Here is a 72,089-nt window from a genome sequence, read left to right as displayed (position 1 = left end):
CAGAAGAAGTGAGGTCAGTGGTAATGAGCGACAGCGATGAGGAATGCAAATTGCAGGAGGATTTATGGAGCAGTTTCTGCTCAGCGAGCAGATTCCAGATAAGTGGACTGTTAATAAGGCAAGCAAGCTCTTTGGCAGCGCCAGCTGTTGGAGGGGGACTTTTTTGACTGGCATTCACACCAGACCAGCTGCAGGGGTGCCGCCAGCACAGACAACACTGCACACATATCCCTCACCACACACACAGGCGTAGCAAGTGGGATATGGTGAAAGAAAGCAGGGATAGGTGGCAGAAGACTGCTTACCAGCACACAAGGGAAAGCCAAAAAAGAGGACAACTTGGCAAGCTCAAGCCATAACCAAACCCATTTTTATCTTTTCTTAGCCCCTTCCTTCTTCCTCAGAATACACTATGGTGTTAGATGAGTATCTCTCACTATTCCTGCCAAAGATGAAGTGACCTAAAGATATGCACCAAAAATCCCAGCAGAGCTGGGAAAGACAAGCTTACTTTGCCCACCTCTTGCCTGCACAGGCTTGAGTCTCTCAGGATTATTGCTGCTGTGAATTACAAATGGTAGGTGTCACAGGCTCTGCTGAGGAATGCCACACTCAGGGCAGTCTGCAGGATGTTGGTGACATACTAGAAATCTCTTTTCGTTCAGTATTATTCCTTCTAACAGCTGTGGGATTTTGTCACAATAAAGCCTCTCAGCATCAGAGGAGCATCCAGTTTCTCAGCCACAGAGCTGCCACCCTCAGCTACTTGGTGCGGTGACACACCCGAGCCTACAAACCTTCCATTCCCAGCACTGGCCTTCAAATTTTACTCCAAGTAATGTGCCCACCAGAAAGTTGTTAGATTCAAGTCTTCAGGTTAAGGAGGCCTCACAGACGAGCTGCCATTGAGCCCTTGTTGCTGGTAAGATCAAGTTCTCCCCATCAGAGGAGGTAAGATGGAAAGCCCCACTCAAATTCTTGTGTAAATCCTGAGCTGGGGATGCCCCAGCAGGCTGTGCTGGGAAGGTCCTGCCTCAAGAAAGAGAGGTGATGGGAACAGGCACTTCTGGACAGACCATCCTTAAGACAAAGGAATGGCAATGGATCCTCTCTCTCACTGGAAAAAGCAGAGCAAATTCCCCGGCTAAGGACCCTCCACTGGGAGGCTATCCCCTCCTATCCGTGTTCTGAGCCAGGAGACAGGGCTCTCACTAACATGCACGCAGCAGGTGACACAGCAAGGGACAATGGGTGACATGGACAAGGGATGCTGGATCCTGCAGCAGCCAGTGCTCAGACTGTGTTATTTGAGACCACAGCAGCCATGTGTGCTTCTTGGCTTCCTGACAGCACCAGATCTCCTGGCAGCATTTGGGCACGTCCTCCTGGAGCAGCAAAGGGGCAGGACAGTGCACATCTGCATCTCAGCTACACCACAACAGGGGTGTGAGAGACAGAAACCAAATGAGCTCATTTCATCCTGAATACATGAGACTTGACAAGCCTATTAAAGGGCTGTAGCCTACTGTGTCTCGTTATGAAAAATTAGTGCTGTCCTATAAAAATACTGGAGAGAGTGTGTCACTTAAGGAAAGAATGTCTTGAGGATATGGTCTTTTCTTAATAGGCCCTACATCATCAGGGACATACATACATCAGGAATGAGCCAAGGGGATTTGGACCTGGGAGCTAGTATCGCTCAAGTCTGACACCTTTAGGATACTCTGGTTTGCCCATCTCTTCCTGCTTGAATTAGGAGCAGCTACAGTAGCCAGAGGTTAAATGGACCAAAGAAGAATTTTTCTTGGTTTTTGCAGTGTCTCAATGAAAAACGCAGTGAGAAAAAAAATAACAGTTTGGATTTAAAAAGAAAGAAAACTGTGTAAAGGTTTCCAGCAAAATAAAAGTAAACCACAACCATTTCATCTTTGGCCAAACCCAAACTGGGTCAATTCAAACACAATGTTTTTTTCTTCTCTGAGTTATTCAAACTGCTGCCTAATCTTTTATTTTTAATGTAGATTAGTGTTAATGCCATTTCACAAAACAAAGATATTTCTATGAAAAGAATGTCAAAATTAAATATTTGAGTATTTCAAAAATTAAATACTTCAATCAAATCCAAGATGTTTTGACATTTACAATAATTCTTAGCTCTTTTCCCTCCGGGTTTTTGGGGGGTTTGGTCATTTGGATTTTTTGCTATTACTCTTTGTCAGACTTGAACTAAACATATCCACAATTTTGGCTTTTTCATGTTCTCCCCACCTCAGACCCTGCCACCCCTCAAACTAGTTCTTGTTAAGGGGTTATCTCCACTTGTCAGGTTCAACCTTCTCATGGCTCTGGGGACTGACCCAGTGTAAAAATAAGCATAAAAGCATTTTTCATTCTGTCTCTTCCCCAGTATTTAGGAAAGACCCAAGGAACTCAAACATCTCTGTACCTTTGCTATGACTATGGGCAAACAAACACATCAGCTACATGTAAGCAAACGATCGATGGAAAAGCAAAGGTGAGTTCTACGAAGCTGTGCATCTTTACTGGAGGAATGAATAAACCACATTTGCAGAATGAAACTATCAGCCCCTGCTGAAGCACAGTAAAGCCCTACCAAGAAAGCTATGGCTATGATGGGGAGAAGAGCAGCAGCAGCTCCTACAATAAGAGACATTGGTCAGCACCCTCAGACATCAGACCTTCACATCTCAGGTATGTTCAAACAAAGGTTAACTCAGTGTCTTTTTCTGAAGTCTATTCTTATAATTAAAGTGAAAAGATTTCTCCTGCCAGTTACCTAGGAATGTTGCCTTCCAGACAGGCAGAGGAAAGAACACACATATGACAGCTGGAAGAGAAACCAAAGCGCTTTGCCTCACAAAAGAAAATACAAATGAGCAATCTGAGTGCCATCAAACCTGCTGTGAGAGAGAAAGAGAGAGAGAGAGGTAGGATCAAATCCCTTGTTAGACCTTAAGCTCTCTGGAATTAGGCCACTTTAAGAAGTAAAAGGACTAGAGTTTAAAGGATTCTGAGAATTTCCCATTCCTTGAGATAACTATGACCTTTACAAAGAAAACTACAAAGAACCCAGAGCATAAAGGAATGAGACTTCTGTGTCTTTCCCTTTCTTTTTCTTTCTTTCTTTTCTTTACTTTTTTCCCCCTCTCTCTGCTTTCTTTGTAGAAACAGGTAATTGTGCTGCCCTTTCTTGGAAGATGCAGTTCTTCCTCAGCTAGAGCTTCATAATAAAAGTGCCAGTACTGCCACCCTTGGCGGATGGAAAATTTACATGGAGAATACAGTCATGTGAGACTCATCATTAAAAAACCTGTCTTTACAGTATGCTCTGGAGCAGAGGCAGAAAAGACACAACTACTGGGGTCAAATCTAGCCTAAATCTGTTGAAATCTTAGCCTAAATCCACTGATGTCTAAGTCAACTTCCCTAATGAAGATGGACAATAGCTGGCCCAGGTTACCACCTCTATTCAAATGCCTCACAGCTACACAGGCATGAAGTAGCCAATGGTGCCCATTTCAGTTCCTCTGGGAGCTGGTACCTTGTGTCCACAGATGTCCACTCAGAGATTAACTAAATCCACCTGCTGACAAGTACACCATGCTCTTCTGTCAGTCTACCACAAAGGTTTACATGCTTCAAAGAAAATGCTTGGAAGAAATTCCCTATAGCTACAACTAGCTAGAGAGATGTAGCTACAAGCTGCTAGTATGTGAACCACGGAAAGCAGGAAGAGGATGAGGAAGGAAAAAGAATTTAGAGTTTGGTTGCTATGGAGAGTAAGGATATTCTCCTCCATACATCCAGGCAGAGAGTACATTGTGTGGTCACAAGAGTATGGAACACAACATGTCCATCACATGTATACAGCAAAGGTACTCTCTGTGGCACACCTGCACACAAGGGACTGGAAACACTCCAAAGGACACCCTAGATGGAGGCAGTCAAAGCTCAGACTTTCACAGACAGCTGTGTTTTGTTACCAGAAACTCAAATATGAATAAAAGCTCCTGTGAGCACGCAGTCATTTGCACAGGCCCAGACAATTCCAGGCATGCATATCTGCAGTCAGACACACAATACAAGGTACCCACACTCTGAGTGACTGACTTCATACACCATGTCATGCTCTCAGGAACATGCACGTGTTCCAAATCCCAACAAATTTATCTATAGTGATTGATTCATACAGCAGCACAAATATAAACCTGCTCCAAATAGGTTTCCACACAGACTCAGTAATAAACATCCACACACATCATTGAACAATTAATCTACACCCGCAGGTATTCCTGCCCACAACCCATGGAGGCACAAAGAAATGGGACAGTTGCCCAGCCAGATGCAAATCAGTTGTAGGCATAGGAATACCTGCATACCAGACTGCTACCAGGAGTCACAAACCTCACTGGGCAAGGCCTGCCTACTCTTAGGAACTCGCCCCTCTCTTTGAAGGGGTTCAGCTTCTTCATCCACTTGGTGTTCTTTGTCTAGAAGAAATAGAAAGTTCTTTCTATTCCTCCATCCCTCTTTCTCTCTGAAGCTCTGTTCAAAGAAGAATAACACAGCAGAACTAATAGCCTAACATAGCTGTCTGATGGCCTCCCTTTCATGCTTGCCACTTGACCACGTGGACAAATGCATATTTAGCTGCCAGTTGAAGCACAGTCAAAAAAAACATTAGAAGGTAAATGAAAGGGAGAAAAACTTCAGGGCTAAATCCTTCATTGGGTGCCAGGCAGCTAAAATCAACAGTATAACACTAGGGCTGAACTTGGCCCAGCATGGTGTTTTGATGAACTAAACAATTAATTAAGAAATATCTTCCCAGCAGATCTATTCTTGCGGCAGAGTATGTGAGAAAAACTCAGATCCATGTAAGAGCTCTGTCGCCACCATTACATGCTGGAGAATAGCATATAATTAATTATAATGATAGCAAAGATTAGATCCAAATTCCTTTACACAGTGTGTACACAGCCCAAACAGACAAAATAAATCAGAGTGCCCATACCCTAATCCAGCAGCTTCAGAGGATTAAATAGGTGCATTCTAATCACAGGCTCAGAGCAGCCCCACTCAGTATGCACAGAGGTGCCCCATGTGCAACCGTGTCTAAGGGATCCCAGGAAAAGTATCTCACTTCAGATGAAAAACATAATTTAGGCTTTGATCATCTGCCGTCCTTTATGATGTCCTGGCTTGCTTTCCTTCCCTAGATTTTGGCCTACACATTCCAGGCAAATTCCACATTCATCTCTCTTGAAGCCTCTCCTGCAATGCCACCTGGGGAAGGCACAAGTTTTCATTGTGTGTGCTGTGCTTTGTTGTTTAACAGTTGATGAACCAATCTTGAGGTGGCAGCACTAAAGACAGAAGGTGAGAAAGAGTGGGGTTTCTCCCCCTAAGACATTTTATTCGAAGTAAAATGCCTTTTGCCCTTCATTTTGTTAATATGGACTATACAAGAAGGTTGAGGTTACACTGCTTATAAAGCAAGTAGGTCTTTTCTCCATCCATCACAAATGATTTTCAAATTCTGATGAAAAAATTATTTCTCAGAATGAAAAAAAAGCCTAATACAAATAAAATTACAAAGAAACACATCTTTTCATGCAACAAGGGTAAAATTCATTTATTGTGTCACTAATCATTGGGTTAACTCCACTTCCGGAGTGGCTGAGACTGAATCAATCTCATTGCACCTGCTGTAAGACTGAACTCTTATGTTAGGTAAGAATAGACCTGTGTGGCCCAGCCCATGGGAAACGTCATAATTTGTCAGAATGAAAAGCTTAATTAACACATACTTTTCCAAAGTAATAATTAAAAAAAAAAAAAAGAGAAAAGCAAACAAACAAACTCAAAAATATCAAACCCACAACTGAAAATACAGTCATTTTTCCACTTCTCCAATCCAAAAAATGTCCTTTGGCATTCCTTGAAACCAAACATTTCATCTGGAGCTGTTACAATGAGTGATTCACAGCCATTTTTCTGCCTGTGCTGGACCTGATCTGTCACAATACCTGTCTGCTCTCTGGTTTTCACTTATCACTATTCAGCCTGCTCAGTGTGGATCTGCAGCATATTACTGGAAATGTGTCTCAGACAAGCAGATAAATCCATGAGAGCCACAGGTAAAATGCATCCAAACTACAACTCCCATGAGGCACCGCAGCCCCGTGGGCAGGCACCACCTGATTTCAAAGAAATGTACAGCAAAGTGCTTTGATTCGTTTCAGCAACTGCAAATGTTTGAACCAATCCAAGCCCAAACATTCTGTTCAGAGTCTAACATTTTAAAGCTGTCAAAAGTTGCTGTATTTTATTTACAATAGTAATGAAAATGGTGTTTTCCCTCAGAGATTCATTTCTATGGGAAAACTCATGCCTATGGAAGAACTGGAAGATAAAAGCCTTAGTAAAGTCTCCTCTGGCCTTTCACATGGGCAACATCTTCACTGCAATTATATCGCAGGGTAAATTGCAGGAAGCATGGACATATATGAGGCAGCTTGACCTCACATGCTGCTGCTGTGGGTAGCAACAAAGTTAAAACAGGCCTGTATAAGTTCATCTGAGAAGCTGTATAAATAATGTGTTGGCCCACTTCATGAAGTTTAGCGCAACTTTAATTCAGAGAGGATGCTTATTCTATTCATCCTGAAATCACGTCCCTAGCTCCAACATGGACACGTCATCCAGGGGCTGGCTCTGTATGTAGCAAAAAGCAAGGCACAGTACCTAGGAATCCCAAATGGGTGAAATGAGATCTTCCAGAGAACTTTTCCTGAGAAGGATTACCTAACACATGGCCTTAAAGGAAAGGTAGCAGGATATTAATACAAAAGGGTAAAAAGAGTGTATGTATTTTTAGAGCTCCATAACACACCTGAAGTATTCCATCCACTTCTGAATTAAAAAAAAAAAAAAGAAAGATAAACTAAATCCACATGTCCTTGCCTATGTTCCCCTCTCTCTTTTTCTTTCTGAGATAGAAAGTATAATATAACCTTCTATCACTTCACCACAGTCTCATGCTGTGAACTGGTCAATAATTTTTATTATCACTTATTATCACAAAAGCTGCATCACTCTCTGATCCATCAAGCATGGATCAAGGTCCCATTCCACCTGGTGATGAACAAGCAGAGAACAAAAATACAGTCTTTGTCTAAGGAAAATCTACATATAAGGCAAGAGAGTGGCTGGCTAGAAGCAGATGGGGAAGAAGGAGTTAATGAGATCATTCATGGAAACATAGAATCACAGAACGGTTTGGGTTGGAAGAGACGTTAGAGATAATTTCATCCCAAACCTTGCTGCCATGGGCAGTATTTGAGGGCAGAACACAGAGGTGCTGTTGCGGACACTAACAGGGAAGAAGGCAGGAAGAAGCCCTTCTGACCTTCAAACCTGACTGGCTCCAGAGAGAGGAACTGGCCAGCATGCAGAGCTGGCCCACCATGGCTGAGCAAGGAGGTCATCATGGGCCCTGAGTCAAAACCAACTCATTGTGTTAGAGGGGGGATAAGGAAAGCTGGACAGAGGGCTGTCAGAGAAGAGCAGCAGAGGGTACACTCTGCCACTGTGCCCGGCAAAGCCTTTGTAGAGGTCCAAGCAAAATGTGCTGTAATACCCAGTGTAAGAGAGGGCTTAGCTCTGAGCTGGGGCCCTGGCTTGGAAATATTGCACTTGAGAAACAACCTGCTGCTGTAGAGTTTGGGGAGGATGTTGGGGGGTTGTTAAATTTTGCTCTTTAACCATTATGCTGGGCCTGACTACTCACAGTTGCCAGTTGGAAGCAAGGAGAGAAAGGCTGAAAATTCAGAGGAACCCTGATCCCAGAGCTGGGTTTTAATGATGTTGTGTGAATCAAGCAAAAAAGTGTAGCATAGAAGATTGTATTCTGAAATCTGGAATGTGTTTTAAACAGTAACTTTCTCAGAGTTTCCTCCTAAGGTGAGCAGAAAACATTTGGTCTGCCTTCTTTTCCGTTCATTCCCTTTTCCTCTCTAATTTTTCCATTGTAAAGAAACACTGAAACCAGAAGGATCTCTGAGACACCAGACCTGATCAAGCGTGGGGCAGAATCTGCTCGTTCCAATTATCTGCCAGCCTAATCATAAAAATATCACGGTGCACACTCCATATGTCATTTTTATTGAATTCATTCAGGAGTTTCTCGATTAATCTTTTATTATTCCTTTCCAAATCCCAGGGTTCCCATAACAGGGGCTGATCAGCTAAAGCAATTCTCACTCTGAGAGGAAACAGTGAGAATTATTTTGGCTCTTGCATCCTTCAGTCACGTCGCCAGAATTCCCTTATGGCCTTTTCTTTGAGTGCCTCCTGCCTGAGGCACTGTGCCTCAGTGCCTCAGCCCTCATCGCTCCAGACAGGAGAGCCTGACCCCACTAAGGACAGCATGCAGGTCAAACTTCAGCAATATCCCATCTGAAGGAGAAGAAATTAACATTCTTACAGTGAATAATCACAGGTGTTAGAGGTTCACTCCCAACATGTCTGGGAAGACACCTGGCCCAGACCAGCAGCATTTTGGTGTTTGTACTAAACATAGTATCAGTAGCATCCAGTAGATCCAATGCAAGGGAAAAACAGCACAGTTTTCAACCTGAAACCCTTGGCTTGCCTGGTCTGAGAAGTCTGACCTTTCATGGCTCTAGCAATGGCATACCTACCAACATGACTTTTCACTCCACCTCTGTTTATCTCTACGTAAGCAATTCCTGTGCTGCTGCATGCAGCAGAGAGGCTGTAGCACTCCTGTTCTTCCCAGCCAAAGCTTCTAGACCAGCTCAATAAAAAAGGCAATAAAGGAGCTTTCCATCCCACATCTGGGAAGCATCCCACCTGTGCAATTCCCTTCACCTAGGCAGAATGAGACCTAAAGGTACTGAGTTTCCCCAGGCAGCTGTGTTGCCAATGAAAAAAATACTACTGGGAGAATAGTAGCTAACTTTTTGTTATCTCTAGGGTAGGATATTTCTGTCCCTGTATCTTGTTTGGCATCTTCATCACCACCTCATTAAAGCTTCAGTTCATTAATTAAATATTTAATACATTAAATGAGGTTCCTTTTGTACGGAGGAGCTGAGATCTTGTTGCTGGTGAGCGTGATGCTGTGTATCCTCCTGGGAGGCTCCAATTTGCCATACTAATTGCACAGAGACTCTTCAAAAGGCCCTGTGCTGAATCTTTGGCTGCTGAGCAAATTGTACGCTCCATCTCAGCAGGAGAGAAGCCTGAGCTGGGAAAGACACAGAGCAGCAAGCCACTCTTCTCCACAGTCCCTGGAGGTCTGGAGAGATCACCCGTGTGGCAGGGCACAGTGCAAGGCAGCAATCCCAAGACTGAAAATAACTTCCAGTCCTCATCAATGTCAGTGTGCAGGGTGAGATGCAGCAGATCCCAGCTTTGCTAAATCGAGGAGGAGCCCTGCTAATTAGAGCTGTTAGATGGGAACCAGTTAAAGGCTTTCTATTTGCATTTTAAAAGGTCCCACTACTGCACCAGAGATTTCTACTCTCTTGGTTATATATATCGGAGCTGTACTACCAGTTGACTCAGTACAGCAAAGATAGACTCTGGTAAAAAGCAGAGGTGCAGAAAGAGGAAGCTGGAAGAAAGGAAAGGGGGCAAGAATCTCTCAAAGCAGATGGGCTGCTGGTGGAACAGAACCTTGGGCCAGCTGTAAAACCATGCTGCTGCCTTACTCTGCCCTCATCTACACTTTTTTGTCCCCAGCCTGCTGTTTGCTTCCACCTCTGTCATTGTGGTGAGAAATCAACTATTCACGTGGCTGAGCTGTGATAGAGAGGGTTGACACCTCTGGCAAGAGAGGGTCAGAAAAGCTAATTATTTTTTTAAACCTTTGTTCAGCCCCTTCCCCTGCCTTTCTCACACACACACTCATCCCTGATACCTATACAGAAAAATTATTAGCCTTACTTCTGTTGATATCCACATAAAGCTAAGAATCCAAATTCCCAACAGCAACTGCAATGGCCTGAACATGTGGTTTAAGTCTCAGGCCCATTTCCTAGGCTGAAGGAGGGACACACCATTATTGTATCATTGAGAACAACATTATTCTGTAGTACTGTTTGAAATCCAGTAACTAAACTGCAAAGTCTGTAGACAGTAGATTTGGACCCCAGATTTCCAGCATCAGATATGTGGCTTTTATAAGATAAATAAATCCTCTAGGAACAGGTGGCAGAAGGAATTGGAAGGAGCTTTGCCTCCCCATGGTAAAAGATCTACATGGCATCTACATGCTCAAGCCTTTTAAGAGGAACATCTAACTTGGAGGATTAGGTAAGTAAGCTTAAAAAGGAGTTTAGGAAGGTTATTGGGCATGACTTTTGAGGGGGGGGGGGAGTTTCCAGGAAGGTGAAAATGTAGGTGGATTAAGGTTTTATTCTGGGAAGGTGAGGGGAGGAGGAGGGATGGCAGAGAGAACACAGATTACAGTAACAGGCTGAAGTACAGAACACCGATTAAGAAACAAGCAGGAGGCTTTAGGTTGTCTGTGTGTTGGTAGGATGTTCTTTAAAGAATGAAATCAGGCTGCTAAACAGGGCCAGAAAAGCCCTGTTTTACACAGTGATAGGAAGGGTCCTTCCTGTGATGACCTGCAACCTCAAAAGAGGTTCATCAGAGTAGGTTTGTCTGGGCTACAAGGCACTTGACCCAGACTGCTTTTCCTGCCCTGCTCTTTTGTTGCTTTTCCAGGACTGGTTCCCCACAGATTTAGTGTGAGAGGTCCTCACATGTCTGGATCTTGAATAGACCCAGCAACATCAACCCCCTTTTTCCTGTTCCATTGACCAGGGGACCAAGCTAATGGAGAAGAGACACAAATCAGAGGGCACTGGTCTCTGGCATGCCTCCATAGGTCACCCAAAGGGACTGTATGTCAAGAAATCAACTCCTCAGAGCACAGGGAAGGGAGAGGACACACATATTTCTGCTCTGACACATTTTTTGTTTCTTTTTTTATCCTTCCTTTTAATTCTATGTTAAGAACAGGAAGCTCTACAAAAATAGGGGGGAAAAAAGATGAGAGAAGGAGAGAATGTTAAAAACTGATGAAAGATTTGGGAGAAGACAGACATGATCATCCTTTGGGATGGGGAAATGACCAGGTGCAGTAGCAGTCTGAGACACCCTCTGTGGCAGCAGTGGAATGCTATGCTCAGGGGTGGGGCAGAAGGGGTTGTGGGTTTCTTCTTTCTGGACACCAGAATGGAAGCAGATTGCTCAGAGACTGAGCTACACACAGGAACCACCGTGATGAACACAACGGGTGAACAAATTCATCCACAGCTAATAAAACACCTCCATGGGGTTAGGTACCGCTTGGTGTTCAATAAACAAGATTTAGTACACTGGTGGTGGACAACACTTCAAGGGCTATTTGGCCATGGGTAAGAGCCATTAAATACAGATGTAGGAAGTAAATAATGGAGACAACACGGTCCTCATCCAAGACCATGTTGCAGTTCAGTGATGAAATGAGGGATCCAGCCCAAGTCTGTTGACCTTTTATCTCCTACTCTGCTCAGGAGATCTACATCATCTCTCGCTAAAGCCAAGTGCCAGACATGAGCAACCCTGCTAAAGCCAATGCTGTTACACTGTCATAAGTTTTGCAGGACTGAGAGAGAGTTGGAAGGACAGAAGGTCTTCCTGAGCACAAAAACCAAGATGGGGAGGAAAAAGCCTCTTGGCAGGGCTAGGTCTGGATAAAGGAAAGTTTGTTCATGTAAAATTTAGGAGGTAGTATCAGACCGTCAGTCTTCACCATTCCTCCATTTGGCCCTTTTCACAACACTAAATTCACCTGAAACCATGCACGCCTGAAAAATCTCAGTGATGTCCGGCCAAGCATCTATCTTCATCCAACTTTCTTCAGAGAACCTCTCCCATGGCAGTCAGAGGTAAATTTTCTTCATGGAGACCATTTTCCTCTTAATTATTCTAGAGGGAACAGCTCTGATGGTGCAGATCTTTCTCAAGTAAAATCACTGGAGTAGTAGAGTACAAATACCCGATCTCATACCCTGGTCTTATCCATATCTCATGGATATAAATTGCAAGGCCCTCTGTAGTGGACTTAAGAACAAGATCTGGCTGCCCAGAATGAGATGAGTTTGAAAGCAATGTCAAAATACTCCCATTACAAGGAAATGAGCTTGTGTCCAGATTTCTGTTTGTCAAGGTTTCTGTGACATGTACTGTCCAAAGCCATGGTTTACTGAGGAAGGGGGCAAGGGTTTATTAAAAGTAAGTGCTTTTTTCCCCCTGCTAGTTCTTAAAAAAAAAACATTCAAAAAATAGATGAGTTTGATGGTTCTTACCGCTCTGGATTGACACATTCTATTTGCCTGGATCTAATGTTTTTCATGCTCTTGCTGCTGAAACTGCTGCTGTGCACTAAAGCTGTAATAAGTTAGGTAAATCCCAGATTACTCTAAAACAAACGCAAGCTCTGAGTTATGAATACTTTCCTTCTCAGACTTTTCAGGGCTGGGGAGCAGGATGGTAGTCTCCTTTGTTCCAGCTCTTCTTTTCTGCAACACTGAATTGTTTTGAATGTCACCTGTCTGTTTTTATACTTCAAATCACAATTCCACCTTTTCCCCCCATAAGACTCTTTCTTTTAAGGCTATTTTCTCAAAAAGAACAGGAGGCCAAATTTTCAATTGTGCAACCCAATGAAGGGATACTAGTGGAGAATTTGGTTGTAGAGGATTTGAAGCCCATTAGATCCCCGGCACAAAATCTTGGCTGGGGTGAAAAGCCGCACGGGTGCTGAAGTGACAGCCATGATACTTTCCCATCACCAGTTCATGCTAACAATTTATGGAGTTTGGATGCAATTGCTGGCAATGACTTAACTGCCAGCATGGCCACAACAAATCACTTTCAGCATCATGTCAGCTTTCTGTGATTAAACTGTGGATCTGAGAAGGCCCAGCCTCATGGGATTCGTATATAAGGGCAGACAAAGGCAGACATGAGTGCTGCCAGAGCCACAACCAGGAGAGAAAAGGATAGGGGCAGGTTCTGCGCAGGCACACAACCAGTCCTGGGCCCCATGACTTGGAGCGTGATGTCAGACAAAGCTAATGAGGGGGAACAGACCTGTCTGAGCCCTCTCCTTCAGCCTGTGCGAGAAATTCGTGCCTGAGTGTTACATAGGGAGATGCCATCTGTTTTGTCTGGGTCAAGGATATGCTGCCCTTCGACTGGGGCAAATCTAAGAAAGGAAACCGAGGCTAGTGGAGGCTAAAGCCAGAAGCAGGGAGCTAGAAGAGAGTGATTGTTTTACACCTGTGGGTCTAGTCCAGCTGGGATAAGGTGGGAGGGTGAGGAGGGCCTGCCAGCTGAAGTAAGCATGGAGACGGAGGCTCACAGATCCTGCCCAGAGGACAGGAGTGAGGAGGGGTAGGAAGCTCCTGCCAAGTAGGTCTATGCCACAAGAAGAAAGATTAACTAACAGCTGAGGAGCTGACGGCAACAGCAACAGCCAGTTCAATCAAATAACTTCCAGCACACAGCAACAGCATTTATCAGGTCCTTACAGGCTACCCAAAACCATAGTACCTAAGTGGTTTCTACAGATGGTAGCATATCATTAAAATTAGCCCTGCTCTTGCTTTCCCAATGCACTACCTGCAGCACATTAGCTACCCCACTATATTAGTCACCTAAAGGAAAGGCAGAGCTGTAAGAAACAGATAGAAAACATTTCAAAACAGAAGACTGGTTAAAATAAGCCTAGTCTTCCCTTTTGTGTCCATAAACACCTGCTGTGATGCTTCTGCATTTGTCCATGAAACCTCTTGCAAATCCAGAGAGGGATATGTTTTCCAAAAGAACATAAGAGTTAAATTAAAGAGTAAGCAAAGGTAGTCGAAGCAGTTAAGAGTGATCTGTACCTCTCCCTTCCACAGATAAGATGCAGCAGGCAGAAAGGGGATAATTCTCATCTCAATTATACAGGCACAACTCTGAAGACAGTCCTCAATCCTTCAGAGGGCATTGGTATGATTGGGACCAAAACCTGCCCATAGGCTGCTAAAGGTGAAACTAACTTCTATTCCTTAAATATCCCAAACATCAAATAATATTTGCAGTAACAGCAGGACCGTGGTCTCAGGTAGAGGGTCCAGGAATACTGAGATTCTTATATCAAATCTATGCTTTTCAGTAGTTCAGTACTGGGTATTAAGCTAACGAGATATGTTGCAAGAATAATATGCCCAAGGTATTTTTGCCCATTGAACTAAAAATGACAAATCCCACACACTCCTCTTGATTTGGTTTTCATTGCATATAACATGAGCATTTCTTCCAAGGTCTACAAAAGACAGAGGCTGCATTCTTCATGACTCACTGAGCTATCATCTGGTGACTGAAGGTGTAAGACAGACCAGATGTCTGCTGGGACTACTGTCTGCAGGGCCTGCAGAGCTGCCTGTTACCAAATCACAGGGGAAGGTGCCACCCTCTCAGACCTGCCAGGGAAATTGCTTATGTGATCATTCCCTAACCCACAGCAGTTAAAACAAAGCAGTTTAGACCTGAGTGGGGTCATTTTGACGGGCACTGCATTGGCAAACTGCTCACACTAACATCTGTGTGGTATAGCTGACTGTAAAAGGGTAGACAACCTCTTCCATTGCTCCAGCTGGATCCAGAAAGGGATATGCACTCTGAATCAGACTAGGGCTAATCATCTTATTTCTAAAAGGAATCAGAAGCTTCCTTTTGGCATAATCCCTGAAATCTTTCTAGCTACTTTTCTGTCTCCCAGGGCACACTGCTGCCAGTTTTCAGAAGAATGCTGATGTATTTTTGCAGTGAAGGGGGAGACTTGCAAGAGAAGCCACCAGATTGTCTGCCACAGTGCTGACAGGACAGAAGAGTTTCTTTCACTCTTTCTTTCCCTAGAGCTTATGATGCTCAATTCAGCTGCTTAAACAGCCATTTAGAGCCATGGGACAATTCCCACATGACCTAAAGCTACCACTCTGGAAGGGCACAGGTGTCCTGCTGGTCTTTGGTAATCTGCATCAGTTTCAGATACCCATGTGTATCTTTAGCAGGGGAAAAGGCAGCTAAATTTACACAACTGAACTGAGCTATTAGGTCAGCAATTCAGAAGGTTTTTTTTCTGACAACTACTATGGCAAGGGTCAGCCAGTGTCAAAAGTTTGCAGACCATATTCAATAAACACATTTGTTATGTGAAACAATGTGGGCTTGCATCTGAAAAGGTAAAAGATGCAGCTAGACACATTTGGGTATTTTCAAAATATTTAGGTAGCCAGCATACAGGATTCTAACTTCTACTCAAAACTGCACCAAGGAAGATTAAAGCATCCTGTCACCTCCGGTGACTTTCAAAATTCCAGCCTCTTACATAATACAGCAACACAGAGCTCCAAGCAGAAGCAGAGTTTACAACTCCCAGATAGAGGTGTGGCACAAATGCAGTCAAGCATTAGGCACAGGAGCATACAACTACATCCTCTGCCTCTGGTGCTGCACAACACTCTGCTAAAGGTGCTGAAATACGGGTGGCTACACAAGGGCAAGGATGGAGCCACAGCTTTCAGTACTCTGCAATCAGCTCTGTCATAAATTCATAGAACAGTTTGTGTTGGAAGGGACCTTAAAGATTATCTAGTTCCAACCCCCTGCCACCTTCCACTAGACTAGGTTGCTCAGGCCCCCATTCAACTTGCCCTTGAACACTTCCAGGGATGCGGCAGGGAACTTTCTGTGAGTGGGATGGGGAAAAATTATTTAAACTTTTACCCCACCATATAAATTATTTTTTTTTTTCCTAATAGTGGGGTATAATGGTTTAGATTTGCCAATTTGAGTTTCCCAGCCAACACACCAAATAATGTGGTGGTTTTAGTATTGGCTAAAATCATCAGTGCACTTACTCATTTCTTGCTGTGAGATATGGATTAGGAGAAGGGCAAAACAGGCTAAAAACTTAAACAGTATAAAGAAACTTTATTAAAAGGACTACAGGAATAAGAAGCATCAGAATAAAACCTCCAGAACACCTTTCCTTCCCCTACCCATATTTTTCCTTTCCCAACTGACTACATAGAGTCAAAACCTGGGATGTTAAAGCAGTACCAACTATACAACAGTCTTTCATCAGTTCTTGTAGGGAGAGGAGTTTTCTTTTGCCATGCCATGGAGACTTCTCCACAAGAAACTGTTTTCTTGTGGCTTTTCATTTCCATCAATACCAGCTGCCCAGGAAAAAGTTCTGCATCATGAAATTCCTCCCATTTTCACCTCCTAGAGGTATGTTCATGGGCCATGAACTCATGGAGTATTATTTTAAGGTTGAGTTGTTCGAAGGCAAAGGTTCTCTTCATCTGTCTCTGATAATTTCTGGGAACAGAGGTTTTCTTCTCCCCCTGGGGGCAAAGGGTCTTCATTACTCTCATCTTTCTCTCCTTCTGTTGAAGCTTCTCATGGGATCACAGCTACTCCAACATCTTGGATTTATCAATGGATGCCTCTGTTCACATCTACAGTTTGAATACTTCATCCCCCCCATATTATCTCATGAATTAAAGGAGATATTTCAGTGTATCATTGTCCATCTCCATGGCCCTGCCAAAAGAATATTTCAGCCCCACTCGGCATCTCCTCAATCTCCTTCCATCTGAGGCTTGACTCTTTCATATTGTCTTTCTATGTGTTGTCACTCCCTTTTCTCTCCCTGGGCAGAGGAACAAGGTCTGCAGGTCTCCTCTGTGTAGTGAAAGGGTTAATATCTCTCTCAGTGGCAGTAGCAGTCACAGTGTTGGATTTCAGGCGGTGCTGGGCAGCCGATGGAGGGGGGCGGGCAGTCCTGGCTCGGCTTGGCCTGGAGCTGTCGGGGTGCTGGGGTGGGGTTTAGTGTAGCCAAGATGTCAGCAGCCGTGGCCCAGCCCAGCCTGGCTCCCACAGCCTCCATTCTCTGCCCAGGAGCCGCTGGGGCCTGGCCCAGCCTCCCCCAGGCCGCAGAGACCATGGGGGAGCAGGGCCAGCCCCAACAGAGCTCCGCTACCTCCTGAGGCCAGAAGCCAAGAGAAAGAGTTCTCAGGCTTGTGGTTTTTAAAATGTGGCTCTTACAGAGGCAGATCTAATTTCTAAATGGGGCAAAATGTTGTCAGTTCTCAGAACTAGCCAGCTATTGGCCTTCCCATGCACAGAGGAAGCTCCCAGCAGCTTCTCTCAAAGAAATCACTTCTGTGGGTGTTTTCTTACTTCTTCCCCAAATGTCAATTAATGCAAAACCACCACATGGGCCTCGAATTTAACTCAAAAAAAACCAACCCTAATTTCACTCTTCCTCCTTACTCAGATTATTGATTCCCTCTTCCAAAGCACTATGGCTTCTGTGTGCCTTCTTCATTTTGTTAATTACTTTTACCCCGACAGAGGTAGGGAAGGAGGAAAACAAAGCTATGTGAATGGATCTGACCCATCACCTTTTACCACAGCAATGCCACGCAACAAACACACTTAGGAAATCCAATTAGTGGGAAATCCACAGGATGCAACTGTTCATAAGCAGCACTCATTGAATACATTGGCAAATACACATTCAAAATGAAGGTTTGTTCAAGAGTGGATAAACATGCAGCATTGATTAGACAGGCAGCTGTTAAAAGTTTATTTGTCTCTTCTCAGATTAGTCAAACAAGAGGATAGATAGACAAGTAGATAGGCTGACAGACAAACATATAGATAGAACTGTTCCTGCAAAAGTGCAGGTTGCATTTTCAGGGAGGTGGTTTGGGTAAAATCGATAAACCAATTTCTGGAAGTCGGAGTGCCGCCCGTCATTAGAAAAAGGCCTCTGAAACCACCCCGTGCTCAGCTGTGAGATCTCTCTTCGTGGGTTTCAATGAGAGTGAAATTGAGTGACTTCAATAATTTCATGCCGGGTTATGGGAGGAAGGTGAGGAAGGGTGAGTTCCCAACCATCTAATAGGTCTCTAACAGCTCGATAATTGGCCCATCCTGTGGGTGATTAAGGATGAAAATAACTAATTTCCGCTCATCTTACAGACTAATCAGATCACCTCACCCCTATCATTTTCTCCTCTATTTAAAGATGCAGTCTCCTTCTTTCTGGCATCAAAGGCTAGCAGGATGCAATTATTTAAGTTAGTAAAGGAAGTAGTTCAGGCCAGGCTGGTGTTAGTGAGTTTAAGATACCAATTGGTTGCTCTGTAATAAACCTTTTACTTCTGGATTCTGCTGCAGTGCTCCAGCCTCGTGTGCAGCATAGGAATCCTGCTACCAGAACCCAGTGCTCTGCACTGAAAATAGAGAGGGTTGGGCTCAGGCCTTGGACCCAAATCTGAATATTCCAACACTTGAGAATCATCCCCAGCTTTGTCTTCCTAGCCATGCTTTCAAGAGTTTGTATGACTGGTGATTTCTTTTCAGAAAGGCCAACTTTCAGCAGTATTGCTAGCACAAAAATTCCACATACAGCAGATTAGATACAATGCACACATCCTGTATGGTTCCACTGAGGCTTCTTGACCACCAGGAACAGGCAAGAGACCACAGAGATGAAATTAAGGGCTGGACAAATCACAGTGTGGAGTGGGGATCTCATTTTACTCCTTCCCGTGAAGCTGTGTTCCAACCCCAATTGTGATATTTCCTGCATGGCTCAATGCAGCACTAAACATTTTGCCCCAGTTCAGGCCAGTCCTTGTCTAGATTCATGGCTGTGCCTTTACAGACCCCTTAGGGATGGTCACAGACATCGGTTCTTCATGCCCCACCTGTGTACATAGGTCTAAATAGGTGTTCTGGGCAAGGATCTCCTGGTTTAGTGCTAAACTGAGTGCTGGCAGTACTGGCAGAAAAGGCACAAGTGATGGGAAGATTGGTGTGGCAACTCTCCTTGACTAGTGCACACTATAAAAGAACCAGTAAGGTCCTTCTTCAGTAGAAAGACTTGGACTTTCTTTCACCAGAGGCTGCTGTGAAAAATTCTTGGAGACCTCAGAGAAACACAGGGAAAGCCCTCAAGCTCATGTCTCTTTCCCCATATGAGAAGCTTGCTATACACTGCTTTAAATCGAAAGTTTCACTCTCCAGATTCCTCTGCAGTCAGAGGAATCCTTGTAGTCAAAAAGGATCACAGTATGGCATAACCCATGCCACTATGGAATAAAAAAGCAAGATTTTTCCTGAGAGAGAAGAATAGAGAAAAAATAAAATCTGGTTGGCAGAGATTTCTTCCATCATGCCTGCCTTCCTGGGTGCCAGACACACTCTTCTACAAGTCTGCAATGAGCAGACAATGGTTCATACAGGAAACTCAAGCACAGCTGTTTCCATACCATGAGTCTCTCTCTCAGGAGTCCAGAGATCAAGACAATGGAACTGAGACTGAGACCTTACTGGTAGCCTTGGCACTGCTATTCCTTTGCATTGAGCAATTAAGCAGTATTCAGAGATGGAGAACTCCAGTTCTGGAACTGAATTGGGTCAGTTCACTGGCATCATCCTGATTATTTCCAAAGAAGTCCAGTGTCAAGCCCTATTTCCCTGAATGTAGCAGAAACCATAATGAACAGTAGTTTTCTCCCTCATTATTTTCAGGTCAACTTCTCCAGTTAGTCCTGTGTCCCACACATCTTATCTACCTGCTTGCTTTCAGTGACACATTCCCAACTGCTTCTCTCACTTCATTTCATCCATGTTTTTGCTTCTATTATCCTGGAAACCTCTTGGCCCCCTCATAATTTTCTCCTCATGCCTTAAGCAGTAGCCTTTTCTTCATCTCCAAGAAAGGACAGCTTCATTTTTCCTGGAAGGAAAGATCCAAATCTCAGTTACTGGCTTTTATCATATCTCTGCCAAGAAGGATGTCACTGCTTTCGCTTCTTGATAGGACTTCTTTTTCAGGCACATCCTTCATTGCTTCTGCTGTGGAACTAAAGTCATCCTTTCCCCAGAAGAAAGCCATTGATGCACTCTTAGCACTACACACACTCATTCAAAAAAGATGAACAAAGCTGCAGGTATGACAAGCCAAAACATCCTACCACTCATCGCACTCTCATCAAAAGCACATCTTTGTTCAGGACATAATGATCCCATAGCAGAAATAGCTGCTATTATTCCCTATCATCACAGCTTCCCAATTTCTCACCAAATGTACCCCATCTCCAGGCACCATATGCAGCCTGGGCAGGCTGCCAGCTCATTTTGTGTGCACTGCTCTGCAATGCTGGGACCTGCAATCAGGAGCAGGCCTGGTAGCTAATGGCAAGCAGGCCTGTGCAAGGACATCTCCCAGTGTCTTGAATTTCAGTCTGGGCTCCTGTGTGTTTGCTAACACCCTCCGACAGCCCATCAACAAAGATGATGGAACACCAGTCATTTGCAAGGCAGGGGTTGAAGGCTGGATTCAGCTTTACCAAGGCTGCGGTGCCCATTACAGTGTTCAAGAACATTCCTGGCTGCTCTCAGGGCAGTCGTTTCAGAGGCTCAGGGAAGCATAGCTACAGGGCTGTGGAGCTGTCACAATCTGAATGAGTGAGGTTTTAAGCTTCTCAGCTGAAGCGTGTGGCAAAAGTAAACCTCAAAACTACAGCTCAGGGAAGTGAACCCTCCTGCACCTCTCAAGGGCTCCCATGTCTCTCTGGCAGTGGAAAGGCCACTACCATTAACTGCTTCAGTGCTGGCTTCTAAAAGGAGAAAGCAAAACATCTTATTGAGAATTACAGTGAGGATCTCATGTTGGCACCTGTGGCGTTTGCAGCCTATTGGTGAGGGTTGGTAAAACATTCCCATTTTCTTTCCTTTTGCTTCTATCCTGCCTGCAACATTCATATATATATAATAGGAATAGGAGACCATAATGGGGACCCATGAAATAATAAAAGAGGGTCCCTTTGACAAACTAAGGCAAACAGAGTAAATTGTAATAACAAATATTTTTGCTCCATGAAATGTGAGTCTTTTTCTACCCTCTTTCTACCTTGTGGAAGATCCCTGTGCAAATGGCAATTTCTTTACGTCTATAAGCTATTAGAATTTATATATTATTATATGAGAAATATACTTATTTCTCATATATTTTGGTGGTAGAGTGACTCCAGATATTCGGTTTGTGAGCTGCAGCACTTAGTCCCACTTGGCCACACTTGGTAAATTCCTGCTTATCCATTATCTTGCTGATAAGCATTTCCAGTGTGAAAACCTACTTGTGGGGTTTTCAACTAAATTATCTTGATTTCAAACTCCTTCTCAAAGTCCTCAAGTTAAATGAGTTAGCAATTCAGTTCTATATATCAGTAATACCTAATAGCCCTTGTGTTCCCAGACAGCACACTGGGAAGAAGAGGGCGTGGAGGAAGGGAAGGGTGCCACACACTCAATAAAGGCATTATGAGAAATTTACACAGTTGTGAAATTACATTTTTTCTTAATGGTTTGCCGAGCTCCAGGATGGAGCCAGCAGCAAGATATGAAGTGCAGAGTCTTACATATTTTCAGGTTTCTTCGCAAGTATCTCATATGGCTCCGGTCACCCATTCAGTATGCATTTGAGTATGTGCTTAGAATTAATTATTCCCAATGCCCAGAAGGCTATTCCAGCTTTTCCAGAGAGACCCATTCTAACAGTTTTCAGCACATACATAAAGAAACCCAGGCTTACACACATGACTGAATAAAGGCAGAATGCTGATTGAGGTCTTCACTACTAATTATGTGTGTGTAGGCACAGACATATAAGCAGGATGCATGGCTCAACTGGCACCTTCCCCCACCAGTTTTCACTGCAGCTGGGCTTGTGTCCCTTCTCCAGCACAACGCATCACATTCACTCACAGAATTGATCTGCCCTGAAAACCACTTCTCTCACATTTCTAAATCTCTTGGCGTAAAACCTGTTATTCTCTTGACATTAGGCTATTCAATACCTGTCACTTCCCCCCTTCAAAAAAAATTGACTTCCGAGTGACATTATATGATAAGCAGTTATATACTGAGACTTTTAACCAGATGGAGCCCTTCCATCACTAGAGGCAACACGGGATAAATGCTCACCGTCATGGAGTCCCTCTGATTGCTGCCTCACGTAAGGAGCTGCTCCTTGCTCATGAAGCCCTGCTGTTTGAACCTGCTCTGCAGCTCTGAGGAACATACTCTCTACATGAATATCTGCAGTAGTCCCAGTGCCAGAAAGGCTGGTGCTCTCTAGGTTATATTTGCAGATTCAAACCCTCTTTTTCCTCTGCTACCCCATTTTACCAGTTCATACCTCCTATCTCAGCATTAATGCTTGACATAAATCTGGTTCCAGCAACTTTTGGGACTGGAGCAGCACCTCATAGACTATTCCAAACCTGGAAATGTATCCATGGTGTATCTTACCCTGAGGAAACCCTAACCTCTTTCCAAACAGTGGGGATGTAGGTCATTCGAAACTACTGAAAAATGCCTCCAGAATGCAAAACAATACAGGAACAGGGTACACATGAGTTTGGACTGAAAGCAAAGCCAAGTTAATATCTCACTGAAAGCAAAGAGCAAACTGCAGAGGGAGACTGGGTATGGCCAAGACACCAGGATTCAATACCTATTTTTCTGATTAGTAGGTCCAAGAGGCCCCAGGACCTCAGTCATGCTTTGCAGCTGATTGCAGGTATTTCTATGAACCTTTCCCGTTGTACCAGTACAGAGCACTTCTGGTTAGGACTCATCTGAATCACCCAAACTCCCTCACCATCTTGTTTTTTCATGGGAGTTGCAGAACACCTCAAAGGCCAATAGTAACTAATATTATTATGAATATAATAGCACTCAAAATAAGGAAAAGGAACTTGTTCTTTCAGCATCTTAAAGAAGACTTTTCTGGGTTGTAAAAACAGCCCACCCAGCCAGCAGTTTGTCATGGAGCTTAGTTCTGCCATAAAATGCTAATCAGCCTGAACAGTCACGTCCCCCCTGCACCATATCTTTTTATGAGCACATTAACATGGTCGTTAGGAAGAGGGGACTCATATGGACACAAACACGCACCACAATCATTTATTTCAGCCTCAGACTCCATCCTGAGTGACTCTAATTCATTAGCAAGAAGCAGTTTTCCTTCCCCTCCTTCGAGGTGGTTTCTGGGTTCCAGAAACCCAGACATGCCCAGACTACCAAATTGTTGTGTCCACATAGTGCATCAGTTATTCCCTATAACAGATGTCACAGGAGCAGGTGGAGCCATCTCCTCTTCAAGGAAGAGCATGCATGCTCTGAGGAATCTTCATGAGGAGTCATGTTGTTGAAGTAAAATACAAATGAGAATGTTAGAAGTTATAAATTCACTGAATCACTGGAGTATAGTACAGGACAAACAAAATAATTTATGGAGAACAAGAGAATAACAAAACCTGTAGGCACCAAAAGCCATGACCTGAGAAGTAAGAACAGGAGGATGCTATGAATCAAACTACAAAGCCAAAGAACAATTTAGCTTGAACTTCTTAATCATTAACATAGTAAAATGCCTGTCCATAAGCTATCACCCTTTACTCATAAAAGCCCCTTCCTCTGAGCATGCACAGTAAAATAAATATGCACTGTATCTTTAAACCGAGAGAAGAGAATGAAAAGCCAATTACTATAGCTTTAGGTTGTTAGACATACCGGAAATGGCAGGTTTTTTATTGTTCAAAGAGTATAAAAATGAGCACCTGGCATACTGAAGGGGTGCTAGCTTTGTGGATTTAACACCCATCGCCCATGTCTGCACAGACATGAAATAAAATCAAATATCTCTAGTCTGTGTGTGGACTGCCTTCTTGCACACAGGGTTAAAGAAACCCGTGCTGGGGACAACAGTGTCATGTGGATCACTAGATGCAGCTGCTTTTTGTTTGGAATAAGGGCCTGTCAAAGATTTGATAAAAGTCACCTTTTTCCTTCAGATACCAAAAACGATCCCTCTGTATGTGATATAAAGATAGAGCTGGGAATAAAGTTTGGAGATTCAGATAGAGAGATACAGGTCACTGCCACTCAAGCTAAGAGAGAGCTAAAGCAAATTTTAGGAGTAGATAGCCAATCTCTAGAGGGCACCTTCAAACCCCCAGGCAGTGTGAGATGCAGGGTAAAGGAGAGCAAATGCCTCAGAGCAGAGAACACAAGGTCATTGGTCTTGCGGGTGTAACCCCCTGACTGGCAGGGAAAAGGATGACCCCCATCTCTGCATTCATGGCACCCAGAACCAAAGCATTGCTGACAGGCCCAGGGTGTGACTGCATCCTGCCTGCTTCGTCCCCTTCTTGACAGATCCCATCCACTTGGGCTAAACAAGAATAAGGCAGTAGGAGCTTTAGTGCAAATGATTTCCTTTTTTTCCCAAATTCTTTCTTTTTCCCCTATCAGTGAATTGTCCCCTCTTTCCATCTCCTATTCATTCCCTATCTCACTGTATGCAAACCACAATCCCCCTTTTCTTCTTTCTGCTTTATTTTCCTGAACACTCATTAACTACTCACAAAGGACCGTGCCTGGCAGATCGGAGCTGCAATTATCTCCTGGTTCTGACCCGTGTTCAGCGGTCAGAGATTAGCATCAGCAATAATAATGGAGTGCGAGATGCAGGCATCTGCATGCTGGGGATTTGACAAGTGTCCAGACTGCTGGAGCCAGCCTGAGGAGAAGGGAATCCACACAGGGGACTGTGTCCTCGGGAAGGTGGATGTGGACATTTCGGGTTTTCCAACATATCCTTCGTGCCTATTCAGGAAAGATGTTCAGCTTGTCCTCTGGCGTTCCAATTGTAAATCCTATCCAGCTCCCATTCATTCCGATGCACCCATGAACCTAAGGGAGGCAAGAGGCCATTTCTGGTACTGTTACCTCCTGACTTCAAACTTCACTTTTTTTTTCTTTTTTCTTTTCAATTTCGAAGTGAAAAACCCACCAAGAAAATAGAACTCCAAATCATACACATTAGCAAAGAAGTACCTCCCAGATTGCTAAAATAAACAGTCCTGCCTTTTCCCACCCCCAGTAAAGGACAGGAAAAATATTTTACTTTCCTGACTTTCTGAATGCCTTCCCAGTGAGGGCAACATGCAACTTTCATGCTTTCTGTCCTCATACTCTCTGTTTAAGGCATCCATCCATCTCAGTCTACCATACAGTAATTAAGATTCCACAACAGGCTTCGGCTGGGTCTCTTTCTCATTTCTCTCTGCTTTTCAACAGCTTTGTTTTCTAAAAACTGTGGCTTTGTATATGGGTTTATTATTTCTTGTTTTCAGTTACTGCAAGCAGGCTCTGATAAGCAGGTAAGTCCTGTAAAAAGCTTGGGAAAACAGTTGATCTTTGGCTCAGTCCTATCTCCTGTATCCATCAATACTATTAGGGCTGTCCCTATGTCACATCCTTGGCTGAACCTTCAGCACAGCAAGTCCAGCCTGTCAAAACTTTCCAGGCAATGTTGGAATTTCCTTGTCACTTAACATATTCTGGATACCACCTTTGCTTTTCCTTCCCTCAAAGGGGGAAAAATATAGACAAGATTCCTAAGTTCAGAGATGTACAAGTTCATGATAAAACTTAGTCTGTTTATCTGTTTTGCAGTAATATTATTAGCTTAGCTGATAGGCAGCAAAAAACTCCCAAACAACCAACTAAAAAAGCCCCACAAACACAACAAAAAATGATAGATACAAGTACAACTATTAAGAGAATGTCTATGAACTTTGCTCTTAGCTGTTTCCACTTAAGGTGCTTGATCCACTACTGACATGATTTGAAATATTCAGACTTCAGAAAACAGGAAGAGAATTCTCATCAGTACCAACTTTTTTCAAAAGATGACTTCAAATTCATCCTGCTTCTGGTTATCTTAGAAATAACATGAGAACAGACCCTATCAGAGCATATCACTGCTCTCTGAATCTGGTATCTGCAGACACCTGGACATTTGGAAGTGAAGTGATAATGAAAAAGAAAAAAAAATAATTGAAACTTTCAGAGCCTCAAAAGCTGTTCAGCTTGAGATTTGGAGAAAGTTCAAATTTGATTTGCATTGTAGCTGATTAACCTTGTTCATACTAAAAATATCCCTTAGTATATTTTCTCAGTAATAAGATATCTGAAAAAATGACAGAAAGCAAATGCTGGGAAACAATTGCATGAGTTGATAAAATGTTTGCAGTTCAAGTGGCCTCACACCCCCTTTTGTGGTTTAAATAGAAAGTTTAAATCTTTTTTTTATTACTATTTTTTACTGGCACAAAAACTTGCAGCAATTAACTTTAGATTTCTGTAGCAAGTATTTACACCAGGTGCTGCTACCTGCTAGTTTCCCTTAAGCAGTAAGCAGTATTATGTATTAGATGACCAGTCACAATAACAGATTGAGTGAAGATAGGAAGAGCTATGTGGGGGGAAAAGAATGAAGGGAGGAGAAGAGTAGTAAAGCAGCAGCATTCCACTTTTCTTAGCACAGAATATGAGTTGAACAATGCCAAGGTTGCAATCAATTCCAATCTGCCCATTTCAAAGGCAAAACGGCTTCAAGAAGATTTGTAGCAGCATCCACAGTTTTCACCTGGAGGACACCTGGTTCAGGCCAGCCATGGATAGAGTTTATCACATAAACCCTTTTTAGTAACTATAGTGAAATCATTAACTGATCATTTATCACCTCCCTGGAAACAAATTCCCACATTTGCTCTCAGCCTTGCTGTTCAGAAGAGCACAGGATTTTGTCACTGAATGGACTAGGCAGATAACCCCAGACTTTCACTTAAATGCAACCTTCTAGTTATATTAAGTTCAAGGCATGCTTCTCCTGCTGAGTGAAAGTCTGAACTCCCACGAATTAGTTATTCCCATTTAGTACATGAACAGAAGAGGCTGCTTTGCCGGGCTGTCGATCCAGCGTGAAACTCACTTTGGAAAACTGTTTTTAAAGAGAATATCTGCATGAGGGAGGGGAGAAAGTGGAAGACATAAATCTCCTGGTACTTTTGTTCATTATTTAAAGCAACTGTTATTTTCTCTCTCATTTTTGCTTTCAAATTTGATATCTAAGAGACAAGATTTCTTCTACTAGGAGTCACTGGGGGAAATAGAGCATGCAACCTGTTTCAGAGAATGCTTTATTCCAGCATTTCAGGCAGGAGAAAGGTCCAGAGGAGATGAAATAAGCAGCAACCAGGAACATGAAGAGACTTTGAAATGCAGCTCTGGTCTTTGCTTGTTCAAACCTCACACAAGCCACTTTTTTGGGTGCCTCTGTATGGCATAATAATGGCACCCTGGTTTGTATCAAAAATTGTGTGGCCAGCAGGACCAGGGCAGTGATTGTCCCTATGTACTTGGCACTGGTGAGGCCACACCTTGAGTCCTGTGTCCAGTTCTGGGCCACTCACTACAAGAAGGACATTGAGGCACTGGAGCAAGTCCAGAGAAGGGCAACAGAACTGGTGAAAGGTCTGAAGCACAAGTCTGATGAGGAACAGCTGAGGGAGCTGGGGATGTTAAGCCTGGAGAAAAGGAGGCTCAGGGGAGACCTTATTGTTCTCTGCAACTCCCTGCAAGGAGACTGGTGAGGTATAAGCTGTCTGCTTCTCTCAGGCAACCAGGGACACAAGATGAGAGAAAGTGCTCAAGAAATGACTGGATGTGGCATTTAGTGCCATGGTCTAGCTGACAAGGTGGTAGTTGGCAAAAGATTGGACATGATGATCTTGGAGGTTTTTTCCAACCTGAATTATTCTGGGCATATACCTTGTCTAACACTACCAAATACAGAATCCAAGGAGGGGAAAACTAGGAAGTGGGGTCTGTTAATGGGATAAAATCCATCAGGGCTCCTCCTACCAAGCACCACTACAGAAAGCCACCATAATGAGCATCTGACCAAGGCACTCAGGTCGCCACATCTCTGAAGTGCTCTTGTGGGTCATCATTAACCGCTCTGCTCTGTCAAGACTCACCAGGTTGCAAAACACAAACATTAATGAAGCTGCAATGCCTGACTGTATCCATCAGTTTCTTGCAGAAGCTAACAGCCATGTTCCTCTGGGGGCTTTAGGTCATGCTGAGCACAACTGTCTTTACTGAAAAAACAGTCTTGGCTCAGATCTGACCTTGAGAGTCAGTCCTTGTGATACTGGATGTACTCTCATAACTGAACTTTGCAACTTCTTCACTCTCTAATGGCCTAACAATGAACCGAAGAAGCATCTGAATCAACATACTACTTGGTGCATTTCCTTTTTTAAGACCAGCAGTTTGCCAAGGATAGCTCACACACTATAAGACAAGGCCATCAGATAAATACAGAATGCAAAATAACCTGGCATGCCTTTGTCAGACTGGGAAAAAACAGTATATCACGGGATTTCAGGCAGAGAGTACAGCATCAGCAAGCTGGAGGGGGGAACATTATTAACAAAACACTTTCTCTGAGCTACTTGATAACTTTAGATGAGGTAAGCTGAGTCTGGAGGATATGTTAACTTTGTGCATACACAGAATGGGCAAGCCTTGTGACTGTTAATGGCTTTGTTAAATCATTTCTCTCAGCGAGTCTGTCTGTAATAAAGGATTGCTGCAGCTACCCTCATTTTTTAAGCTGCTTTGAGTTTTGCACATGGAAAGTATTAAGTGCTGGCATTACATCTGTAAAATTAGGGCCCTAAAAAGGTCAAAGTCATCAGCTTAATTTTTGCAAAGAGGATTGAGCCACACTGGGATCTCAGGGTATCTGATTAGTTATACCTTACAGTTTTTTTCTGTTGTTTGCTCTACTGTACTTTGACTATGTTTTCTCTCCCAAAGATTTGTGGAGGCTTTAAGTTAATTTTGTGGTACATAAGGTACCAGACTGCCAAAGTGCAAGATTAAAAGGATCCTACATGTTCAGATCTGCAAGCAATATCATCACCAGCAACTCTATCCATTATCCCATCTCCCTTTCCCACACTCCCTTCCTACCCTAAAATAACCTCAGCAATTAAACTGAGAAAGGACTCACAGAAGGAAGAAAAACTGCAATCTCTGTGTCCCATTCTGTCCCAGCCCTCTCTGGCTTACTGCCCAACAGGAAGGCTATTTATACCAAATTTTTTGGGGGGAGGAGGATGAAGGGCTCTGCTATATCTCATCTACCCATCTGATGGGCAACTAATCAGCCACCAAGTCATAATGATTTTCAGGTGTGGAGCAGGGTCAGAAGCCAGAGGTGAGAAGCATTAAACATCCTGCCAGTTTGCATACATGCAGTCACCTGAGCTGTGGAGGGTAAAAAGTAACATCCACTAAAACAAGTATAACAACGAAATGTGAAATTGGATCATCAGCTCTCTTTCTCCAAGCCACAGAATGGCTTGGACTGCCATTAAAGACCTCTTACTTCCAATGTCCCTACCGTGGCCAGGGACACCTTCCACTAAATCAGTATGCCCAGACTTTGTTTGGAGGAAACTAAGATGTACTGGTTGACAAGGAAAAGACATCTTTCACATGAAAAAATCCACTCCAGCACACTGCCAGTGAGCCACATCCATCCCAGCCTCAGAGGAGAAAGCAGTCAGTCAAGCATTTTTGGTGTGCTACAATTGCAATACCAATAATTTTTTCAGAGCTTGCTAATCCTAAACTCTTCAAGATTTCTATGGACTCTGACACCTTGGAAATCCCAAATTAATTTGATCAGTACAGAGATCCCTTCTGTTATTTATCACATGGAAAAACGCTGCTCCTCAGGACCATCAATCCAGCCTGAAATTCAGTGTGCTGAAAGAAAGGAAAATCTGCATGGTGAAAAAAAAAGCAAAACCAAAAACCTCCCAAAGACTGTTGACACCAGGGGAAGTAAAGATATGGCTGTTCTACCTCAAGGCAAGGGAGAAAGGTTATTTATAGTGGGCAGAGGAGGGGAGAAATAAACCTGCTGGGGAACTGGTTCTACCAGAAGTATTCAAAGGTAGGTTTATGAATAAAATGAAGAAAAAAAAAAAATCAAGGAAGATGAAGGATGCTTCTCTATAACCCTTCAGATGTGTTTCAGGCTCCTTCCAAATGCAGGTGGAAACCACTCAGCTCTGACTTTACATGGCTTTAGACTTCCCTTCTCCTGCCAGACAGAGGACTAGAAATGGACATTTCAGTACCAAATCCATTTCAGTACCAAAATTTATCAGAAAGCATGTTTTCAGCAACCAGGAGGGCCATATAGCCAGTCCATCCATATTCACACTCTTTTTAGCAATGTAGAACTTCTCTCCTGGGGCCCACTTACTCTCTTTCTTCAAATCCAGTTTCAGAGTACATTTCTTCTTGAAGTTTCTTAAGAAGTTAAAGTTTTTCCTCTTAAGCAATTGTGACAAAAATAGCCTGATATGGGAAAATTCCACCCACACATAAACATCTAAGAGCTATTCTAATGTATATCACATTTTTCAGAGAGAAGGAAGGGTAATAGTTTGTTCTCTTCACCTATCATACTGCTGGCTCCACAGGCCTCTCCAGAAAGACTTTTCTATCCATGACTGGTGAAATTTATGCCTCTCTAAAAGAGAAGGACACAGGAACTGAAGGCCCTCTAGAACCTGCCATCTGACTGAAGAGAACTGTCCTTTGACAAGGACAGCTACAGCAACACTTCACAAGGTGGTTTAGGGTGAGGGGTTCAGACCTAGACATCTGAACTGCAGATGTTTAAAGTCATGGTAGATGAAGGTCAGCCTCTTGTCTCCCATGAGATATGTTGCCAGCTTGCAAAAAACCCTAAAAATCCCACCACTGCCACCAAAGCAACAAAAAAATCACCCCCCAAATCACAAAAAACTCCTAAAACAATCCCATGGCCTCAGGGACAAAGTTCATTTGAGGAACCCAATTTCACTGACACCCAGACTACAACTTTTTTGATCCTATAGCAGCACTGTAGCAACAAACTATCTGGCATTAGACTAAATGCCTAATTTTCCTCCTCAGGAAATTGAACTGTGCTTGCCGACACTGACAAAAAATAAAAAAAAATCCCTGTTTTGCACTAATCTGAAAGAAGTTAGCAGGCTTAAGGATTATGTAAAGTACTGTACATACTAGCACCTGCCACAGGGCAAACAACAAAAAATTAAAGGCAATTTTAGTAACAAGATGGATCTTGTGGAAAGTTGGACAATCTCACCAATTTCTAATGCACTCAGAGAATTTCATTCAAGAGAAAAAGGAATCCATGATCTGCAACTCACCTCTACCTGCCTCCTCTCTTGCTGTGAGTTCAGCTTGATAATACCGTGGAATACTATTTTACTGATCTTCCCTTGAAGGGATCATTTGACTCAAAAGATCAAACCTGCTTCCCCACCAAAAAATAGCCTCTGTGTGGGGACAGATGTCTTTGCCCTGTTGATGAAACAAACATGAGCTGGATGAGACTGGAGGTATCTTATTTTCATGACATCTCATATATGTAACTTGCTAATTAAAGAAAGCTGCTAATTAAAGTCAGTCAGAACCTGACTGACCCATAATAATATTAAAATACTTACAGCAGAACCAAATTGTCCCTGTAAAAAGGGGATTTTGCATTTCTGCATACAATTCATGGGGAGGACGGAGGAGAGTAGAGGGAAGCTTCCCATTGTGCAGATGTTTTCCTGAAATGATTCAAACAGGTGCATCTGGATGGCATAAAATCTGACAAGGGAATTCAGCTTTGCAGGGACTTCACCTGTCTGCATATTCCACTGGATGGGGATTGCACATGGGGAGCATCCCTCTCACTTCCCATGTCACAAAATAACTGTTAAATGACTATGGGCAACTAACAGAAATTTGTCTCCTAAACACCCATCTACTGTTTATAGAATTACTTACTTTTCAGTTGTTGAGCGAGCCTCCACAGCTTCATAGCACCAATCCTCCTAGACAAAAGTCCTTTCACAGCAGCTCTGGACATGCACTGATTCCTGTCTTTCAGAAGCAGCAGGGCCACAAAAAGCCATGCCCTGTGCTAGTGCCATCTGTACTCTTAGACAGGAGACACCAGGCTGTAGCCTCCATTTCAGTACTGCCCAGAATGGTACACATGCTTTTAACTACATGTCAAAATATGCTCAGAGCCTCATAAATTGAGGCTCAGAAGAGAAAGGGCAGGGTGCCTCTTCTTTTTCAAGGCAACTAAACACCATTTTACAGGAGAAGCAGGGCATGAACCAGGCTCTCTTAAACCCTAAGCTGACATACTAAATGCAGGGCTGTTTTTCTCCTCAGCTGCTTACTTCAGTTTCTCTTTGTGTTGTTGCTATTCTAGTTACAGAGAAGGAAAAACAGTACCTGAAAATTTGCATCTGCATCAACATCAACCCAGCCTCCTTCTAGGGATCCATGTGCCCATATTCTTCATTTATCTTCATTTCACACTGTCATTCCTGCCAGCTACATTGTCTCTGCCAAAAAGCTTTTGGAAAGAGGAAGTGTCATGAGAACCACTGCAATTATAGATCCAAACCTACACCAGCTGGGTCAGTGCAGCCACTTCAAAACCTTTTTTTGTGGCTAGGACCACGTGTTCATGTACATACATCTCTATTTTCACGCGTGTCTGTTTTTTTACTTCTCTTCATCAAGCAAAAGCCACCATGCTCCAAAAATCTACAACAGTTTGTGCCGCCAAACTGTAGATCTTTGCAGAAATATATTGTTTGCAGCAGACTGAAAACAAGCTTGCTGTGTAAATGCTGACTTGGTGGCACGGGTGCATTTTGGAGCAGTGAACTCTGTGCAGGGAGATAATACAAAGCAATCCTCAGTAAACCTGTGAAATTGCACTGATTTGCACATACAAATGTGGTGGATAAGGCAAAGGGGATCCTGGTGAGCTGTAGGAAGAGCTGAGCTTTGACAAAGCATCGTCACATGGATGGCTGTAAGCAGCCACTTAAATTTAGGGTTTCAGCTGCTCCTTTCTAGGAGATCCATCTTGAAAAATAAACTATTCCCAAACTGTGTGTGTTTGCCTCCACTCTCTACACAGGATGAACTGCATAATTTAACTTTCAATCTACCACCCTATTCCTCTCCACATGACCACTAACTGCTGCTCCAGGGCGGTAGAAAGGGCAGCTCAAAGGGTGAGAAATGCTTAAAACCCTCATGCATTGTCCATGCACAAGGACAGCCAAACAGCCCTGGGAAGACACAACTGTATTTTCTCTTTTGCCTATGCCTACAGGTGTCTCACTGTGAGTACAAGGGGTGCAACAGGAAACACAATAGGGACAGTTCACAATCTGAACAGAGCACAACCAGTGAGGCAGAAGCAAAGGGTGGGGGAAACAGACCATGGCTACTCCAGGGTCAGCCTGTTCCCCAAACCATTCCACATCACCTTAGCAGTGAACAAACCTTGAGCTTGTTCTGGTCTGCTGACCTGGAACATCTCGGGGGCATTCTTCTGGAGCTTGCTCTTGTGTGTATCCTGATTTTCTACAGCATTATGCAGGCTTGCTGTGCAAAACCCTCCTGGATTCCATCATAAAATAGAAATTCAGAGATGGAAAAAAAAAACCCTTCAGTTCTTTCAAAAGGAGCCAGAGCTTGATTTATGGCTTTGTGTCTCACCAGTGCTAGCTCAGTTGGGAGATTCAGGATTTCTGCAAGGAGAAGGTTGTTTTGAAACCTCCTGAACTTTCCTGAGCCAGAAGGTGGTCTGAACATAAGGCTTATTTTCTTTCTTCTCTCTCTTTTATTTGGTGCACTCTGTGACAATCCCCCAGTGAGACATTTGCTAGCCAGCAGAAGCAGAGATTCAGTCTCTCTGCATCAGTGCAGGATACAAACAGCAGTACATACCTGCTTGGGGGGCTGGGTCAGGGCAGGCTGGGTGGACCTGTCACAGCAAAAGCAATTTGTCAGGCATGCAATGGCTTAAAGGCGCAGCAGCATCACCTTTGCAGTAACCTGTCCCCGCTAAGTGTGCCCTGGGAGCTGAGCGGCACGGCTGGACCTAGACCTGGCCTGTACAGACAGAACAGAGATGCTCCAAGGCAGATAAAACAGGACTAGAGCTCTGGCAGAGCACAAACACTTCTTGGAGGCTGGTATGCCCACCCATGCCAGCCACTGCACTCTCCTGCTATGTGAAAGGCTGGACCGAGTGTCCAGAGTACCTGGAAACATCCATATCCTTTCTCCCACACATTAAACACTATGAGTTATTTTCACAGCTGCTTTTTTTCCCCCTATTATTCCTCTGCCTGTCACATCTGCCTTCTTTGTTCCACTTCTCCAAGACCTCATGCTGCACACTTGGAGGAGAAATGCTTCTGTGCTCAGTGTTTTCTTCCCTTCCAACACGGCTCCCTCCCTCACACGCTGCTAACCGCGAGGAGCCCTCCCACACAAGAAGCTCTCCTCAGGATACCCAGGCATTGCAGTAGGAATGCTCAGAGCACATACCCAGGCAGCAATGGCTGTCCTTGTGAGCATGGTGTCATCACACTCACACTGCCCAGCCCATCTCGGCCCCTGTGCAACATCCACACAGCGGTCCCGTCATTCCCATCATTCTTCTAGAAATTTTGACTAATAGGACAACGGGCAGAATGTGCCTGTTATTGTCCCCTCATTCCCACCACCCTCCCTCTCTCTGTCCCTGCCAGGCATAGGTGATGTGTGGTGGTGTCAGATGACTGCTTTATATCCTCATGAGTCAAACCTTAGTATCCCTTAATATTTGCTCCCAGCATGTAAGCGGTGCCTCATGTTGTTTCCTTCTGTGACCTCAACGTCCAATTCCTGTTCCCCTTGGTTGCTTTACTTGCAGGAATGACACCATCTGTGGCAAGATAATACCCTCTAGCAGCTCCTCAGTACACACGGTCACTCTGATTCCTTCCCCCAAAACCCCCCAGAACGCAGAGCAAGGTGCCATGAGTAACCCACATGTTCAGCTAACACAAAAGCCTTTAACAGCAGCTCTTTTAAAACCTCAGGCTAATCCTATTAACTCCTAGCTGCAGGTGCAAAGGGGTTGATACCTCCAGTCCTGTGCCTCCCACAGGTACGGAGATGCTCCTGGGGCGCTCATGCCCGTACAGGTGAGCGCACAAATGTTCTCCAGCACGCAGACCTGCGCACACGCTCACCCCACGGAGCACTCACCCGCAGTTCTGCTCCGTGTTTTGCTGGGAGAGATAAGCTGCACATTCGTTGTTGTGGTGCGAAGAGAAAGCAGAGCTCCGGGTCTCCATCAGAGGCAGGCACAGCCTTTTCAGAGGCAGGCTTCAATGCGTGACTCCGATTTTATCTCCCGTGTCCGTTTGTCGTTAGCATCAATTGCCGGTTTGGTGGCACACCGATAGCATGATGTGGTCTCTGTTGTCTCTCTCCTTCCCTCTGGGGTTAGGCACAGCTTTTTCTCATTACCTTTTTGCTGAAAAGTGTTTATCATGGCAGATAATCTGAGAGAAAGCTTCTTCTTGAAATCATTTGTCTTTTAGCCATCGGAGTAGGAAGTGTCTCACAGTTTCAGTCTCCCCTGTCTTTTAAGAGAGTCATTCTTCTTTCTTATACTACTGTATACTACTGGCTGTCCAGCTTTAAATTGTGGTCTGTATCTTTCCATGTGTAGCCAAAAAAAACCCCAATTACACTTGGCATAAGAATTTGGGGTGTGAGAGAATCGATAGAGGGGGTCAAATTCCTTAGTTCAGGCTCTCTAACTCTGCTTGTTGTACTAAATCTGCCTTCAAGTGGAAGGTTTGATGTTAGCAGGTGCCCTCAGTCCCAACAGTGGGTGTCTGCTCCCTCAGCAGTGTGGTTAAGGGAGCAGGCAGAGCTGTGCAGAAGACAACACTGCTTTCACTCAAATTTCAATTTTGAACTCCAGTGCTTTAAGAGCACAAGGTTGACTGGCTCAAATCAAGTGCCACAAAGTACTGCAGCTTTTTCTGTGTGTTGGTGAGAAGTGGGGAAGGAAAACAACTCTGTCCTATAGGTAATTTTATGGGTGTCACCTTGTCATGCAGAGAAAAACTGTGAGATTAATATTTATTTTATTTTTTATTTGTTGTGAAACCTGAAGTTTTTTTTTTTCATTGTAAGCTGGTGATTAAAACTTGAAACTTTTGTTTTTCCCCATGGAATGGAAATTCCAATTCAGAATGTTGACATTTTTGGTCAAAACAAAGCTTTTTGATAATCTCAAAAATCAAAGCATTTAAGTTTTACAGAAGTAGCATGAAATACTGCATTTGAAATTCTTACAGCAAACCAAATGTCCCCCTAACACAGCTACCTGCAGGAATTGGGTCCTGGCCTGATTATGGTTCCAGGAACACAGTGAGATACAGGAAGCAAACAGGGCCTGCTTCAAGCTGACCAGACAAAACTCATGGCTTCTCCATTGCCTTTTGTATTTACAGGTCTTCATTTGTAGCTGGTGTAGAGGGGAAATGGGCGTGTTGGAAAGGCAGTCGGAGAAAGTGATGCACCCTGTGGAAACACAGGTGGAAATCTGTTCAGAACAAATCTGCATTTTATCCTGGGGGAAAAAAGGCATTTGTGAGGAACATTTTCACACAGGTCTAGTATGCATGGCACTGAAAGAGGAACAGGAGGGGAATCTCGTGCAGATGCACCACTGTACCATCTTGCTGTTGCTGCAATGACACACAGACTTTGTTACCTTTTAAAACCAGCCCCACTTTGTGCCCACACATGGCAGAGCGGACCCACAGCCCCCTGCTTCTACGTGCACATGTCAGTCAGAGCTCACACTGCGACAGCACAAACCCACACACTTGAGGATTCCGATGCAGAAGTCAAGAGCAGGAGTAACACACCCTCTTATCCTAAAATTCAAACACATAGTCCTACACACACCCGTGCTAAGGTGCATGCAGGATTTGCAACGCATTTCCCTACATTTTCTCAAATTTCCCCAGGACCAGACATGCTTACTCATTGGTTTAATCCCAAATACACATAGCATTCAGTCCTGCCACTCACAAATCAGCCCGTCTCCCTTGGGAGAGCGGATCTGGCAGCCCTGTCTCCACTGAGACAGAGGCTGCAGTTTGTGCCAACAAGAAGAGAAATCCCGCCAAAACCTTGAGAACAGCCCTGGGCTCATTCACATTTTTGTCTGTTCCTGAGGGAAAAGAATAATAATAATAAAAAACCCCAAACCAGCTGTGAATTTATTGACTCTCCCTTAAGAATCCCGGTGCAGTAAATTCCACCTTCGTGGTGCTGGCTAATTATGCATTTATTTAACTCTGTTGCTGTGGTTTTTTTAATGATTCTCTGCTGTTGTTTGAAGTTCGCTGTCTATTATTTGCAATAAAAACCTCTGTCATATTTTTGCCTCATTATTCCGAACAAATAGTGCATTTTCTGCCGCCCTCCCCTCTCTCTTCCCTGCTCTGCCTTGCTCCCTGCCACCCTCACCTCTCCGACTAGCACTCCCCGAGTTTCAAAGACCAGCTGTTAGCATTTTGTCAACGGAGTGCTTTTGAGAAACTTCTGTCACGGGCTCCAGCACAGCAGGGGCTGCTGAATAAAATATCAGCCCTTCAAAAGGGGAATTAAGGCAGGGAACAAAAGCAGCAGGGAGAGCAAGGAGGGGAGAGGCTGGCTCTGCGGTCCCCTCCCGCCCGGCAGTTTGAAAGAGGGACCCTTTGGGTGTCGCCCCAAGACAGAAGCCCGGGACAGATGTGGTGGCCAGCTACTCAGTGAGAATTGTCTTTGGGATGAGAAAGAGAAGTGAAATACTCTTCCTCGGGAAGAAGTAGTGCCACACTTAATTCAGTGACGTTGTACTCGAGTGTGAGTTTCATCCACTCCCAGCTACAGCTTGCAGGATCTGACTCCACTCCCTGACTTCCTTACACTTGCCCAAGCTTTGCTATTTAAGTGTTTCTTCTGGCCCACAAAAAAAAAAGCTTTAAAATTTGCTAATATATATATTTTTTTTTCCCAGGTAAAACACAAATATTCCCAAAGCAAGTTAAAAAAAAAAGTGGATTAATGCACTTGGTATCCATTGATAATTTCCAAATCAGCAAACACCAATCATTTCCATCTTCTTGGGCAATTATAGACCCATCAGCCTTATCTTGATTTCAGGGAAAGTGCTGGGACAAATGCTTCTGGAAACCATTTCCAAATATATTAAGGATAAAAAAGAGTGTAATTTGGAGTAGTCAGTATGGATTTATGAAATAGACAGCATGTCTGGCCAGCCCTTCACAATGAAATGACCAGTTTAGAAAAGGAGGGAAGGGACTTGATGATTCTGTGATTCAGGAATGACCTGGATGGTGGTGAAGAGAGCACTCAGGAAATTTGCAGAACGTACAGTACTGGAGGGATGGCTGGTGCACCAGAAGGCTGTGCTGCCACTCAGAGGGACTGTGCCAGGCAAAAGACTTGAGATTGAGAGGAATGATGGATTTGTCTTTACAAACAAGCTGTGGGTCTGCTGGTAGATACAACTATCACTGAGAGATAAAAGAAACAATGGGAAGGATTCCACTGATTGATGAATGGAAAAAAAAGATATTTGCCTTGCAAACAAACTAGGTTTGCTGATAAATGAAATTGGATATTGAAAGATTAAAGAAACAATGGGTAAAAACCAAAAATTCCATAAGAACTAAAAATTAAGAGCTAGGGCTATATATTAGAGGGGAATCTGATGTATCATTCCTGGAAGTCTGTACCTCTCAAGTACCTCAGCCAGTGGGGGAAGAGAGAAGGTCATGCAGCCAGGAAATTAGGATAAAAAGGAGGCTGCACCTTCCAAATGTTTGATACACCCCAGGGGAATGCCCCATGGCCTCTCCCTTTATTTGAATAAAGTAAAAGAACTCCTCTGTCTCCTTTTTGGACATAAACCTCTGGGGGATTAATTTTCCTGACAAGATGATAGGAATCTCAAGAAGTTCAAAGGGAAGCACAAAGTCCTGCACCCAGGAAAGAAAACCTCATGAAGCATTGTGTACTGGGGTTCAACTGGTTGGAAAGCCACTCCACAAAAGAGGCTTTTGGAATTCTATTGCATAAATAATTGAAAAGGAGCCATCAGTGTGTGTGGCACAGCCTCTTGTGAAGAAAAACGTTGACAGCAGGTCAAGGGAGGTGATCCTTCCTCTCTCCTCAGCACTGGAAGTAGAGAGTTTGGGGTGCTCTGTCCTGATCCCCAATGCAATAGTGACATGGACACACTGGAGGAAGCCCAGCAGTGAGTAACTAAGATTATCAAGGCCTTGAAGCATACAACACATGAGAGGCTAACAGAGTTGGAATTGTCTAGCCTCAATTAAAAATGGCCTAGGGTGGATCTCACCAATATAAATATCTGATGGCAGGCAGCAATGACACAGTCAGAGTCTAGTTAGTGGTGTCAGTGAAAGAGCAAGAGGCACAGGGTGCTAAATGAAATACAGGAAAATCCCTTCAAATATAAGAAAAAGAAAGATTGTTTGTTTGTTTTTACAGTGAAGGTGGTAAAACAGTAGAACAAGTTGCCCAGAGAGGCTGTGGGGTCTCTAGCCTGGCAGCTGTCCCGATCCCACCTGGACACAGTCACAAGCAATGTGCTCCATTTGACCTTACATTCAGTAGAGGAGATAGACTAGACAAGCTTCTTCCAGCCTTAATAATTCTGTGACTGGTGATTCTCTGGTCACTGAGCACACTTCAGATAGATTTCAGAACAATCTGACAGGAACCAGGAATCCAGAGATGTTCATTTAACCTAAAAACGGGGCGTCTCAACAAGTCCAGGATGATTCCAAGTAGAATAAATCATCAAAACTCATGGCTCTAACCACAGTTTGCCTTTGAACGTTTTGTAGCAGATAAAAGACTCAGTTTGCTCTGCTTATATTCTCCCATTATGCCTGATCTCTATCTGGAAGAAGAAATGTTGGCTCATGTGGAACCCTTGGTCAGTGCAGAAGAGTTTCCACAGGGAGGCACGTCTTCATTTGCTGCTTCTCTTTTTCAGGTACATTGCAAAAACCCCACACCACAGGATGCCATCTGCCTAATCAAGGAAACCAGTTGGCAAATGAAGACATCCCATCATCGTGCAGTTTTCTGCCATCCATTGTGAAATTTTAGCTTAGGTGGTTATTAAGATGCCTAAACCGGCCTGTGCTCCTCCAGCTCTCCAAATATCTAGACTATTAGTGCAAATATCCTTTCTTCATAACTTAACCAAGCTACCCATATTTAAACCTGTCCTTGCAAATAAAGTCACTCCAACCTTTGATTACATTCTTGCTCTGCACTCAATGCAACCTGCCAAATATTTTGGAAGTCAGGTGTCTAAACTGCAATGTTGTATTTTAAAAGTGGTTGCACTGGAGCTGTGTGAAGTGGATGTTCCTCCCACCTTCATGCCACGATTCTTTCACGCTTCAAGTTCCTAACTGGAGGAATAAACGTTGGATTTATTCTTTCTTTAGCAGCTGCCATAGATGCTTACAGCATCACCAGCTGCTGCTTTTCTTTTCCTTGGCCAAAACAAATGCTTGCTTTGGATGGGATAAGTATACTTTATATATATAAGCCTATTCCATACACCTATGCATGTGTACATACATATATTCCTCCTATCTTTGAAAGCCAATCACTTGGATCAGGACATTTCCTGAACTTATGTCCAGCTCACCCACATGTACTAGTTAAAAAGCACTTTCAAATTTCACCACATGTCACTTTGATATATTAAAAGCAGAATAACATACTTTGAAGCAACATGTTACTTAGAATTCTAACAAATTTTCTCAGAACTTTAAATGCAAAACAAATCATTTCACAAGGAACCAAAGAATGTGATCCCCCCCTAAAACCACTGAATTTTTGTCCATTCCTCTCAAAAAACCAATTTCTTTTTTTTTTATTTTGAAGGGAAAAACATGTACCTTTTTGCAGACCTGTTCCTGTATTCAGCCTTAATCAATTATAAAGACTCGTATTTATTCATTAAATGACATCTCACTAGTTTTTGTTTTCTCTAATGATTTGGCTCCTCATTAGTGAGTTTATACCAACTCTTCCACCATATTCGGTGCTCTCAAATTGTTATTTGAGGTACCACACCTAGTTTGGTGACATCCTGTCTTAAGAAAGACACCCATTAATTACAACCATTCCAATGGAGAACAGGCATGACTGGAGGGCTAGAAAATATAACAGTGAATGAAGTTCAACAGTGGGACTCATTCAACAAAAGAGAAGTGATGGGGCAAGATATCATGTAAAACTTCATTAAACAATTGAATTATTGAATGTTCTGTATGTCTGTGGTAAACCAAGCAAGAACCTTCATGATTTATTTGCACCTTCTCCTGGGCCTTCAGATCCTTCCTATTACTTCTTTATTTATACCAGTTAGGGCACATCTATTATTTTGCTTTCATCCCTCTCAGTTGTGCTACCTTTAAGGCACCTTTATTTATTTATCCCATTCTAATGTAAGAAATGCCCATTATTAACCTTCCTCTTTCCAATCTCCCGTAATTCCCTCCAAACAGCCAGGGAAGTGCACAGTGAGGACATTAACAGGAACGTGTCATATTAAGGGATAGACTGAGAATTTTCCAGAAAGCAGTGAGGAACCAGTTCCTTGGGTAGCAAAGAAACAAAAAAAACCAATCTAAGGGTCTCTCTCCTACTATTAACAATCTGCAGCATATCAGGGGACAAAGGCATTTTCACACCATTGCTTCTGATTTACTAATAAACACCGGAGCTGAAGGGCTACACAGGGTATTTTCCTTCAAAGAGGACCAGCTAAAGCAAGCCTGTGAGTACCAAACTGTGAGATATGCCATTGTCACCGAAGTGGCTGGATGGGCGTGCAGTGAATTCAGGCATGAAGTTCTGCTCCTGGACCAAGCAGACAGTATGGACACAGAGCATTAGCACACATGGCTCTGCAGCTAGATTTACAGACCTGCTCTCTATGAAGAGATGAGCTAAAAAATTGGGAGGTGAAGCTGGATTTGAGACAGGTAAATAAACAGGAAGCTGCATTTCTGCCTTAAAGAGATAAGCTTGGCACTAGGGGACATATAAGCATCAAGGCAATCCACACCACTATGAATGGATCATTTTGTTGCAGAGCTTTAACATCCTGATGGGAAACACAAGAGTGCAAATATCACATATTACCTCTGCCTATGGTCTAACAGTACTTTTCAGCTCAGTCCTCAGAGCTGTGGTATAAACTGTTACAGGGGGGAAATCTGAAATGGGTGACTTTGAGAATGAGGTTTATTACCAATAGCACCCAATTCACCTCATCAGAATCTATACCGCTCCTGGCATGAACATATCCACAGTGCCCACAAAGGGAAAGAGCCTCAAAATTGCCACTCTAATGACTACACTTAAATTGCTGATCAGGTTGGGATTCAGAAAGCTAAAATTTCAATTCCAAAACATAGCCTGAGGCCACAGCATGTCTAAAGCACAGGTTTGACAGAAGGGGCTCTCATAGTGCTTCACTGGCTAATGAGATTAAAGGGTTTTCATTAAATCAGTTGTAGTTATAAGGCTCTCCCCTTATTGCACTTGCATCTTAAAAAGGTAAGTGGTACTGTACGATTTGATACATTTGACTTGGAAAAGATTAGCAGCCAGTTTGAAGTGTTCCATTCAAAGTAATCCAGTATCAAAAGCTTCACTTGAGCCCCGAGAGTTTGGGAGCAATACTGTTTTGAATTTTAGTATTCGGACAGGGACAGAGATCTTTCTTTCTGGTTTCTGATCAAAGTATTTTTCAACTTAAAACAGCCCATATTTAAAGTTCATATAAGTCTATCTATGAAGACATCTCATTTAGATGTGTAACTATCCCAAGTTACACAAGCAGTGACAATTAAGAGTTCCAAGGCATATCAGCCTTGGGACAGGGATCTGGTAACAAAAGTTGATAGAAGGCAGCTGATGTGAACCCCTCACTGATCAGTCAAATGCTGGTTTCCCCCATTTCTCCTATGCTACACTTTTCATTATGTCAGAGAGTTCATCTATTGCTGTTGGTAGTCCACCACTGGCAAAACTAATTCTGAAATTTCACAATGGATTTTATTATTGAATTCTAAGCAAAACACTGAGTTCAAGGAAAAAAGGTACCTTGACTAGTGGCCAGCACAGATGAAATCAGAGGATGCAAATGGAGACCTCAGAGCTCAGTCAGTTAGTCCCATCTCAAATCTGTATCTTAATTTCCCCATTGTACCAGAAGGGGGTAAATTCACTGTGCACATTAATAAACAATATTCCACATGTTGAAAAACTGGGGGGAAGACCAGGAAGCAGGGGAAACATTCTATTATCATACACATGCACATTTTCCCAGCTGTATTCCTCAGGTGGGAGGAGGACTCTGTGGTATCCCCATCACATGAAGTTGAGGCCCCGCGATGGGAAAGAAAGCATGGCAGCTGCAGCCTCCCTACACATCTCACACAGGAGCTACTGACATTAACAGCAGATGATACCTTTCCCACTGTAGTCTCTGCCTACTGGAGCATTTGTGAGACATTAGAATGCAGCAAGATGTACCTGGAGAAGGCTTAATGTTACGTTAGGAAGTGCCAAGATCTCCTCAGGCACTCATATCAGCAACTGTACATTATCACTGTACATTTAGGGAACAACAGTACGTACCTTTTGCCACAGTCCCCCACAGCCACAGTATTGGCTGTAGCTGCCAGTCAGAAACAACTCAGACTGTAAAGCAAATTACCAGCAATTCTAACCCTAAAATTATCATCAACTGTAACCCTAATACCATCCTCCTTTACCTCACTCACCCTTGGGCAGCTACAGTCCAGATTTTAGGGCAATTAGACTTAAACCACTCTCTAAGAGCACGAGTTTGAAAGAGTCAGCAGATGTTTTACTGAGCATCTTAAGCAAATTTCACAGTACATGGCTGTTACAATTAGCACAATATTAAAGCAGAATATGGAAGCACTTGGAAAAAAAACACTTATATACTACAAGAGCACTTCACACTAGGATTCTGAGTTAGTGATCCAGTAAAGCAGCTCTGCTCCCTGCTCAGCATGGCAAGAAGATCCCTGTAACCTATTTAGCTCCTGGTGATTGCTGTATGAAGGATAGCCAAAGGGTTCATGAGACTTCATTTGCCACAGCAGGACTTGGAGATCACCTCAAGAAAACCCAGAGTCAATATTTGATGTTGGAGATAACAGTTATCCAGGATACTCCCAGAGGTCATTTTAGAAGAGACAAGACTGCCACCTCTGTGTCCTGCAGATTTTTTTGTTGTCTCAGCATTACCCTTTCTCTCTGTTCACAGGGAAAAGGCTGCCCACACTACCTCCATATCCACTGGAGCAGGAGTGTATCTGTGTTGTGTACCATGCTTCCAGACCTCACATAACCACAGAGGAAAGCAAGTTTTGCAGCCTTTACTGCCTGGGCCATGCCATTCCTTCTAACCAGAGCATTTCTGAAGGATTACCTCAAATACCTCTGTGCAGCCACTCAGTATTTCCATTGAATTACTGTGGTCTTTTGGCTACTGCCCATTTTCTCTGGGAAAACAGCCTTTGTTGCATCTCAGAGTGAAAGACTGACCAAGTTAAAGGAGAGAGGAAAGGCAGGAAAATAATCTTCACATTCTTCGAGAAGTACAACCACTCCTTTTGGAAAGATAAGTGAAAACAAGCCATTGACAGTAGAGGTTAGTGAGAAGGAAAGCATATTTCACAGTGGAGATTTATTAAGACCTGTATTTTCTTTAACTGCAACTGTACACAAGATTGACATATCCTGTAAGCTACCTTTGATAAAGTCCCTAGACTTGCTGCAGGAATGCAGGGAAGGCCATCTCATCTGCAGTGCATTTACAACTGTAGTTTAAAGGATTTTCTACTTTCATATCCCAGCCTCAGTTGCTAGATGTCTCTCAGGTCAGTGTTTTACTATCTTAGAGTGTCAGCCGGTACTTGCAGTGCACTATTTGTGCCACTTCCTAACCACTCTTCCAAAATAAAAAAGCAAAACAACAGAGGGTAGAGTTCAGAGAGTAGATGGCTCTTGATCCCTGACCCTGGATGGGAGACTTACAAGTAATTCTGATGTGCGCTGATCCTGGAGAGTAAAGCAGAAAGATGGGCAGAGACTGTAAATTCTGGTCATGTCTCCAGTAGTGGCACCCCAGAGGACAGTCTTGGCACCGCAGCCACTCTGCGGTCCCTACCTGGTGAGCACAACTTGCACACAGAAAGGAATAAATGAGGAGCTGGTGCAGGAAGGTCCCAAAGCCACTCCTCATTTTTCTTGAATGGCAGTTTTGATTTAGAAATTAAGCATATCTTCTCTTGAGGTCAAATGAAGTAGTCATAATCTGATTAATCATTGATAGATCATTTAGAAGTAGGGCCAGAAAGCCCCTCCTATCCCTTCCTTAAGGAAATGGAGACAGCCCAACCTTGGCTGTTTCTGAAGCTCCTTATCCAATTACTTAAAAAGTAAGAATGATTCTAATGCCTTATTGAGGCACCTATTAGAGTAAACGGTCTGCCCTTACTTCATACTCTCCTCACCCACACAGAGGGTAAGTTACTTAACACTGCCCCCTCCACCAAGTCTTCAGTAAAGCAGCCCTCTCCTATTTTCATTTCTCTGTCTTTTAGTGAGGATAGCCTCTCAAAGGAAGCATAATGCTCCTTTTTCCTAAAGCCCTTTTCTCTAAAGCTGTTACTAAGGTTGAACAAGATGCTCCCACTAAAGTCTCCTTAGAAGTAGCCCCTTCTTTCCCTACATACAAAGACTGTTTCTCCCCTCCCCCATTTCTTTTCCTGTGGAGATGGAATGAGACTCTTGCCTTTTGCAGATCATTTAATCCAACAGGTCTTCCTTAGAACTGCTGCTGAGATCACCACCCCCCGTTTGTATTCATGGATTTGATTTCTCATTCCTAAGGGCAACTCTTTACACTTGTCTTGAATTCCATCAGGTTCATTTTGGACGCTATCTCCTCTTGATCAAAATCCTTTTGAATTCCAAATCAATCTTTCCTAGCCTTTGCAGTCATTCTTAGCTAGCCAAAGTGGTGCTAGAGCCCAAAACCAGCAGGGAAGGAATAGAGAAGGGGTGTGCTGCAGTGAAATTAGGGTCACTTGGCTGCAGGATGATCACACACAGTCACCATAACTAGACACATGGGGCTTGACTTGTGACAAGAAAATTCATGCTCAGCTGCTGGCTCATAAATAGTTACACGTTTTACTGCTATTATAGGCAGAGTTTCTGAATATTAGTGTTACTTTGTTTTCAAGTTGAGGTTAGTTTTGTGTGAGAAACAGAACTTGGACTTTCCAAGTTGAAGCAAACACATGGCCCAGAGGCTGCAAACAATTGTGGGGGCTGTGTACACACTTACACACAGACACATGTCACCTGCTCATACAAAAGTGCTGCTCAGCTGCTTCAAAGAACAGATAGCAAAAGCAAAAAACAACAACAACAACAAAAGTATTGCTCCTTTTTTTTCCCCCACCTGCTTCCTACCCAGGAGCTGTGAGATGTCATATTTTCCAACTCCCCTTCAGCAGTTCTGGGACCTGCCTTTTCTCCATCACACTTCTTTAAGTGTCTGTAGTATATTCCGTACCTTTATGATGACACAGGGAACAGTAAAAACTCAACTGCACCTAGTAAGTACCTTGACTTATACATTAGGAAATAACACTAGCTACAGGCATATTACTATCCTGCCATCCTGCCTTTGGCTTCAAGTTCCAGGTTAGTACCTGCAGCTTTTCCACTTTTCAGTGCTTGTTTCCAAACTACATTTTAAGCTAATCTCCCAAGAATTAGGCTTGGACAGGTAAGGAAAGGTGAAATGAAAGAAAAGGTTTAATTCTCTCTCTCAAAAAAAAAAAAAAAAAAGAATCCCACTTCATAAAAATTGTGTCCTATCTTATAAGCAAGGGTCAATATTCAAAGTGTGCAAATAGGCTTCATGCTGAGTCTTAAATTCTTCAGACACAAGTAAATGGTATCGTGCCCTGAAGACAGTTGTGGACTTAACCAAGCCTCAGAAGACATACTTAATGATCACAGCAGGCAAGACTTTTCTCCTTGTCCTGAACAAAGAACAGGTTGGTGGTAAGAGACTGGAGCCCTTTCTGCTTATATTCATGAATATTAAATTAATAGACCAGCAAGGATCTTAGGCTGTCAGAGCAGATGAGGGTTAGAGTCTCAGTAGAATGAAAATGCACTTAAAATATGTATGAGAGGAGGAGTCTGGAAATACGGGGGAAGAGAGGAGGGAGGCTACAGAATTCGGGCCAGAAAAATCTGGGTACAGGAGAGGCAGGAAGAGAAAAACACCAGATTTTCTTTTTTATATTCATACAGATCAGATGAACGTACCTTGTTTACAGAATCATCATGACCTCTAAAAATGTTCTAAGCACTTTAACAAACTTCACATTTAAGGTAGCAAGAGCAATTCAAAGATTGTCAGAGCTTTGGTAACTCAGAGATGGGGATCCAGGTGCCATTAGTATCAGAACTAAAACCAGTGCTTCAGATAATCCAGAAGCAAACCTTTGTTTAGGCAATACTTGCCTCTAGAGCAACATGAGCCACTACAAAAGCTGGTAAGAGAAGCCTTCTGGTGAAATCCAGAACTGCAACAGAAGACAGAGGATCATTCTGCTCCTCAGGATGACACTGCTGTTACAAACATTGCTTATTCTCTCAAGGTCAACCCCTTGCAAATATTCACAGTGAAGTCAGTATTAACACAGACACTCTACCAAGGAAGGTGTCCTAGTTCTGGGTCAGATCCAGATGTTATTCTGTATCACCTCAGATCATTGCTGGGGTTGCAGGTAAGGAATTCTCAGGTTTCCAAGAAAAAGGATGTGGCTTCCACTGGAAAGGCATGGCAGCATTGTCCTCATTTTCATTATCTTGGGGTCCCTGGTGAGCATTTTTGCACGAGTCCCCCTCTCTTTTGTATACTTTCGATATTAATATTGTTGCTGTTCACCTTCATATTTCACTGCTGTTTCCTGTGAACTGTTCTTAGCTCAACCCATGATCTTCAACGTTTGTGCCTCCAATTCTCAGCTCTATCCCTCTGGAACAGAAAGGATGAGGAGGAGGGGAAAGCAAGCAAGCAGCGTGTGGTTTGGGAGAGACTCAGTGGGGGAACTGAACTGAGGAGTACATTTATTAAACCACAACAGAGGACCTCTGGTAACTTTACGCACTTGACTTTACAGAAGGAGAGTTTGTGTAACAGCCCATGTGGACTTACCCAAAGGAACTTGGAAGTTAATTCCAACTATAATGCTGTCCAAACTCCATAGCTTTCTGCAGCTCCAGGAGGAACACAAGAATTCGAAGACAGCATTAAGTGATCCTGTGTTGAGTGTTAGGATAGGCCAGAGTATCTACAAGATAGGTGTGGATCCTGATGAGAAATTGGAGGCAGAGCACACATGGGCTCAGCCTTTCCTTCTCCTTCCAGTCAGTTGGTTAGGAGCCACTATCCTCAAAAAGAGAACCAACTAAACCTACAGATTAGTTAAGGTCTCTATTTAGACGTGGACCTTTGCAAATGCTCATGGCTTTCCATTTCATCTCTCATTTTAGACTGAATAGTCTTTAATGCTATTTCATTCTCAAATTAAATGGTGGTTGCCTGGAAATCAGGGCAACCCCACATCTTGTGTTCAACCATAAGAGTTCCAAAAACCTCAGAGAAACTTCCTGGATGGCTAGTACAAACACACAGATACATAGATAACCTCCAGCTTTTGACACTCTGACTTCAGAAATCTCTGCACAGTCTAAGATGGTAGTCTAAACTTCGAGCCGCAAGAAATTTGAAATCACACCTTCACTACAGCAAAGAGCCCTGATACCTCCTATTTTTGAATCAATGACTTAAAAAAAAAAAAAGAAAAAAAAAAAAAAAAGAAGGCAAGCTTTTCCCTCTCAGAAGGTCAGTGAGGTATACAGGATTTCATAGCATCTGCGACACAGGCTGATGCACTACAGTGAAAGTAAACCTAGGAGGAAAGAAGCAGAAGGAACTGAAGTGAATCCACATGGGTTATTAGCCCCACATTAGCACTTAAATAGAGCATTATTTCATCATTTACCAAAGTTCAGATAAGCTCTAACCTTTAGCAGATAACTCAGGAGGAACTAAAATGTGGGGATAGCTGGGGTGGTTTTAGCCCACTAAAACAATGACATGAAAACAGCAAAGTCTGGATCAATAAAGAGAAATTAAATTATAGTCTTAAAGAACCAGTATCAAAGCCAGGATTCACCGAGTCTGTTTTCAACCCAGAGCTCCACAGAATTTCTGCAGAGGAGTTTGTGGTACCTCAATGATATCATAAAAGTGACACAAAAGCAGAGCTTAAGTCTACAGCACTGCCAATAACCTCTCCCTCCTCAGAAAAACCAGAGGTGTTACTACAGAAATATCAGATGGATTCTAACAAACACTATCAGTTGCTGTTTTATAACCAGAGCAGCTGGCCTGATGTGGGTGGTAGAGTTGCTTCAAACTAGGTGAAGGTTGCCAGTCCATTAAGAGCCTCCTGCAAAGTGGAATCCACCAAAGCAAAAGTGCTAACAATTAAACACTTTCCAGAAGAAACTTGCAGAGAAAAGGGTTTGTCAAGTCACCTGTATTCTTTACATCACCAGAAGGACAGGATCATCTATCCTTAATACATCTCCTGTACAAGTTTTCCAGTAAATTATCTGAAAATGCTACACTGTGCAATAGTCCCAATATTTTCCCTCATGGCTATCTGCCACCAGCTGATCCTCATATCCTGTGCTCTACAGCCTTCTGCACAGGAGAAAAGTAAAAAAAAAGCTTTGCAGAAGTGTCAAAAAAGCATGACTTCAGAAGGAAATTCAAACCCCCTCATGAGCACCCATCCCTGCATGTGTAGGGACATGGGGAGGCTGTGGGAAGAAAGATGAAAGGGGACGACGCTTTCATGACAACCTCACTTGAGGAGACCAAGGCACATAAGGAAAATATTTCATTCCCATTTAAGTTAAGAAGTTGAGCTGAAAAAGATACAGTTGCAGTTGTTTCTACTTCATTCCTTTTACTCATTTGATTTCTTTTATCTTAAATAACAAAAAAAGGTATGAAGCTATCTTAGTGCCTTTCTCAAGGGAGACTGATCATATTTTATATGATTTACCCCAATCCTAGATTACCTTGAATATAAGAAACAAGATTTTATAGAAAAACCTTCATCAGTCCCTTCCTATCTGAATATGGTTCCACCAGAAGAGAGTGGGAATTGTTACTGAACAAAGGCATTCTTTTGGTTGGTTGGTCAGCAGCTCTCACAGTGTCTTCTGGTCAGATGAAAAAGGCCCGGTTAGTGGTGGTACATTCATCCCTGGAAATGTGGGATGGGAATAGCAGAGTGCTTCCTTGCACAGTTTGAATCACTAGATATTATGTTTAATACTGCCTTGTCCCAAGAAGGTATTGAGCCAGGTACTTCCTGAATCAATATGAAATTCACAAGAGAGGAGGGTTCTGCATTTCAAATCCTAGCTGCAAGGCTGCTTAGGGCAGGAAGGGAAAGAACATATGAACAGCTGAAGTTTTTTTCCAACAGAAGACGTGCCTTTTAGGAATTAATTCTGATGGCTTTGTTTGTTTGCTTATTTAAATTAGTCCCTCACAGCATTTCCAATTTGTTGTCTGTTACAGATTGTTGTAGTTGACATGGCACAGGGTAAGCTCAGAAAGCCTAGGTGTCCCCACCCACCTCCATTTAAATACTGAGAAGGTCCCTTTCTCCATCAGAACTTTCCCCTTGCAGGAGCCATCAAAGCCATCTCTTCAATTTAGGAGTTGGCAGCTTTTCTCTGAGGCAGTACCTTGTCTTCACACACCAAGAATCACACTGAAGATAGTCAGTCACGCTGCTACCATGCTGATCTCCACTTCTCAGAGGAGGAAGCAGCAATTCTGCTCTTCCAGAACAGGGAGCACAGGAAAAGCTAGAATTACTCACTACAAGTATTTGTGCTGATCAGGGAGCTGCCAAACACTTTTTATTGCTGCCATCAATTCCATTCCTCCAGGAGAGGGGTACACATAGCTCTTTTGGCTCCCAATGATCACAGCTGGTTTCTATGCCCTCATTCTGGGCTATTGAGTTCTTATCTTCAGAAAAACAGTGAGGTACTTAACAGCAGCTGAGACCACCTTTAATTTTATTTTATTTTATGTTTTGGATCCTCAGGAGTCCCAATGTCCAGGAAACATTATATAATAACATTAATCATGTTTCTAAGGGGAAAAAAAAAAATGACACAGCCAAAGCCGTCATTCCATGCTTTATAGGCTTTCATTTTCAATGCAAATGAGCCCGGAGCTAAACTGTGACCAAACAACACAGTTAGCCAAAAGGTTAAGAGCCAGACCCATCAAAGAGACCCTTACCACCTGTTTTCTCCATACCTGAAAAGGTCAGGTTTGATTTGTGTCTCCTTTTGATCCAAGTGCTCTGGGAAAGATGCAATGGTCACCTACAAAACTAGCCCAAGCAGCTCCTGTGCCACCTCGCTGTGATCACCTACCCTCTCCATCCCAAGGCTCAGAGGGTGACAAAGCAACACAAACCATTCCAGTAAGCATTGCCAAATGCTGCCATCCAGCCATCCACAATGGATTCATAGCATTTGAGATAGTTAACAAGCGAGGAAGAGGTTATAATTTTCTCTAGCTTAAAAAGCAGCAAAGATGAAAAACACTTTGATAGAAGCTTGAAGCTTTGCTTCAGTTCCAGAAACTGCCACCTCTCCTTTCGATCTCACAGTCTAATACCTAAAAAGTCATCTGTCGTGTCACGCCAGGCAGTGGCAGGAGGTCTTTTAGCTGAAGGAAACATCTACCATTTAGGTCAATTAACACGTAGGAAGGGGAGCAGCAGCTACTGCAGTGCTGTGGCTGCTGAGATCAGACCACCAACAGCATTAGGCAAAGGATGGGGCTTCTCTAGAACATCGAGGCAGGGAAGTTGCAGTTAAATTGTCTCAGGCTCCCAGGTGATGACTACAGGCCAACAGCCAAGTTATCCACCCTCCCAGCCTTTTCCAAGGGGAGAACATATGAAGCCACTTCTAATAATCTTTTTGGAAAGAAATTACTGTTTCTCACTGAGGTTTTTGCAATCAGCTGACTCTAGGCAGAGAGCAGGCTCTTTGCCATTGATTTCAGGTTTCAGTTTTAGCATTTCTGCCACGTGAGCTCAGAAGAGACAGCTGCAGGAGAATCCCAAAGCCTGCACATACAAATGCTGTGCAGACAGACAGGAGGGGTGGTTTTGGAAGCTTGTGCTTCCCAAACCTTTCTTCCTTTCACCTGGAAAGGTGACAAGCTGCTGCCCCCTGTCATGGCAGTTTTAGCAGCTCTCACAGAGTGCTCAGAAACTGAACTCTGGGGTGAGGGTGAGAGTTTTCAGGAGAGCTTTCACAAACAAACTAAAGATCATATTGCAGTCCTGGATTGGAAAGAGGTCATTTTTCTGACCCCTGTGGTTAGCCTGGTTTTTTCCGCTGAAGCCTCTGTAACATATAAACTTGTTACAAACCTTCACTTACCTACAAAGGAAGCAGAGGCTTAGCTTAGTGAGTTAACACACTGCACCAGAGCCCAAAGCTCCTTGTATTTACTCCTCCCTCCAGCCACACAGCAATCACAGGCACTTTCTTTATAAGCTTTAGCTCATCCATTTCTAATGCTGGTTCAATGACCTCTAGAGTAACTGGGTGAAAGATAACCAGCTTTTATTCTTAGCTGCTAATGTGATGTACAACCCAACAATTGTCCTTCTCTTAGGAGAAGGATCAGGCCTTAGGAGCAGGTAGGATCAGGTCTTAGAGAAGCTTACAGCAATCAGAAGATTAGCTGCTTTAACCAGAGAGGGGCTGTTTACTGACATGAAGCCTGAACACAGCTGTGCCGTGGGTACAGAGAGCTCAAGGACCTTGCAGAAGGAGCCAGACACTCCACAGCTTTCCCCATGTGCATCACAGCCTCAGCCTTCCTCTTACAGAAAGCATTATGAGACTTGTTGCACCAGTGAAACAGAAAGAACAAGGGGAGGAAAAACCTGCAGCCCCTCGAGCCAGAGCTTTAGCGAGCTACAGCCGCCTCGGTGGGACAGACAATTGACACTCAGGAGCCAGCAGCCTCTCTGCTAGACTGACTTCACACCATTGTAAACTCCAGTGAATCAGGCCCCACAGGTAAGCAACAGAGAGGACTAAGGGAGGGCAGTGATAGAGTGAGAAAGCAAAATTCTCTCAATTTTACACTCGGTCACCCAGCGTTATCTAGAGACAAGGGGAAATCTCATTCCATGTAATTCACTTACCCACAGCACTCAGAAGGGAAATCATTGCAATGCTGTTTGTGAGAAGGGTGAGAGGAGTGCTTTTCTAGCGGCAGCTAAGGACACCATGGTGTCCCAGCATAATCACATCTCTAATGCCATTAAGAGCCCCAAGGAGCAAAGGAAAGAAGCACCAGAGCATCCAAAACATACTTCCCTAAGGAGTCCCTTTCCACTTTACCAGCTACATCCTGATCTTATTGTCCAACTGTTCATAAAAAAAAAAATCCCACCTGCTTGCCAGGAGAATGCTTTTGTACTCTTACTTGAACTGCAATTGGACAGAACTAAGGACACCAGCCTTCACGTAAGGCTTATGCCTCCTCCATGGGGTAGGCAGAGAAAAAGTCTACTCTCACCTTGCAGACACTCCTCCCTGATTAAATTGTCAGCACCTGCTCCACATTTATCTATTTTTATTGGTTCTAAAATTAGTTCCCTAATCCATCATTATTTCCTAAATAAAAATATTTCAGAATGGAAATAGAGGAGGCAGCATCTGAAAAATATTCTCCAGTACCATTACTGGGTAAGAATAATGTTAAATGCTATGCCCTCTTCTAAAAAATAAATAGATGAATGTGTACAGAGGGAAGTGAAAGGTCTGAATCACACAAAAGGCAAACTTTTTATTGCCTGCTCACACAATGCTGAACAATAAAACATACTACTTGTCAAACAATGCAAATGCTTCCTGTAATCTTATATGCATGTATGTGCAGCACTTTTAGGTTTCTGTGTAAACAGAATAACTTGTGTTCACATTTCAAATAGTACTTCCTGCAGTGTATGTGTGAATACATAGACACAAGCACGAAGCGAAGTGCGTAAGGAAATCGTTCACAAGACACAGTCATCGCAGGAATTTGGGAAGTAACTCCACTATCACAGCCATACAGGCAAATGTCTGTGGTGCCTCTGAGCCTCTGCAGCTCCAGGGTCAAAGGTGTGCACAGAAAGGGAGGAAGTTCCTGCACTGGGACTTTGGATGCTTTCACTTTGAGACTCAGGCTTACCAAAACAGCAGTGGAGTGGAGGATTAAAAGTTTGAAAGCTCATCTGAACAGAAGAAAAGTCCCATGCAAAAAAAAAGACCAAACTGAAACAGAAAAAGCCTGAGATAACACAAAAACTTGAGGAAGGCAAAGAAAGTAGAAGAATAAGATCTCAGCCTGTAAATACTGCCTTCATGCCTAAACAATTTGCTTTGCTTCTCCACCCCTCCCCATCCAATGGGTAGCTGGTCTGTCTGCCTGGAGTGGATTAATTTTGCAGTAGCTAATCTGTGGTGGCCACACAAATGCACACTCTCCCCTCGGTTTCAGGACCTACAATGAGGTAAGTGCAAGCACAAGAAAACTGCCACAGAGCATTTAGAGCACAGTAAATGCACAGTGCAGCTTATCACACTGTAATTCATTTCTGTTAATGGACTTCATAGCCAGCTCAACTAGATGCAAGAATTAAGAATATAAGAGGGTGCTCACTTACATGGCCAGCTTAGGAAATTTTCTTGTTTGTGGTGTGCTGGGTTTCCAAGGCATTTCTCTACCCACAGAGCCACAGTCATTTTGTGAGGCAGAGCCATATTGATGTCACAGAGGGCACGTTTTGATCTCTTCAACCATGATCTTTTTAGTTTGGATCTTTTTAGTTTGGGTTTGTTTTATTTTTTCTCAATTCAATGTAAAATAGAAACATTTTAGATTGAAAGGGCATGGAAAAGTCAAAAAATCACTAGTTTAGTTTTATTGTTTGAAGGAGGGAAATGCAGCAAATAAACAAATGACAGATAGAGAACAGTGGGAATTTGGTTTAAAAACCCCACAACTTTCTAGATTTAGTTATCTGAGATACCTTTTGTTTATCTCAATAGTTCATCTTGTGTCTGAACCGCTTGTCTTGTGTGAATAAATTCTTCACCTTGGGGATCTACTACTACAGATTTTTTGCAGAGTGAGTGGTATTTTCAAAACACCTAAACATTAACTCAGTTCTGTTTCCCCCTGAAGTCAAGAAGTGGCATTTTATCATCAATGGCAATGAAAAGAAAATAAAGCTGATCTAGAGTGCTTCACCTTCCTGCACATAATTTTCCTCTTCTGATGGTTTGTACCTATGTGCATGCATATACCAAACACACTGAGGTGCTTATGAATTTGGGACATAAAACTAACATTCGTGGTTCGGGTCCATATTGAAAATACACTTCAAGAAGAAAAAAGAATATAAGGATTTTACATAAACCAAAAAGAAATGAAGAATTTTTTTTTTTTCAGAACTACAGAAAGCATCTCCATATAAAAAGCTAAAGTAACACTAGTCTGATCCAAAACAGACTAGTTGAGGATAGCAGGATAAAATTAAATCAGAAGACATTTAGCCTGAATCAAGGCAGACTTGCCCACACATAAACTTCTAAACTAGCTTTTTTTCATGAGGGAATGGAACACATACAGTTCTGTCCAGTTTGACAGTTGCATCTAAAGGAGTGATGCAACATTTATTATCTGTAGTTACAATTCTGAATCACAAAAAAAGCCACTGTAGTGCGCAGAAGCCTCTGAGCTGTTTTAAACTGTGCCTACTGCTTGCAGAGGAGATACAACGCTCAGCAGCACAAAATAAAGGAATGTTATGAATGATGGTAAATTCTGTATTTTGTGTCTGAGCAAGCTGGTATGGAAAAGGGAAATGATGTGTCCAACAGTCTAAATTAGGTCCCAGGTCCACAGGTTTTTTCTTTTCCAGTAATGAGCAGGACATTTGGTCCTGTTAGACTTGAGTGGACGGACTGGTACTGGAGAACTAAGATTTTTAATTGCTGTGTTTCTGTGCCTGGCATGGTGGAGAAGAGGTAAGGGACAGGATAAAGCAGTTTATGTGCTTGTGCCAGAGAGGTAGGAACACAGTTTGGTTGCAGAGCATTCCTGCTCCAATCCTCCATGGCTCTGCTTGTACAGGCAGCATTCCTGAGGGGATGGTTTCTTCTCACTGTAAGCTCTCCTTCAGCTGCCTGAGCACTAGGGCTGAGGTGTGACAGAGTTGCACTTGTCATCAACATGGATGCAGGACAAGGAAAAGCCCCTGATGCTGTATCTATCTACAGGAGTCTGAGGCAGCAGAGACCCAGTCCTGCCGTCCTGAGAGGCTGTTCTGTATTAGCAGTGGCTCTGTGTCAAGCCAAATCAAGCCACAGCCCCGGCCCTTGTTTGCTAATGTGTCCTTGTGGTACGAGCTCTGCATTGGAATAGGGCACCTCCGAGGCAAAGGGGACGAGCTGCACACACATCTCATCTCGCTCACTGGAGATCTAAGCCCAGGAATGAGAGTGGGGAAAAGCAGGGAGCATTTCCTGAATTCCCAAAAGGAAAACCCAAGTACCTTGGTGTCCCATGAGCGGTGGTCAGCAGTGCAGAGTGTTGGGATGTGCCGTTAGGTGTAGGATAAGGGAGGGGGGAAAGGCCAAAGAGACATTGGCTGATGGGCATCAGTATGCTGTGATGCCTGTGTCTCTCCCTCCCTCCCTCCCTCTGATCATGCAATACTCAGTCAGCTTCCTTCTCTCTGTGGGGATGTTGGGTTATGCTGGCAGCAGCACAATCACCACTGCAGGCTGTCTCATGTGGAAGTGAGACAAAAATTGGGGTGACTGGGAAAAGCCCAAACTTGGAGACCATACTTGAAGGACAAAGCATTATCTTCTGCTTTGGGACTCCTGGAGCATCTTTCCTCCCTGGCTTTGTGCCGGGGCCATCCCAAGGGCTTCTTCCCTGATGTGGCACTCCAGCTGGCTGCAGATCATGGGTGTGCAAAGTTGCACTGGTCATCTCTGCCAGCACTGCTGGAATTGTTCCTTCAGCTGCCTGAGACTGTAGGCAGCAGTGGTATGAAAGGGCATAGCTCACAACTCATTGGTTCCACATCTTTAGGGAGAAAGGCAGACAGAGCTTTTCCTCAGGACTGCCAACGCGTGTGCTTTATCCGCAGCACACCAAAGGCAGAGGCCTCTTGTTTTACCCTGGACCAAAGCTATCATAGCTAGACTGATGCTTTTGCCTGGGGTCACTGAGGCACAGTGAAAGTGCTGTGTTTTCATTGCTTTCCTGTTTGGCACACTCACGGGCATTATTACAATGAGTTTTTAAAACTCCTTTTCAAAGCTATTTTTGACTCTGCGTGTGTGCATGCGTGTGTAGGCACACAAACTTAAACTTAGAGCTGCTCATCCTCTCCCATTTCCTCCTCCCCATGGCATCTGTTTTTCCTCTTACCAAGGCAGGAAGATATTAATTTTTTGCTCTGCTAGTCAGAAGATTAGAAATATTAAGATGTATGCAGCACAAGAGTGTTTATTTAGTTTGGGGGTTTTTTTGTGTTGTTTTTTTTAATTTTTTTTTTTTTTTAATCTGAAGGCCAAAGAGAACTTAATTTAATTGGTGGAAAGATAAAATAGGACTGCATTTACAAACAGGTTATCTTTCTACTGTCAACTCATCTCCCCTGCTCTGTCAATTGGTTGAATTTAATTGTTCCAGGCCTCCTAGTTTTATTAAGCTCTTCCTCTACTCTCATTCCTGATTACGCTGCTTCTGCATAATATATTCTCTTTGCAGGTTACTGCAGAACTGTAGGAAAGCCTTGAAGGAGTGCATGATTAAAAAAAAAGACATCCTAAGCAAATCTAGAAAAACCCAAAGCCAAACACTTGCATGTACTATATTAATAGACTACTTAGCAGGTATAGCAGATTCTCCATCTGAGGCTATCATGTCTTGAGACTGGTTGTTTTCCAAGAGCTGCATGCAATTCTGAATGTTTGAGGGGAAAGGTGACAGGACTTAAGGCTGCTTTACTACTGAGCATGGCTTATGGCTAGTTGAGATGGACCACTATTGTCCATACTGGCCCTGATTCAGGGATGCTGTGGATAGAAAAGCATGGGCAAGACATAAGCAGCTCTTCCTTCAGCAAAAAAAAAAAAAAACAAACCTCTCTGGCATGACTACATGACAGCAATGCCAAAAACTCTTGTTATTCATAATTCCCTTGGGTTATTTGATACTGCATTGGTTTTGCATGGCCTGGTTTTGGTAGCTGGAGGGCCTGCAGGGGTGGCTTCTGTGAGAAGCTGCTGGAAACTTCTTCCATGTCCAGCAAAGCCAGTCCCTGGTGGCTCCAAAGATGGGTATGCCACTAACCAAGGCTGGGCCAATCAGAAATGGTGATAATGCCTTGTGATAACAGATTTAAGAAGAGAGAAAACCAAAAAGTTGTAATTGCAGTCAGAGAAGAGTAGAGTGAGAACATATGAGACACCAAGGTCTCCAAGTGGAGAAGGAAGGGGAGGAGGTTCTCCAGGCACTGGGGCTGGAAGTCCCCTGCAGTCCCAGGTGCAGACCGTGGTGAGGCAGCTGTGCCCCTGCAGCCCACGGAGGTCCAAGGGGATACAGAGATCCACCTGCAGCCCATGGAGAAAACCCAAACTGGAGTGCATGGATACTGGAGCGTGACCCCAGGGAGACCCATGGAGAGAGGAGTCCTGAGTGCAGGCTGGAGCAGCCTGTCCTTGAATGACTGCACCCCATGGAAGAGTGACCCATGCCACAGCAATCTTGGGAGGATGGTTGCCTGTGGGATGGACTCACGTTGCAGCAGGTCACAGAGAGGGTCTTCCATGGGAGGGACCCCACAATGCAGCAAGGGAAGGATTCCTCTCCCTGAGGAGCAGGAGAAGCCACAGGTGATGAACTGTCCATAACCCCCGTTCCTGTCTCCTTGTGCCACTGGGGGAGGAGGTAGAGCAGGGAGGGAGGGAAGGGTGGGGCCAAGGTGCTTTTAAGGGCCTATTTTACTTCTCATTCTCCTGCTCTGATTTTGTTAGTAATAAATTCACTTCATATCTCTCAGCTGAACCTGTTTTGCCCATGATGGTATTCAATGAAAGATCTCTCCTGGTCCTTATCTCAACCCATGAACCCTTTGTTAAATTTTCTCTCCCCTGTCCAGCTGCAGAGGGGAGTGAGTGAGCAGCTTTTGTGGGTGCCTGGCATCTGGCCAGCATCACCCCATGACAGATACAACCTACCCAGTGGATTGAATTCTGTCCACTCCCTGCACCTGAGCATAGCAGAGTTTCACAGGAAGGTTTTGCAGCCTGGCCCAACTTCTGTGTTTCAGCAGCCACAGGACAGAAGCATGTGAGCTGGCAAATGCATGTCTAATTCAGGTACAGCTGTAGGAGCTACAGCCATATCTCAATTAAAATTAGATTAGCCTACCCTACATTAGGTAGGCTTCAGCCAACTCACATATGCTTCAGATAGCTACTTCCCTAGTCCCTCTTTAAGCCAGCACCACCACCATTATCAGGTTTGTCAGCACTATTTGAAGATTTTCCTACATTATTAATGACTGTACCCACACTGTCCAAGGAAAGATGCAGCCTGGGCTGGCAAGTAATTCCTTCAGATCTTCAGAGGAAATATAATAACTCATCAAAGGACTTTCTAAGGCCTGGATGGGCTCATACATACAAGTAAGGGAAACTGATATTCTAAATATACTACAGTCACAGTATAAGACAGAATAGCAGCACGCTGGGACTTTTTATCTGCTCTGTCTTCTGTATTTGCACTTAAAAATAATCACATCAGTCTGCTTTTCAAACCTTCTTTGGGCACTGGAATACATCCATGAGCACATAACCAATTACAACTTAGGCTGAGTCTAAACATTAGGGGTTGATATCACCACTCTGTGCTCCTGATCAGTGCAATCCTCATACTCAAAGCTTGAAGCTTAAGCAGTTTTCCTGCTCCTTCCCTTCTTCTACTGTTCCTTTGCCACCACAAAGACAACAGATGTTCACAAACAGGATCTTACCTCACAGCCAGTAGTGGAGGCAACATTGGGACTGGTGACTGAGAGATGTGAAAGCTGAAAAAATCCTACGTGTTAGTGAATGTCAAATGTGATAGATAGAGCTTGAACTAGTCAAAGCAATTCTCAAGAGTTCAGCAATACTCTGCTTATGAGCATGCAATATCTTGATCTCTGTCTCTCAAACTGAAATGAAGATGTATGTTCTATGCCTCTCTGATCCACTTGACTCACCTTACCTGGCACTATCTACCACAAGAAATGCACCTGGAATCTGCCATGACAGTTAAATTCCTCTTTGTCTTCCTTTCATCTTTTTCCTTCTCTTCCTAATTCAAATTATCCTAAATGAGATTAGAGGGGTCTTGCCTAGATTCCCCTGGTGATTCTGCCATGTTGTAAGCATAATGCAGAGACCGGTGAGTCAGCAGGAAATGAAAAGGAAAAATTCACTTACCATCCCTGTCCCCTAATCCTTCTTTGCCTGTGAAAAAGCTACAACTCTCAAGAAATCTATTAAATGGCAGAGTTGTTCTTTCCATTGTCACAAAAAAAAAAAAAAAAAAAAGAAGAATATTAAGTCCAGTTTTGAGGTTAAAGGCAGGGGGTAAAGGAGGAATCATAGAAGTACATCCCTCCAAAACATAGTTACTTTTATCATGGAACTCCACATTTGTTGTACTAAAGTGGCAATGTAAAACTAAGAGGGAAATATTTGTTCCCATCCTAGAGAAGTAAAATATTTTGGAACATCATAGTATGGAGGTACAGAAGCCAATCCTCTCTCCCTGCACACACCATGATAGATAAACACCTTTTTCCCCAGGTCAAATGACACCCTAAACACAGATACAGCATTTGCCTCTCCAGCAGCAAGAGGAGTCAGTCATAATGGGGTAGGGGCAGACAGAAAGAGGAAGAAGTCTCATGAGAGAGAGAGAGAGAGAGAGAGAGAGAGAGAGAGAGGGGTCTCAAATAGTCTTAAACTGTGGGAGTGCTCACCCGTCACTAATGGGGGGCATAGACACTGTTCATGCCTCCCTCCACCTCTGTAATTGTATGCTTCACCCATACCAGTTGTCTAGGCTGCTCTAGACCCTGGTTCCTCTGGTGGTGGAGTAATTTTTCTCCAGTTTTCTGCCTATTTTTATTCATGGCCAGTTTGTACCCATTTGCTCTTGTGCCAACACTGTCTTTTAGCTTAAACAGCTCTTCTTCCTCCTTGACGTTTATCCCCTTAAGGTGTTTATAGAGAATAATCATATCACTTCTCAGCCTTTGTTTTGTTAGACAAGTGGAACACTTTGTAGTCTCCTCACATATGACAGGTTCTCCATTCTCCTGGATAGCACCACAGCCTTCTTTAGCAGCCTTCTTGTTCTGCTCCTGCTGCAGCTCAGCCAGACACGTGACTGACTGGTGCTCAAGATGATGTTCCAGATAATCCCTCAGCAAAGCCTCCAACAATGATGTAAAAATTCCCTGTCTGTCTCAGAAATATTCATCCTAAAATTGCATTTGCTTGTTTCTCACCTGCATCCCAGAGGTGGCTCACAGTTGTACTAGCTGATCACAGGATGAATAACATCTTGGTCTTTTCTCCCTACTGTCATTTGCAATTTATGAATTTATTTATTCTGGTGCATAGAAGAAATTCTCATGTTAATCCCAAGAAAGTAACCTTTTACTCTGCACAGTACAATTTCATTCTGTTTCTATTACCTTCAAGGTCACCCAATGCTTCCTTCATGATCTCACTTTTGTCTTGAGTGTCTCAGTTTTGTTTCATCAGCTAATTATATCAGCACACTCCTTTTTTGCAAGTTTATTTCTAATCCCTGCCTTCTCCAGATTTAGGCAGTAATTTCCCATGTAGGGTATCACCTTTCCATTTAGGCATCACCTCCTAAAGTCCAAAATAAATTAGATTTGACACAGGTTTTTTATCTCTAGAAAGCTGCTTCTCCTCCTCAAGGAAAGTATCTGGTTAGTTTGTAGTGATTCCACTTTGACAAACCCGGACTGTATTCATCCTGCTTACCTCCTTGTCTGTAATTATTTTTACCTTCAAAACTTAATTTTATTGTTTTTAGAATGGGTCTACACAGATAAAGATATCTGCACATTGTTAAGTGGGATAAGAATTTAAAAAACACCAAATACGTGAAAACAAACAAAAAAAAAAACAGTTTCAAGATGGATCTTTTTTTTTTAAAATATTTTCCTTTTTCTGGCTATTGTTTCACCTCTTCTCCCCATCCTCTCAAATCGGAGAAATTCTTACTGCCATTCAACTCAGACGAGCAACTTCCCATTCACCTCTGAATTATACTACACATTGTTAGCCTGCTGCTGCTGCAAAAGCTCAGGAGTTTCACAAAGGGACCCTTCAGCAAATACACCTTGCTTGTCAAGAGGGCTGCTGGAGAGGGCCAGGTTTGAGTGGTGGGCGTTGATGGTTTGGAACAGGCGGAGGGGGCTGGGTTATCTGCACATAGCAGGTATTTCCATCTCCTTTGAAACAGTGGGAACCCACATGCTTCACATGAGCCAGGAGCGTTTTCGCACAAATAATCACTTGCATTAATAATGTTGTCGGCCCCCAAGTGCTGGTGGCCTCTTTCCAGGTGCTAGTGGCTGAATTCAAAAGGGCTGATTCACATAAGGCTTGGAAAACAAAAATAAAAATCTAGAGGCTTATCAGAAGCTTAACCAACCCTTTTCAGAAGCCTCATTAAGTTGGCCAAAGGAAAATGTTTAAAATCCTAGCCACCAGCAGAGACATGTAAAATCAGCTGGACAACACAGGGGTGAACAGGCTCCAAGCACCAAATATATGTAGCCTGGTAGGGAGCAAAAGGATGAAACAGCTTAACCCTAAAACTACTGCTCCCATACATTAATTAATTAAACAAATCCTACCTTCCAGATCTGCATCACCCAGTGGCGAACACTCACCATTGCAAGGCCATGCTCTCCTGGGCAATGAAGACTTTGAGGTGGACCTCCAGTGTAAACTCTAGACTCTTGTGTGTCCTACCAGTTCACTGCCATCCCAAAGATCCCAAGGGATTCCACACCAGAAGAGGTGACTGCTGAAAAAATGATCCTGCTCACCTGCAAACAGCACCTACTTCTGTTTAGTTTATCCTGATTTCTTTGGATTATGCAACCATACTGACTGTAAGTCTCTTCTACTAGCCATTGAGTCAGCTGGCCAGTTTCAACCCAGTTTGACAGAGCACAAGTCTGAAACATTTTATTAAGCTCTGAACTGTTTTGTGGAAAAAGCCAGACAGGTAGAAGTTTAGTTTAACAGACCATTCAGGTCTCATCCATCCAGGAAGATGATTTACATTTTCAGATGAGAAAATAAAACAAAATTCAAGTGATGGCAATAAGAAATTTTGGGCAAGTGTGAGCCTCAGAATGAACCCCAAGTCATTACTTCTGCTCTTTTATACCCATCTGTCGTTGGATGCTAGAGGACAGGAAAGGTAGGAGCTACGTGACAGAGGGAGGGAGGGATGGAGGGAGGGAGGGAGGGAGGGATGGAGGGAGGGAGGGAGGGAGGGAGGGAGGGAGGGAGGGAGGGAGGGAGGGAGGGAGGGAGGGAGGGAGGGAGGGAGGGAGGAAGGGAGGAAGGGAGGAAGGGAGGAAGGGAGGAAGGGAGGAAGGGAGGAAGGAAGGAAGGAAGGAAGGAAGGAAGGAAGGAAGGAAGGAAGGAAGGAAGGAAGGAAGGAAGGAAGGAAGGAAGGAAGGAAGGAAGGAAGGAAGGAAGGAAGGAAGGAAGGAAGGAAGGAAGGAAGGAAGGAAGGAAGGAAGGAAGGAGGGAAGGAAGGAAGGAAGGAAGGAAGGAAGGAAGGAAGGAAGGAAGGAAGGAAGGAAGGAAGGAAGGAAGGAGGGAGGGAGGGAGGGAGGGAGGGAGGGAAGGAAGGAGGGAGGGAGGGAGGGAGGGAGGGAAGGAGGGAAGGAAGGAAGGAAGGAAGGAAGGAAGGAAGGAAGGACGGAAGGAAGGAAGGACGGAAGGAAGGAAGGAAGGAAGGAAGGAAGGAAGGACGGAAGGAAGGACGGAAGGAAGGAAGGAAGGAAGGAAGGAAGGAAGGAAGGAAGGAAGGAAGGAAGGAAGGAAGGAAGGAAGGAAGGAAGGAAGGAAGGAAGGAAGGAAGGAAGGAAGGAAGGAAGGAAGGAAGGAAGGAAGGAAGGAAGGAAGGAAGGAAGGAAGGGAGGAAGGGAGGAAGGGAGGAAGGGAGGAAGGGAGGAAGGGAGGAAGGGAGGAAGGGAGGGAGGAAGGAAGGGAGGAAGGAAGGGAGGAAGGAAGGAAGGAAGGAAGGAAGGAAGGGTACCTGTACCCATGCTGTGAGTTACCTGGCTAACTTCTGGAGTTAAATGAAAACAAATGGGCCTTGATTTACCTTAAAAGCACCCTGTGTTTTGTTAGCTCTTCTCAGCTTCATACAAACATCTTACTATTTCTACCTGCCCTTTCTTCTACCCAAGTATTGACAAAAATCACATTTAAGCTCAGGAGCTGGTTAACACCTTGGTAAAGGAATAGCCTCCTTAAAGGATTCAAATCCATATCCTGCAATGCTTACAGGAAATATCCTTGAGGTTTTTCTCTACTGAAATGGTGCAATGCTTTCCAGAGCAGCTCTGACGTTTCTAAATATTTGTTCACACTAGAATATACATTGCTTTAATGCTGGAAAAAAATCAGAACAGTCCCTTAAGGCACACTCATTTCTATTTGCATACAAGTAATAGTCTAGTTTGACTAAGCAACACAGCTTTCCAGCACTTTTACGTTAGTGTGACCGCATCCACACTAAGGGTGGCTGATAAAACAACATAAAATCACTTTTCTAAATGAACAATTAAAAATGGACACAAAATTTGCATAGAGATAGCAAACTAGGGAGAGATGAAACCCTCGTCCCCTTTGGCTTATCTTTGTACAGCAAGAAAATGAAAATTGGTGCTAATGCTTCTACAATTCTGTGGGCATGTGAAATGGTGTTACCAAAAAGACAGATATCAGTGTTTATATTATGGCACAAAAGTAAAAAAATAACATTGTCATTTCAGGTGTAGTGAAAAGCAATAGGGTCGACATGAGAGCCAAGGTAGAGAGGCACTCATTAGAGTGAAGTTGGATTCTGTGTCTACCCTGACAATTTCCTTCTTTATTCAAAGCAATTGTTTCTGCCTCTCATTTGCATAAGCACTTTGCTCATTAACAGGCTGTAAAAGGAAAAATGAGATGGGGGTGGGGATAAGGAATGGGCTACTGATAGAATAAAAAATGTTTTAACCAGGGAAGCAATAAGGTCACATCAACAGCAGGCTGAAAAGAGCCGAGGTCAGTGAAGGCCATGGCACCTTGTTGTCAAAATCAGTCAGAAAAAGGAGATTGAGCTGATGCTCATTCCTCATTCTTCTATTTACACAACTATCTCCCCTCTCCAGTTCTTCTCCCCTCTTCTGCTGCCTCCCACCACTTTCTCTCCATGTTGCTGGCTCTTTTAAGCCAGAGCAGTTTGGGCCAATTCTGCTCTCATCCCAGATGGTTTCCATGCACTGAGTCCATTTTCATCTCCCCCGGCAGGAAAGGAACCAGATTTCCACATTTATTGGTATCTGTCCTTGAGGGACAAACCCACAGCTGGTGTAGAGTGGAGCTGAGGCTATACACCCCCAAATTAGCCCCTGGGGGAGGCCTAGAAGAGGCAGCTTGGTCTGGAACAGCCGCTCTGCCGTGGTGTGTGTTAAGATTTGCACTGGATTTGTGACAACTGTGGCAAGCACGCCCACGGGGGCAGAAGACAACAGAAGCTTCTGCCTGATGCTGCAGGCAGGACACATGGACAGCTCACACTCTCAGCCAGTGGATATTGGCTCATGTCACCGGCTTGAGACAACATCTGGCTTCTTCACTCTTGCTCCTTCCCACTGGCTCTCTCCTATTACAAGGACAGTTTGCTGCTAACATGGCTTCGGCCCAGGAAATAACTCCATTTTCAGAGCTGGCCAGACTCAGACTGAACAGCAAGGAAGCATTAGAAAGAAAGGAAAACAAAAGAGTAGGAATAAAGAAAGAAAGAAATACAGTGAAGCACTACGTAGTGCTATGCATAATGAGGCTGAAGGGAACATCACAAGACCATAGTTCCTTCTTTCATAATCCTTTCATTTCCTTCTGATCATAACCATTCTCACCTTATTTGTTAGACCATGCTCTTAGGGTGGTGGAGTCTGCTCCCTCCCTACATGGCCGGCTCCAGGGAGTCTCTGCCCTTACCAATGGTGAATCTATCCCAGTAAATCTCCCTTGTAATCAAAGTCTGATAATTTTTGTCCTTATAAACAGGACAACAAGAAGATTGTCTTACAACATCTATTACCATTTTGGAGCCTATTTTCTCCGATATTCATTGGCAGGAAGGAAAGGAAGTAAAGGAAAAGATTGTTCACAGTAGCACAGACAGGACTCAGTTATAATTTGTCATGTAAGAACAACTGATAGCAAATGTTTGAGACAGGAGCACTCACTAATGTATTATTTATATTAAACCAAGGAAAAGAAAGTGATTACCTAAAACTCCTGTGCTCTCTTTCCTCTGCTTCCTATATATTTGGGGTTCACTATTCTGCCACTGGTAACACAACTTAGGTGAAGCCTCTTGACCTGTAGTCTTCTAGTCAGTATAGAAATGAAAAAGAAACCCTCTCCAACCAACATTAGTGTCCATAGAAGGAGCATCTTCTAGAGACCAGCAAAAGTGTCCAGTAGGGAGTGAGTGGCTTCCAAACTGCATTAATGGGGCTTCTCTCAGAAGTCACTCTCAGAAACACCATTTCAATGTATGAGTTTGGAAAGAGTCAAAGGAACATGGGCCCATCTTCATGACTGTCTCTAACTCTGACTGCTAAACACAGCAGTGACAGTTCTCACCTCTGTGAACTTTACATGCTCGACCAAAACTTAATGGGTTTAGTGATCAGTATGATCACAGAATCATTCAGTTTACAGAAGACCTCTGATATCATAAAGTCCAACCACTAGCCCAGCACTACCTAGTCCACCACAAAATCCATGTCCCTAAGTGTCACCTCTATGTACTTTTAAATACCTCTAAGAATGGTAGTTCTTCCACTTCCCCAGATAACCTGTTGCAATAGCGGATGATCTTTCTGTGAAGAAATTTTTCCTAATATCCAATCCAATCTAAAGCTTATGCTGTGCCATGGCTTTTGGTATAAGGACAGTTTGGTAGCATGCAGAGTTAGGTATGCATTTGTCAGACCTCTTTGGAGATGCAGTGACCCTCTAACTTTCAGTTCTCCTGGTCTTGGAACCGATGTCCACATTGCTTAATTCAGCCAAGCTCCACTGCACTCAATCAAGTTATGTTACTCACAGAGCAAACCCACAAACCTCCACTCTGTGCTGGGGAACCAATGCCAGATATTTATTGAAAAATAAGATGGAAAAGTATCATCCCTCAGTAGTCAGAGAATTACTCCATTTCTATAGGTCACATTATTATGCAAATAATCATCTTTACTGACATAAAACTTGATTGATCAGGACATCAAATTTAGGAAGTGATGAGCTTAGCACGCTGTTCTTGGTAGGTGCAGGTGTAGCTAGTGTGCCTGTGGTTTGCCTAGGCCACAGGAACTGTGCTCCTCATGCCTGGACAAGAGATTTGCAGCCCTGCCGTGCAGCTTTCCAGGCACAGTCTGTTTAGTTTTGCACATGGTCAGCAGCACACTATGCTCACAGCAGCAGCCTTTAGACAGCCCATCACACGGTGCTGCTGATGTTTCACTGCTGTGTGCTTTAAAGCTAAGAAAGTATCTTTATGGGGTGTTAATAGTCCCACACAGTTAACTTTCCCAGTGACCCAGGCAAGGTGCAGCAAATGAACTGAGTTGTTTTACTAGACATCACCGATTGTGATAGAGACAGTGCCTAAATCTTCAGAAGTGTTCGATTGGAGAGAAATCTTATTTGGCATGTAGTCAATAGCCCAGTGAAAGAATAGAACCCTGTCCAGCAACATCCCCAGAGGTATCTGGTACATGTAACAGAGGCTATAATATAAACAGAGGGGATAATACAACACAAAACAAAACAAAACAAAACAAAACAAAAAAAAAACCCACCAACAAAACTCCAACCTGGCGTCTCAGAATGCTAATCAGGCTTATATTTCACCAAAGGAAAACAATCATTTCTGGTTTTCCCTATTCCCCAAGGATACTGGGCCACCCAGAATTTGTCAGCTAGCCACAGCAAATAAATTGAGAAGTGTGATGTTACAGGGGGAGGATCCTTATTCTATGTTGGGCAAAAAAGCCACCATAAAATCCATTAGACAAACTCTTCAAGTGCAGCTAAACAATACAGAGTGGGCTTCGTTGGGCTGAGCAATGTCTGATGCAGGTAGTCCATAAATTGTTAATCTCTGGAGACTAGAAGCACATCCCAAAAAAGTAATCTCTCTATATTTGCCCATGTTTCATACAGTTCCTGGAAAATCTTGGTACTGGTTAGAGGCTTATTTATATGTGTTTTTTTCTGTTTTAAGATACTTTATTTTAAGATGACATGTTTCAAGTTGCTCCATTTCAGGCCCTTAGTTGAGCATGAATGAATGATAGTTGTTCTTCCCTGAAGTTTCCTCACCAATCTCTGTTTTATTGATAGATTAGCTGTGGCTCAAAAATAATAGCATTACTCTCCTTTCTCAAATACATGGATCAAATCACAACAACATTCCCAGGGATGTTCCCCAGTGAGAACAGCTTTAAAGTTTGTAGACTTGGTAACAGCTTCCAAAGAGCATTGTACACATACACATAAACTCTTGCCTAGGCCATATCTCTCATTTCCCCTCGTGTCCTCTTCACCCTCGGGTTGGAGGCTGGCTGTAGCGAAAGTGGAGTGAAGATTTGCTCCAGATCTCCGATGCATCCCAATTGTAGCCATGAGGAAAAGGCAGCCAGGTGCCTACGACAGCAGGGAGCAGATTTGCAATAAGCAAAACATTACTAACAGAGCTTATAGGCAGAGCCATGGGAGCATTTTGCTAATTGATGGACTGGCAGTGCTACAGTGCATTAAAAAATTCACCATGAAAGCTTGGATGTAAAGAGGGGGGGCATGAACTAGCCAGAACAGAGCGATGTGTGCATAGGAGCTGTAAAGAAAGGGGAGGAGAACATAGAGAGCACACCCAGCAGGAGAGCAGGAAGCAAAATAACATGTAAAGGGAAAGACTGCTTTAATATCAAAATATGGTGTGCCATCCTCTTAGTCTGAGAGTTAAAAATACAGGCATGGGTGCAATTTTGTATGTGTATTTTCTAAGTAGTGTACAGTACAAAAATGGAAGCAAGAGTGAAGGAATTTGAGGCAATTTCCTGGAATCCCTCAGGAGAAATTGAATTTAGCCTGGCTGACTTGACCCCTGCTGAGAAAAAATTATTCTTCACTCAGAATAAAAATACTAATTATTATTATTATTATGACTGCTTATAATAGAATTACCTTTCATTCACCACTGAAATCCAAAACTTGTCATGCTGCACATTTTACGTGCAGTGAAAAATACTTTTCCAATGTCCATGAGACAAGATGGGATAGGGAAAAATTTACTCATGATTCAAGAGAGGCAGTAAAGCCAGTTATGGAAATCTCTTCCTTTGATATCTCTCAGTGCAATTATCTATCCTCTTGGGTCTTCTGTCTTTTTGGCTGGGAAAACTCTGAACGGCATTGAATTCTTTTCCAACTCTTTATTCACTGAGCCATGAAGCTGAAGGAAATACACAAGGCTAGGGCAAGCCTTCGGTTTACCCCTCCATTAATTCCACTCTTCCATTACTCTGTACCATGAAGTTGACAGTAGTGGGTTTAGTTTTGGCCAAATGTGAAGAGGACATAAGGTGGTGGGGAAGGTGCAAATAGAGAAGGTGCAAATACCCACTATGAAGTCTGGTAGAGTGGTTAAAGTTATCAGGTTTAGTTCTGGGTTTTTTGTTAGCAGGGGATACAGTCCCCAGCTGGGACATGGGAACTGCTCATTGGTGTTTCCCCTGTCCAAATCCTACACAGCAAAGGCTTTGTTTAAGCTGCCTGACTTTGCACTGGAGCAGATAAGGAGTGCACAGGAGCTCTGCTGCACAAACTCTGAATAACAGCTGGGAGCTCTTATATCTCCAACCTCCCATGGCAGGCACAGTAGAGATCTTCCTCTCACCTATGAAACACCTGGACTTTCAGCTGAGCAGTCCTGAGTCTTGATGCTTGGGATTTAGCAGGAAAAGTCTGTGGGAGCTCCCTATATTAACTGAAGCTGTTTGCTTACCAACAGTGTGTATGATGTGCATTACATATGACAGACAGCAGGGCCTGAAGACATTGAGCTATAAGAATTACTAACAGTCCAGACATTGAAAAAGCATGCAGACCTCAAAGCAGTTTAAAAAAAATCCCAGTGGTTCCATTTCTTTCATCCCTGGGGGTGTCCTCTCCGTTTTTAATTTGTTGTATGCTTTGTTGCTGGTCAGCAGGTGCCACGAGGCATCCAAGACACTAATCTTTCTAATAAAATATTTCCTTCAGGACACTGAAAGTGCCAGAAGTTTTTTAGAAAAGAGAGAAAGAGAGAGCAATCTCAGAATCAACTTGCAACTGATAAGAATAGAAAGGTCAAGTTTTTCTCAGCATAGCCAATATTTACTTTCATATTCACATCTCATTGCCTCACATCAAGAATAAGAAGTGAAAAACTAGTCTCACGGATCAGCAAGCATCACCTGCCATGAAAGAAGGTTCTGGAATGAGAGTCCAAATCTGTGAGCCAAGACAATTGGATTGCCCAACTGCATCTGTCACTTACTTGTAAATCACCTTCCCTAGCAATGTTGTGAGTTTTCAAACTCTGAGACTGAGCCAGCAGTGCTTAGCAAGTTCAAATGCAAGCTGTCGGAAGCAGTACAAAAAACTTCAGCTGGCTTCAGCATCCAATGCCGTCAGGCAATGCACAGTGAAAGCCTCAGTGGCCTTTTCCAGCCCTCTGGAAAGGTGTGTGTTAAATGAAACAAAAGAATTGGGAGGAGCAGTAAACTGGTTAAAGCATGAGTCCCTGCAGGTCCTAAGTAAGTAGCTCTGTGAGTTATCTTCTTAATTTTGCCCAAGGCCTCCAATTTAAAATGGAAACTACAGAGAGAAACTTTTCTGGAAGTCACATCTAGAGTGGTTCAAATTAGAGATGCACTGCCTCCACCCATCTGTCACCTCTAAATGAAAATGTCAGCCTTAATTCATGGACGTTTTTTAAATCCTTTGATGGAAAGGACTTGAAAAGCAGTGGTTATTATCACAAGCGCTCAGCACTGCTATCAGGCACAAGGCTATTTTATGAGCAAGCAGTGCTCTCCCCCATCCTCCTACTCTGGAAAGTCATAATGTATCTCTGGGGCAGGTTGATATTTGCACTTTGTGGACACCCAATAAATAATAATCCAAATATTTGCACACATGGAATATTTTGTGACATTATAGAGCTGACAGACTGTGATTATTCGGGAGTTGCTTTGTGCAGAGAGCTCCCATTGGTTTCAAAG

The sequence above is a fragment of the Pseudopodoces humilis genome, chromosome 2 (assembly GCF_049639895.1).
Source record: "Pseudopodoces humilis isolate 2021_Gansu_Grassland_sample_001 chromosome 2, ASM4963989v1, whole genome shotgun sequence".
Taxonomy (NCBI): Eukaryota; Metazoa; Chordata; class Aves; order Passeriformes; family Paridae; genus Pseudopodoces; species Pseudopodoces humilis.
Note: the sequence above shows the minus strand (reverse complement) of the source record.